Raw genomic sequence first — 58,278 nt, 5'->3', positions numbered from 1 at the left:
TATCCAGTCACTCCATTGGAACCAGACTTCTTAGCTATCCAACTTGCATCACTGTACCCTTCAAGCACACCAGGAAATCTCCTGTAGTGTAAACTAAGGTACATTGTGCCTTTTAGATATCTAAGTACTCTATCAAGAGCATCCCAATGAGTTCTGTTTGGACAACTTGTATATCTAGCCAATTTAGACACAGAATATGAAATATCTGGTCTAGTACAGTCAGCAAGATACTGCAAGCTCCCAATAATCTGAGAATACCTTAACTGAGACACAGGCACTCCTGAAGTATTCTTGACAAGGGCAACTTTCGAATCATAAGGTGTACTAGCGATTCTACACTGTGAATAACCATATTTCTCAAGTATAGATTTCTCTATATAATGAGATTGAGTCAAGGTTATTCCTTCAGTGGACTGAATCAGTTTGATTCCAAGAATCACACTTGCCTCACCCATATCCTTCATTTCAAAATGCCTTTTCAAGAATTCTTTAGTCTCGTTAATAATCTCAATATTGGTTCCAAACAGTAAAATGTCATCCACATATAGGCACAAAATAACACACTCATTACCTTTAACTTTAGTGTAGACACACTTATCACTTTCATTAATCTTATAACTGAAAGGCAATATAGTTTCATCAAACTTTTTATGCCAATCTCTGGGAGCTTGTTTCAAGCCATAGATGGACTTGATCAACTTACATACTTTCCTTTCATTGCCTGATGCAACAAATCCATCAGGCTGATCCATATAAATCTCTTCCTCAAGTTCAACATGAAGAAAAGCCGTCTTTACATCCATCTGATGGATGATAAGACCATGGACTGAAGCCAATGCTATAAGCATTCGGATTGTTACTATTCTTGCAACCGGAGAGTATGTATCAAAATAATCAATTCCTTCCTTTTGCTTAAAACCCTTACCTACCAGTCTAGCTTTGTACTTATCTATTGAGCCGTCAGGGTTCAACTTCCTTTTAAAGACCCATTTGCACCCAATAGTAGAACACCCAGGAGGGAGATCAACCAACTCTCATGTTCCATTAGAAACAACAGAGTCAATTTCACTCTTGACAGCGCTCTTCCAGTGCCTTGACTCAGAAGAATCCATAGCTTGCCGGAAAGTTAAAGGTTCGTCCTCGATATTATAAGTGATGAAATCACCTCCAAAATCCTTGACTACCTTTGCACGCTTACTTCTCCTTGGTTCCTCTAGTTCCTTAGGACTAGAGCTACTACTAGGTTCCGCCCCCACATTTGTCATCTTTTCCACATGATCAGGAATAGAACTTGATATGTGAGTAGGATCTTCCTCAGAAGTCGTTTCAGGTATTCCAGTCTTCATAGGGTAGACATCCTCAAAGAATGTCGCATCTCGAAATTCAACTATCGTATTTACCACTATACCATCTATGTCAGATTTTAACACTAAAAATCTCATAGCTGTAGTGGTTTCAAGATAGCCCAGAAAGATACAGTCAACAGTCTTTGGACCTAGTTTCTTTCTCTTGTGTTCAGGAACAAGCACCTTAGCAAGGCACCCCCACACACGAAGATACTTAAGACTAGTCATCCTGTATTTCCATAACTCTAAGTGTGTTTTATCCATGTGTTTCAGAGGGACTCTATTCAAAATATGGCAAGCCGTATTTAGAGCCTCTCCCCACATGTATTTAGGCAACCCAGAGTTAATAAGCATACTATTAATCATATCTTTAAATGTTCTGTTCTTTCGCTCAGCAACCCCATTAGACTCAGGTGTGTATGGTGGAGTAACTTCATGAACTATACCATTGTTTGCACAAAATTCATTAAAAGCATTACTCGTATACTCACCACCTCTATCAGATCTCAATCTTTTAAGTAGCTTACTAGTTTGTTTTTCTACTTCAGTTTTATATATAATGAATTTACTAAGTGCTTCATCCTTATGTCTAAGTAAATAAACATAACAGTATCTACTACTATCATCTATAAAAGTAATGAAGTATCTAAACTGGTCCTTGGTCAACACACCACCAAATTCACAAATATCAGTGTGTACTAAATCTAACAAGTCTGAATCCCTAACAACGTTATGAAAAGGTTTCCTTATCTGTTTAGCAGACACACATACTTGACATTTAGAATTCTTTTCTATGGTATATTTTGGAATCAACTCTAAGTTCATCATGTTCTTAAGAGCACCAAAGTTTAAATGACCTAGTCTAGCATGCCATATATTTGAGGATTCAATACAGTTAACAGTAGGAATAACATTATTATTCAAATTTCCCAAAACGGGATCCGCATTAATAACAAATAAACCATTTGACAAGTAACCCTTGCCAAAGAATGTACCAGTGTGAATAAGAACTACTTTATTACACTTGAACGAAATTTCAAAACCACTAGAAACTAAACAGCTTCCACTTATTATATTTCTACGCATGTTGGGAACATGATGCACTCTCGTCAGAGATAGAATACGTCCTGAAGGGAACTTCAGATCCACGTTTCCAACTCCATGTACTTGAGCAACACTAGCATTCCCCATCTTCACAGTCAGGCTATGACTCTGTTGATAAGATACAAATAAACTAATATCAGCACAAATATGTACATTAGCTCCAGTATCTATCAGCCATTCATTTGACAGATAGGTAGAAAATATTACAGGGTTGTAGGATACATACCGGTCAACGTCGGTTTCAGAGGCCGTAGCCTCACCAACAACCATGTTCACTACAGGCCCACTTGCGGTTCCAAGCACAACATTTGCTTGCGCTACCTCGGTTTTCTTCGCTTTCTTCGTAGGGCAGTCCTTACTCCAGTGCCCAACCTGCCCACAAGACCAGCATGGTTTGTTTGCATTGGGTTTCTTGGCCTTGTCCTTGTCACTCTTAGGTTTATTACTATTAGCTTTCTTAGCAAAAGCCTTCCTCTTATGTCCTACAGTTGCTATGTTTACCTTCGAGGTACCGTGTTCAGTTGGCATCACATGTCCCTGTTTGGACTTGTGTTGTTCTTGCACCGAGATGTCCAGCATAAGGTTGGTCCAGGTGATCTCTCCTTTCTATCTTTTCAGGAAGAGAGAGAACTCTTCCCAAGACTTCGAGAGTTTTTCAATCACACTCATCACCTTGAACTTCTCCGGGAGATTCATTCCAGACTCCTTCAAAGCATGCACTATCATCTCGAATTCATGCACCTGCTAAGTCATAGACTTATTGTCCACCAGCTTGAACTCGAGGAACCTTGCCACAAAATACTTTTCTAGACCTTGTGAGTCAGTATTATGTGTCTGGTCCAGCTTCTCCCATAAGAGTTTTGCGGAGTAGGCATCAGAAGAATAGACATCAAACAAAGTGTTTGTTAGTGCCGCCAGAATGGCCGCTCTAGCCACTCCATCCTTCTCAGCCCACTTCGCAAAAGCCTTAACTGTGTCAGCCTTCTCTTGATCCACTTATGGTTTCTCATATTCCACAACCGGTCACAGACCCTTTATAGTCAGCCACAACTTCATCCTTTTCTGCCAGCGAGAAAAGCCAATGCCACCGTTGAATTTCTCCGGTAAACCGGTTAGTTCAACAGCCTGTGGGAAACTATAGGTGGTCCAATCAATGGCCCCAGCAGTTGCACCCGAACTGCTACCACCACCAACGATAACCTCACTTTCGTTAACCATTATGCTAAATTCTATATAACTATTATTGTTGTAAATCTCACTAACAAATATATCAACATAGAAGCAAGTGTATAAAGAATTTAGCAAGTTTAGGCCAAGATCACAGTTAACAAAACAAAGCATGCAGGTAAACAAAATCAGTAACTGAAATAACGAAGAGAGAAAGAAAGATGTACCCGAAACCATAGCTGGCTGCTCTTGAAGAGAATATTGCCCTTACCTGCTGCGTTTGGGATGCGCACAATATCTCCAGCGCGTGTGCGCGTGACAACACAATGGACCATCACACACCTTAGTAGTTGTATACTACTCATGTGGGTAATACCATATAAAGCACACAACCCCCTTTATTTATTTCAATGTGGGACAAACATTCTCAAATTTTTCCAAGTTTTTCCAAGCTACTTTCAACTCTCATTTCATATGGATTTCATTAAGAAAATTCTTAAAACCATACATGAAAATTTAAGTTCAAATATCATTGAACAATTTCCAATCATTACATTTTAGGATTAACATGAAGAACATAATTAAATTAAGCTCTAAAATCCTAATTTTCTAACACATTGTCAGTTGGACCAATCGAATATAGTATCTTAAAAGGGATTAACTATGAATCCATGTGGCCATGGACTGACATAGTACAAAGTTCAATCGAAAGGCAGAAGCTTCACGTAAATTCCACATTGTATATCAGGTAAACAAATTTGAACATTGTCGAGACTCGAATAACACTGGTGGTGTTTAAAGTCATCCGTCTCCATCGATATACCAACAATAAATGGAGGTGTGAGTACTTGAACCCGAGTTCTCCCTGAACCAAACTATAATACCATGTTAAGTAACCAGTCCGTCTAAAATCTTAAAATGGTAGAGAAAGACTCGAAAAAGATCTTATAATCTTTAACAATTATAAATCTGAGTTTAAAGTTAAATTTCTAAATGCAGGTTAAATTGATGGCAGTGAGGCTAGCTATTCTGCTTTATGTTGTACTGCCGCAATCTATTTTTCGAGCTCCTCTAAACTGTCTGCAATTTGCACCAAGGTGAATGCAAATAAAAGTACATCAGTACCCTTTTATCCTTAGAAATCCTTAACTCTCATTACATTGGTTTGTGATATTTTGAGACAAGGATTTTCCATCCAGTTGGCAATTTCCCTACCTCAAAACCATTAATAAGTTGTTTGGCTAAGCTACCAATTCTTGATGTGCAATCAGATAATATTATCATCTCCATGGACCAACTACACTATGGCCTATATCTGTGTCACATGTATTTATGTCTGTTTGTGTGACCAGGCTAATTCAAGTAGGCCATAATTCATTTTTTGAGTGGTTCTGGATCCTTGCCTCGTGTTAAACTGTTTATTCTCCACTCAATATGCGAGCATCACATGTATGACACGTGTATCTGTATTCCAGAACTTTTTTTACTTAAATGAATTAAAACAAATAATTATTAAATACAATTATCTTAGTTCATGAATCTTAAATTAGAAAATATTTTAAAATTTATATTTTAAAACCAAAACTTTAGAAAAAAGTGAAAAAATGAAAATAAGTTGGAAAAAAGTACGTCACTGCCAACTTTCAACTTATCAGCTTATAAGTTGTAAATTCAGCTTATAAGTTGGGTCGACAAACACTCGTCGATAAGCTGTTACGGGCTTATAAGCCATAAGTGGCTTATAAGTATATTGCCAAACAGACCCTTAGTCTTCTATCCCTAACTTTAACTGTGTTTAGATAAGTTGGGCTCAAACTAAAATTATACAAGTGTGGTTTTAGACTAGGGTACCTATTACGAGACTTCCCGAAGACATACTTATAGACATACTTTTTGCCAAAAGGCATGTTATTTATCAATTAAATATAATAAAATTTAATAAATAATTATTATACTAATATACAGTGAATTTGAATATAAAATTAAAGTTAATTGACAGTAACAACCAAATACCATCATAATACTCATTTAAATTATTAACTTTTTAGATACTAGCTTATAACCCGTGCGATGCACGGTTTTTTAAAATTTATTTGTTTTATTTTTTTAAATTTTATAAATTTATTTTAGAATTTTTTAATGTAGGATATTATTACTCTTGATGTTTGTATTTATATTGTTATTATTTTTTACAGTTTGTTGCAATATTATTTCAACAAATATGCACATATTAAAAAATATACTAATTTTGAATTTAATTACTTTTTTGTCATGTATATTATATAGCTATTACAGTTATATCATTGCATCATATTACAGTTATATCATTACATCATATTTTAGTATTCGGGGATTAGTAGAACAATCCTTTTTATTTATGATTGATTGAACCTCTAATCATATTCTATTTAGAATCGTATTCGAAAATTATATCGTATTCTTGTGTTTGAATAGTATTAAAACAATATGATTATTTTCTATTCGGCTAGGATGTTATCTTTATGATTCAACGATTGAGATTATTTTGGCGGTAGAGGACCATAACTACCAAATATTTTGATGAGATTCCTCTTAAGGATATAATAAGGATATAATTAAAATATATGTAAATATTTTAAAATTATATTTGTTATTTCTGGATATTTCTAATATTAAAATAATTATTAAAAAATAAAAAAAATAGTAAAAAGGCATGCCTAATCATGAAAAGACATGCTGCGCTAATTGCCGTCATGGCATACCCGTGCCACTGTGACATGCACCCTATTTTAGACTGTAATCCTTTATTTTTAAGGTGTGTTATTTTGCATCTGCAGTGCAGAGTTTCAGCAGGATGAAATACTCAAGAAGTTATAAATTTTAAGTGTGTTACTTTTCTGCATAATGTTGAATGGTAAATAGGTTTCAAATATAACAAATAAAAAAATGTAATCTGACTGCTCAAGTTTGCTAATGCAGTCCTTGTATCATGATCAAAAAAATAGTAACCTGACAGTAACACTGAATTAGCCAAAAAAAAACAAAGCAAGTGGTGAAATATCAAAACTGGTGGTTTAGAGAACACAGACAGGGACAATATCTTTGCACCCAATCATATTGAAGAAATGGAACTCACAAGATAGCTATTAGTCTATCTAGGCCTGTATAAATAAGTACCAAAACACATCATTCTTCATCACCAACACAAACTAAACATACAAAGCTTAATCCTATTCTACATTTTCAGTACAATGGCTGCTTCAACAATGGCCCTCTCTTCTCCAGCTTTGGCTGGAAAGGCAGTCAAAGTAGCTCCATCTTCATCTGAGCTCTTTGGAAATGGAAGAGTTTCGATGAGAAAGTCTGTCAAGGCACCAGTGTCTGACAGCCCATGGTACGGTCCAGACCGTGTCAAGTACTTGGGACCATTCTCTGGTGAAGCCCCATCTTACCTTACTGGTGAGTTTCCAGGTGACTATGGCTGGGACACTGCTGGGCTTTCAGCTGACCCTGAGACTTTTGCCAAGAACCGTGAACTTGAAGTGATCCACTCCAGATGGGCCATGCTTGGAGCCCTTGGGTGTGTCTTCCCTGAGCTCTTGGCTCGTAATGGTGTCAAGTTTGGCGAGGCAGTGTGGTTTAAGGCTGGATCACAAATCTTCAGCGAGGGTGGACTTGACTACTTGGGTAACCCAAGCTTGGTCCATGCACAAAGCATCTTAGCTATCTGGGCTACTCAAGTCATCTTGATGGGCGCCGTTGAGGGTTACCGTGTTGCTGGTGGACCACTAGGGGAAATTGTCGACCCCCTTTACCCTGGAGGAAGCTTTGACCCATTAGGACTTGCTGAAGACCCAGAGGCATTCGCAGAGCTAAAGGTGAAGGAGCTGAAGAATGGAAGACTAGCCATGTTCTCCATGTTTGGATTCTTCGTACAAGCTATTGTGACCGGAAAGGGTCCATTAGAGAACTTGGCTGACCACCTTGCAGACCCTGTTAACAACAATGCCTGGGCCTTTGCCACTAACTTTGTTCCCGGAAAGTGAGAGAAGGCCTTTTGATTTTTTGGTTTTCACATGTGATATAGTAATTCTGAGTAGCGTTTGTCCTGTAAATTGGTCTCATCTTTTAATGCAAACTGCCTGATTGACAAAGTGGTTTCTTGTTTACTTTATACTTAGTGTTGCTGCTTCTTACACACTCAGATAGTATACTGGCTTAGCAGGTGGTTAAGATATAGTTATTGAACTTAACTAAAGCAAGCAATTCATAAGTAGGAAATTGCATATCTGAAAATTCCTTGAAACAAGAGAACTGAACCGCATTGCTGATTTATTTAAACATCAGTCCTCATCCTCAATTTCTGCGAATTGGAATGGTAGAGTATACAGTTGCTACAATGCCAGTTCTGGTCACTGTTGAGCACCAAAGATCTTGATTTATATGGAAAAGTAATTTGCAACATACGAACATTGTAAGAAATCATTTGTTGACATAAAGTGTTATGATCATGGGATGTTGAACATTATAAATTCAACCACATAAACCTCACTTAAATGCAAATTGCGCATAGGCAGCACCAGTTTTTTAAATTCAGACTTCAGCAGGTATCGTAGTGCCTATGTGCAATTTAATAGTTACTCCTGAGGGGCATCTTCACATTGGTGTTATTTTGTGATCTGGAAAGATGACATTAAAAATAAAAGATCACCTGTTCAACCAGCTTCTTTCTGATCAAATTTGAAGAATGCATGTCCCTGTATGTCAGGTTTATCCCTATCTGATAAATAAAATTTCCAAACTCTGGTTCCCTGTATGTCAGGTTTATCCCTGTAAGAAACAGAAAAAATGACTAAAATTAGTATCGATGGCACAAAGGAAATATATTGAGTTCGCTAATCCTTGTAACAGATTACATTCCTGTGAATTCTACCATATGTAACACATCTTCAGTGTATTAGTTCTTTCTGTATGCAGGGGAGGGGTGACAGACAAAATTTAAACCCCTGACTCCATGAGCTTTGGACATGGAGGATAAGGGAAGTAGCCTGTTTCCACTAGACTGTCAACGAGTCCTCGGGATTAAATATAGCTTAGTCCCTGTCATTATCACAGTGTTTATATTCATACTTCCATATAAAACATATACAAATAAAATTCATATATAATATAAAAGTATGTAACCTTTTCACATTCTATCATGACTATTAATGCAAACCAAAAAAATAGTCTAGTGTTTTAGTGTCATGCCTTCTGCAAATCATTAGTGAGAAGTAGAGCCGGCCAAACGAGCGGTTTGGCTCGGCCCGTTCGCTATTCGGCTCGCCAGAAAATCGTAAAAGTCGCTCCGCCACGTGCCGAATCAATATTCGGCTCGAACCTAAATATAGCGAACCGAACACGAATAGAAAAGCTGAAAACCGTAACCGGCCCGGAACCGGACCGGCCCGGCACGCCTGAATTCATCCCGAACTCACAGGCACGGCTCGGACCGCGATTAACCGGCTCGGCCCGCGAGTCGCTGCCACGCGCCTGTTCTTCCAACGTTCCAACGTTCACCTGATGCTGCTGCACTGCACCTGCCACACATGCTAGAACGGTCACCTGCGGCTGCCACCACCACTCCAGTCACCAGTCACCACAGATTTGGTGGAGCTCCTTTCCAACCTCCATTTCTTCTGTTTGAGCAGTTTGTATGTTATATGTTCATTGTAGTAATAAAAAGGTGTTATGTTTGTTGTGCTGAGTAATGTAAGAGGATACAGAATTTTTGATAACTCTCTTTGGTGTTGTTTTCAACAAAAATATATATTTGTTATAATGGATTTTTGTCCCTCCCTTTTTGTAAAATAGTAATTTTTTTTCTTTTGATCAGGAAAGTTAAACGCAGAAAAAAAAGAGACAACTACAAGAATTATATTTTTGTAAATTTGTATGGGCTTTTGTATGGGTTTAAGATTACTAAAATTAATTTTGGATAATTATCTAAAGTTAAGTAACTTTTGGATACAAAATCAATACTATTTTTTTAAATGCATGAGTTTATTATTGCAAAAATGCTATTGAATTATGTTCGAATTTTTATAATTATGTATGCTAAAAATTGTTATTCTATTTTATTATGTCCATTTATGATCAAATTATATATTGAAGATACAAACTTTGATCAAATGTTGATGAAATTCGAAAAAATAACAAACTTTGATCAAATAAAAATATTGAAATGTTAAAATATGTTAAAAATTGAAAATGTTATTAATCGAACATAATAAAAATGTTATTTTATTATGAATCGGAATTTTATTATAACTAAAAAAATATTCATCATAATTCATAGCCATTTAAATATAATCTAAATATTTAATTTTGATTCTAGTTGTACAAGTTTACATAAATATAGAAATTGAATCACAATTCACAAGTTCTGAATCACAACAGATTTGACAATTTACAGTTGGTACATTCATAATAATAAAAAAAATTGAGTGGGAGTTGCTTGCCAGTTGCCACTTGCAAAGTCAAAATTTGGTTATAAATTATAATTGCATTCATATCATCTGTCATGTCCTAGTAATAGTAACTAGAAAGCATTCATAATTAACCGGCTAACTCGTCTTAATTCGCCAAACAAACGGTTAACCGGCTCATATTCGCTGAATTCGTCTAATTCGGGTAACTCGCCTAACTCGCGAGCCGATCATGGGTTATCGTTTAATCAAACCGGCACGGCTCGGCTCGGCTCGTTCTCTTATACGTGCCGTTCACGGGTTACTTGGTAATTGAATCGGCTCGCCGGAAATTCGGCACGGCCCGGCCGGCACGATCGTCTGGCCACCTCTAGTGAGAAGCTTGTTATCTGTCTGTTACGTTGGATGGTGATTATTGAATCGAATTGATTATTAGCCTGGCTGATATGCTCATTCTTTTATCCTTAACATGTTGGATAGCTTAACATGTTGGATAACTCAAAGTGGTTAAGAGCTTATTTTCTGTCGTCCCAGATACTGAGTTCGATCCTCGCTCACCCCGAGAAATATTCATTTATAAGGTTACAAGTCATATTTGTCAAAAAAAAACATGTCTGTTAATATCTTATCAGCCTCAAATATATGCTACGTACTTAACATTATCAGCCCGGAAAAAAATGATGGATCTTATCCCATACTCCCTCCGTCCCAATTCATTCGCCCTGTTTGACTTTTTGCCGTCAAATAGACCAAATTTTGACTGAAAATTTAATATAGTATATAATCAAAAAAAATTATAAAAATTATATTATTAGAAAGTACATGTAAATATTCTTCGGGTTTTCAAAATAATGAAAGATTGATGTTTAATTTACGATCAAAGTTAATTAAATTTGACCACAAAATAAATTGGGACAGAGGGAGTAAATTAAATCTAGTACATGCAAATTATATATAACCTGACTACTGCAAATGGATGCTAAAAACTAGCAGCTACATTCCTACTTTGACTTCACTACTCCCACACTCCTGAAAATTCTAAACAACCAAATGACCAAGTCCTATGCATTACAACAGACTAGTTCCGATGTTTATTTTAAAACAAAACAATCAAACAATTAAATAAAGACAATACTTAAATAATAAGTTTCAGATTAAATTCCAACGGAAGCCGCATTGCCGCTTTCAGTTCAGGAATGGAATAGGGTAAGAGAAGGAAAATTAATGGTAAAAATGAAGAACATAGAAGGTTTGAAAAAGTGATGCACTCCGTAGAAAATGGTTAAACCAGTGTTTAGTTTTAGTTAGTAGAAGTAGAATGATGCTAGGAATGAATAGGGTCATTTTGCTTCACTCTTATCAGTTTTTCATTCACTCCAATAGAATGCAACATTAGGATAGTGAAGGCAGTAGAGCAATTTTGATAGGCTTAATTTAATAGGGTCAAAATCCTATTTTGTTTAGAAATAACAAAAGACACATCTTGTGAAGTCGAAAACACATCAGAGAGTCGATACTCGATACTACACTTACTACTGAGATCACTAACGCTCTTGTAATTAAACATGTAATAGGAAAAATAATTGATACATCATCCCTAAAGATTACATGATTTTGGCTACTATGAACAAGAATCATGTTGACTTTGAATGTTCAATACATCATAAAAATTGGAATTTACAAAAGCTGGAAGAAATACCAAGACTGATGATTGAAACGCTTAATCTAAATTCCTTTTTATGTGCAGTCGTTCATATACTATCTTAATCAGCAGAATAATGATAAGAAGGAAGAAGAGGGAACCGATGATACAAACAGTAATGGCGAGGGCCGGTGAGTGTGATAACACCAAATATGTTCCTGCAACAAAAGTCAACATCATAGCCATTACCGAAACAGTGTTGAGCACAGTTGATGCAGCATTGAGTTTTGACACTTGATGAGGATCTTCATTTATTGATTCAAGAAAGTAGAAGAACAAAGAAGATGTTGATAGTAGGAGAGCTATTGCATCTGATACCATAAATGTATTAAAAGCGTTCTTCTTTGAAAGTAATACCAATCCTTCATCAACCTCTCCACTTTGATGGAGACCACCAGGCATAGTGAATCCTACGGTGAAGGTTACTGTAGTTATAAGTGCAGAAACAATGATCTGGGTATTGGTCCTCATTTTATACCTTTCTAGCTTTTCTTTCTTTTCTAGATGCTTTGCATGCATCAATATTTTTTTCTGTTCATCAAATATCACATCTTTTGTCCTTCGCTTACTTGGGGGAATATTTTTCCAAATATCATTTTTATTCTCCTTTCTTTTATTGCTAAGATTCCACGCTGATTGATTAGACTCGACTTCATCAATTGCAATTTTAATATGCACCTACAAATGAAGGACAACAAATAATTAATAACTATCTTAATTCGGAGATATGATCTTCCTTAAGATGTCTACTATAAGACTTTAAACGTGTCAAATATGTCCATGCAATTAAATTCCTCATCGTCGCTTTGTAAAGGAGCTAAGTTAACAACAATTATTAAAAAAATAGAGTGAGCTAACCATTTTACTTGGTTACTCGTAGCAAGCAACACTTGAAGTTTAAATTTTTCCATACTTCATAATTTTCCTTTAAGTAATTAAGGACCAAGACTAGTAATTTCCAAGAATTAGTGAAAAGAAGAATGAAGTTTTCAACATACCTGATCAGCGACAACATCATTTTTATGATACAACATTTCCCAAGGAGTAAAATTGTTCTGGTTTTTTGCTTTTGTACCGAGTTCTTTGTCTTTTATGAGCTCCGGAATAAAATAACCTTGGGAGATAATTACATGGAGAGGTGTGTCTCCGTTGGTATCATTTTGTTTCAAAATCTTGTCCCTGCACATTTCTGGGCAATATTTTAAAATACCTTCTACCATCTCTTTTCTATGAACATCTTTTGTATTACTATTATCAGCTGCAGCCAAATGTAGTATATTTCGACCATCTTCATTAACAACTATGTACGGAGATTTATCAGCTTCAGATGCGGAAGACGGAGCTGGCCATAACTGCATAAGTCGTACCAGTGTAGAAGTATACCCACACTCGACTGCTACATGAAATGGCGTTGGTACCATATCTCCGTACACAAATTGGTGTCCAACATCTTCTTGTGCTCCTATTATGGCACCAAGCACTGAATCAAATTCGTGATAGACAGCGTAGTGGAGTGCTGTCCACCCATTATCTTGTGTAAAATTTACAAGGTCTTTGGCACCTCCTAAGAGACTTAATACAGAGTCTGCAAAAAAACAAGTACATAGATTTCATAATTGTAAGGTCTATGATTCACATTACATTTCTGTGCAAATGAATCTTATTTGGTGTAATAGTAATGAAGCTACCATATATAAATGTGTGACTGTAATTATATCATGATGAAAAACATAAGAACAAAGGTATACTTATATTGTATTATGTACTCATCAAAAAATAAACTCATGAGAGAAAATAAGTACTATGTATACTTATATTGTATACATATGCATTACATACCTTCATTACGCCTTTTGATAGCAAGAATTAACTCAAGCGCCTTTTCGTGTTCGGGCATGATTCCAACTTGATACTTTTGAGAGAGTAATTTGACAATGGCATCACTACATTCATTATCGATGGCTTTATAGATCAAACACATGAGACCATTTCTATTAATTTTACGACCATCTTGATAGGCCAGATCTTTCTCTAGTATCATTTTAACAACATCCACACAATTTCTCTCCACCGCCAGCTGTAAGACGGAGCTTCTTGACTCGTCTGTTCCACAGAATAATGCTTTAAATTTTGCACAAGTATTATTAAGAAATATAGTCATTGTCATAAATCATAATATCATATCATAAAACATTTTTACCCTAAAATAGTAACATCAATGCTATATACTTACATTGTCTAACCATATTTTTTCTAACTCTGTGAATAATAATGTGAGAAAGATGCATAAAATCCCTAGTTGTAAATCTGGAACCGACATGCTTTTACAAATGTGCATCCAAATGAAGTTGACAATGTTCTAACTTCAAACGTCTGATTCAGTAGGTACGTTCTACTGCAATTTGTGTGCACAGAGAGCGTCCAATTTTATTAACTTCGAAGTTATATTCAAATTTAAAAGAAATGACATGGATATATATATTACATGGATAGCATGCGTCCAATTTACTATGCTACATACCTTGCGTCGTCTTACAACCAGGACCATCTAAAGACAGAGCTGTGCAGGTGGTACAGATCTCCTTTACTATATCTTTGTGCCCCTTTTCCACAGCTATGTAGATTGGAGTTTTTCCTTCACTGTTTTGAACATGGCTACCATCTGGATCAGCGTCCACTAAGAGCTTAACAATTGCCACATTGCCTTTAAGGACTGCTAAGTGTAAGGCAGTGTTCCCCATTTGACCATTAGCTTGCCTAACAAAATCCTGAAAAGGGGTAACTAGATTATTTGCTGAAGACGAAGGCAAATGTCGTGCAGCATCGATGATGACCTTAACAACTTGAGTGTGTCCATGATCTACTGCAAGGTGAAGGGCAGTTTGTTTTGATGTATCCAGCTTGACCAAAAGGTTTTTGTTTCCAAACTCCCTCAAAATATATTCTACACGTTCTGTAACTCCTCTCATTGATTCTACATGAAGGATAATTTTTCCCTCTTCTTGCTCCAGTCTCTCTGCTTCCATCTCCAATGCAGCTTTGGAAATATGATCTCCGGAAATGGCATCCATGAAACAGTTGGCAATGGCATGAGTATTTTCTTTCAGGCCTGCGTACTTTTCATATTTCATCTGTCTAGATTTTTCATTAAAAAGCACATCTTTTTTATCTCTTTCAGTGATGGAGAGCGCCGGACTTGAAAAAATATCACTCTCCAGATCATGCTGGATATGATGCAGGGCAATTTTAATTTTCACCTATAAATAAAAGAGGAACGATAATTTAACAATTATCTTAATTTAAAGAAATTGATTATCAGATCACTTGTTAGTTGTTACGGCATTATACCTTATAATGCAATGTCATACTCCCTCATTCCAAACCGTTCTTTACATTTGAAATAGAGGGATTCACATGCATTTTAAACCTCCTATCTAGTATAGTCACATAAAATTTTTAAAAACTTTTTTCTACCGAATTAAATTATTATTTGAAAAGTAAAATTTTAAAAATAAATTTTGACCTTAAATACAATATTATAGACAAATAAAGCTAGAATTAAATTTGTTACTTTTTTTGATCAAACTAAACTAGACCTAATAAGAAAACTAGTTTGAGTAACTTAATAATCTGAAAAAAAAACAGTTTAATGTAATTTTCAGTGTACCTGATCGCCAATGATTTGGTCATTAAAATACAACATCCCAGGAGGAGTCCAATTTTCTTTGTTTAGAAGGTTTATATCCAGTTGTTTGTATTTCATGAGTTGTGAAATGAAACAACCATCCTTAATAAGGAGATGAAGAGGTGTTTGGCCCTTCTTATCCTGCCTGTTCACAAACTTCTCCTTGTGCTCTTCTGGACAATATTTTAAAATGCCTTCAATCATTTCTTTTTTATTTTGCAATGCAGCTAAATGTAATATGTTTTGTCCTTCTCTGTTAACCGCTGTATAGGCTGAAGAACCATATGATGGCCATAATTGCATAAGAAGTATCACGGTAGAAGTATATCCTTTTTCAGCTGCTATTAGAAATGGTGTTGATACCATATCTTTGTACACAAATTCGTGTTTGAATCGTTTTTGTTCTTCTACTATGCGAGTAATAATTGAATTGAATTCGTTATATGCAGCATGGTGGAGTAATGACCATCCTAGCCTGTCAGGATAGAGTACAAAGTCTCCGGCATAATTTAACAGATTGGAGGCAGATAATTCTGCAAAAGATAAATATTATAATATTGTATTATTTACATCAAATTATATTTATTCGCCTTATAATTATATTGTCAAATTATAAAACAGTAGTCAAGCTCTTATAATTCTAACACCAATCCCTTTAATTAATAATCAAGCAATTCAACTTAATTAATGTATGTGCTTGGAGTTGGTCACTTGTTAACTAAATCTAGAGAAAATAGCAAAACTAATTTAAGTTACTGATAAGTTGTTAGCTTATACGTAGATGATTGGATAATTTATACTCCCCGTCCCTAAATACATGTCATTTTGACTTTTGACCAGTCAATTCAATCAAATTTCGACTGAAATTTACACCTACCAAAAAAAAATATAAAAAATATACCATTTGAAAGTACATGAGTCTATTTTATAATATAACTTTCAGATTTTAAAAATAATTAATCGATAATTTTTAAAGTTAAGTTAAAAATTGGTCAAATTGACTCTTATAAAAACAAAATGGACATATTATTAGGGACAGAGGGAGTATGATAAATAATCAGGAAGATGGCTTTTAATTAACATTAGTGTTTTTTTGGTGAACAATAATTTCCCATTTAGACATTTCCTATCATTTTTTATTGGTAGGAAAGGTAATGGCTCTTTACCTACCCATTTCTCGATAAAAAATACCCGTTTTTCTTGTAGTAAATGATAGTATAGAATATTATTCGTATGACCGCTACGTGATTTCATAGTCACAGCTATTTTGTTGCAGGTTATTAATAAGCCACCATGTGGTTATTATGAGGCTAATTTTTAATTATTCAAGCATTATATATCAATGGTGGTGTCTATGCGATTAATTAGTTGGTCATGCATGAGTTTTCAGCTAAGTGGATTCTGTAATCTCTATATTTTTTTAATAGAGCATCATATATTTTTTAATGATAATAGTATTTAGTAACTAGATTTAAACTTTTTCTGGCCAAGTTTTAAAATAGTTTGTAAGTTTGTACAAACAATTTTTTTAATTTAGAACTCACCCTCTAACTAAAATTAAATTAGCCTCTAACTATAAATTTAAATTAAGAACATGATTAGTACCTCGGCTTGCAATGGCAGTAATCACTGCAGCGTGCCCGGCTGGATCATAACACTCAATAGAGCGCTCATAAGAATAAATGTATTCATCGTAGAATTTAGCTCCAGCTTGGTACCATTCAGTGAGCACTTCGACCATTTTGTTGTACTTCTTATCCTTGGCTTTGTAAATTAAAGGTATCAGACTAATAAAATCGTTAGCAATCCAAGAACCTTTATTGGAAGGATTTGGTGTTTCTGATATCAATTTAACCAGTTCCCAGTAATTTCTCTCCACTGCCACTTCTAACAAAGTTTGGCTGTTTTTGTCATCGTCAATTTTTTCAAATAAAATAGCCAGTAATTGGTACTCTTCGAAGTCCGTGTTCTCTGGTTTAACCCCACCCATGACAATATTAACGATCATTTTGATCACATCTCTAGCTCCATTCTCGGCTGCAATAGGTAAAAGTATCTATAACATTTATTCATTACCAAGGCAATCGTACTTGCCCAATAAATTTTATATTCACCCTAAATTTCTATTTATAGAAGGAATTTATATTATTTCATATATAATCATAAAATTGTTGTTTATAGCCAATTCTTATTTCACGTAAAATTTTATATAATTTCTTAATAAAATAATACAATTATTGAAATCGTATTATAATTACAATTTTTTGTTTTAATCCTACTAAGTTACTTAATGTATATCTATTTGATTCAAACATGTCATATTTTCTTAAATTTCAGAAAACAATCCTAAATAAATAAAATAAATGACATACTTTTAATTAATAGGCGAAATCTCGTTTTAATGAAAACTGGATATGTAATTTGATTTCGCCCTTATTTTTACTTCATCTCTATATTCCTATCTCCTCTACAATGTTATCTTTTTTTAATAAAATAACATAATTGTTAAAAATTTATTCTAAATGTAATTCTTTAATTATACCTCTAAGGTGTTGCATAAATAACATCATTTCAGCTATTGATTTGACATTCCCCATTTTAACTTTTAATTAGATAGTGATGTCCAGGTATTTATTTTATTAAGATGTAATTAATGAAATAGAGTAGATTAACTGAATTTTTATTATTTAATTTCAATAAATGATCTTTATTGTTACGAAATTAAAAATTTAATACATAAACTTTAACTTTATTTTAATAATATTTTTAAAAATATAACTTTAAAATCGTGGATCCAACATATTTAGCAAGTTATAATCTTGAAAGATTTTTTATAATAAAAAACTTGAATTACATACCTTCGTCAAGGTTTTTAATAACTGCACGCACAGCATGAAGCCACCCAAGAGGACCAAAGCTAAATGGAGAAGTGCAAGTTGAACACAGCAGCTTCACTATGTCGGTGTACCGTCCTTCCACTGCTATGAGAAATGGTGTTTTACCTTTCTTGTTTTTAGAACCAGGATAAGTTGGATCGGATTTTACTAGTAGTTCCGCCATAACAAAGTTTCCTCGCTTGACTGCTACGTGTAAGGCAGTATTCAAATTTTCATCAACTCGCCTAAGAAAAGCTTGAAAAGAACTAACATTATCATTATCTGAAGCAGAACGTCTAGCTGCATTAAAAAGGACCTCGACCACTTCAATGACATGGTTACGATTCTTTAGAGCAGCGTGCAGAGCAGTGCTATCACCAGGACCATCAAAATTTAAAGAAGCCGTGGAAAGATTACAGATCACCTTCACTATATCCCTATTCCCTCCTTCCGCAGCTATGTAGATTGGTGTTTTACCTTGACTGTTTTGTGCATGTTTATCAGTAGGGTCGGCCCCTACTAATAGCTTAACAATTTCCAAGTTTCTTCGCATGACTGCTAAATGTAAGGCGGTGTTCATATCTTTATCACCATGCCTAAGAAAATCTTGAAAGAGTACATGTCGTCTAGCTGCATCAATAAGGACTTTAACTACTTCAATGTCATATTTCTGATTCTTCACAGCAGCCTGCAAAGCAGTCTCTTCACCAACAGGACCATGCAAATTTAATGGCTCTGTACAAGTTGCACAGATCACCTTCACTATATCTGCAAACCCTTCTTCCACAGCTATGTAGATTGGTGTTTTACCATTTTTGTTTTGTCTCTGCGTATCAGCAGGGTCAGCCTTTACTAATAGCTTAACGATTGCCAGGTTTCCTTGCATGACTGCAAAATGTAAGGCGGTGTTCATATCTTCATCGCCATGCCTAAGAAAAGCTTGGAAGGAAGTTTCTGGCAAACGTCTAGCTTCTGCAATGAGGATCTCAACCACTTCAGTGTGTTCATAACATGTTGCCAAGTGAAGTGCAGTTTGTTTGTCTAATGTGTCCAGCTTGACCAAAAGATTTTTGTTTGCAAACTTCCTCAAAATGAATCGCACCCGCTCTGTATTTCCTCCTCTGGATTCAAATAAGAGCAGTCTATTTGCTTTCTCCCCCAACACAGCTATGACGTTACCATCACCGGCAAAGGCAGCAGCATACAAAGCATTTCTATCCATAATTTTATAGAGTGCTCCACCAGGGCTCTCAACTATATATAAAAATGGGTCAAATTGTGGATTTATTAAGGAGGTGGATAATGTTACATTTTTAAGAACAGTAAAAAACGCACTGGAGGAATTATCATGGAATTGAATAGAAGAAAATTTTTACAAAAAAGAAAATTTTGATTTATCATTAAAAATAAAAAGAAATACACTGTAAATATAAACGTTTTACATAAATTTTTTTGATTAAAAAAAAGAGAATCAAAATTAAGGCATACCTTGTCGGAGATTTTTAAAATGTACAGCAGTACTACCATCAGGTCCGTCTAAATATGGAGCGCCGTTGCAGGTTGTGGAGATTATCTCTACTATATCGTTGTACTCTTTTTCAACAGCTATGTACATTGGTGTTTCACCTTGTTTGTTTTGTGCATGTTTATCAGTAGGGTCGGCATCTACTAATAGCTTAACAATTTCCACTTTCCGTCGCATGACTGCCAAATGTAAGGCAGTGTTCATATCTTCATCACCATGCCTAAGAAAAGCTTGAAAAGAACTAACTGCATCAGTATTATCATTATCTGAAGCAGAACAAGGCAAAAGTTTAGCTGCATGAATAAGGTCCTTGACCACTTCAATATGACATTTGCCATTCTTCACCGCAGCCTGTAAAGCAGTATGTTTACCAACCGGACCATCCAAATTTAATGGAGCTGTACAAGTCGTACATATCATCTTCACTATTTCCGCATACCCTTCTTCCACAGCTATGTAGATTGGTGTTTTACCTCTCCTGTTTTGCGCATGTCTATCAGTAGGGTCCGCCTCTACTAATAGCTTAACAATGGCTATGTTTCCTTTCATGACTGCTGCATGTAAGGCGGTTTCCATATCCTCATCACCTTGCCTAAGAAAAGCTTGAAAGGAGGTTTCCGGCAAATGTTTTCTAGCTGTTGCAATGATGGTCTCGGCCACTTTGGTATGTCCGCTATATATTGCCCAGTGAAGTGCAGTATATTTTCGTGGAGTAAGCTTTGCCAAAAGATTTTTGCTTGCAAACTCCCTCAAAAAGAATGGCACCCGTTCTGTATTTCCATTTTGAGATTCGATAGGAAGAATGGTTTCATGATCTCCGGTCAGTAGTCTTTCAGCTTGCATCTCCAAGTTAGCTATGACATCAGCATTACCGTCGACAAAGGCAGCGGCATACAAAGCATCTCTATCCATAATTTTGTACAGTGGTCCACCAGGGCTCCCAACTATATATAAGAATAATTGTGGATTTAATTAAGGAGGTGAATAATATTACTCCCTCCGTCCCTCCCAAATGTTTACATTTGGATTGTGCGCGGAGTTTAAGAAAAATGATAAAGTAGTGCAGGAAAGTTAAAAAAGTGAGTAAACTAGTGTGACTGATTAATATTATATGTATAAAGTGAGTACAGTGAAGAGAAGTAGTGGATGTAGTTATTTTAAAAATTATAAAAACTTTACTATGTTTGGAAAATTTTGAAATGTAAACAATTGGAAGGAACATAATGAGAAAGAAAAGTGTAAACAAATGGGAGGGACAGAGGAAGTACATTTCTAAGTACAGTGAAACTTTGCACTGTGAGGAATTATCATGGAATTGAACCGAGGAAAGTTAAGTAAAAAAAAAAGGATTTATCATAAAAACGCTGAAAGAACTACAATGTAATAATATAATAATAATGGAATTATATTTTTAGAAAAACAGAGTCAAAATTAAGGCATACCTTGGTCAAGATTATTAATACGTAGAGCAGTACTACCATTAGGTCCGTTCAAAGATGGAGCTGTGCAAGTTGTAGATATTATCTCTACTATTTCATTGAACCCATCGTCCACAGCTATGTACATTGGAGTGTAACCTTCATTGTTTTGTGTATGTGTATGAGTAGGGTCGGCCTCCACTAATAGCTTAACAATTACTACGTTTTCTTCCATGACTGCTAAATGTAAGGCGGTGTCATTATCTTTATCACCTTGCCTAAGAAAAGCTCGAAAGGAAGTTTCCGTCATTTGTCGTAAAGCTGCTTCAATGATGACCTTAGCCACTTCAGTATGTCTGCGATATATAGCCAAGTGAAGTGCAGTCTCTTTATATATAGTAAGCTTTGCCAAAAGATTTTTGTTTGCAAACTCCCTCAAAATGAATCGCACCCGTTCTGTATTTCCATCTTGAGCTTCGATATGAAGGTTAGTTGCGTCATTATTATAGACCATATCAACTTTCATCTCTAAGTTAGCTATGGCATCAGCATCTCCGGCAATGGCAGCATCATACAGAGCTTCTATATCCATAATTTTATAGTGTATTCCATCGGGGCACTTAACTATATATAAAAAATTTGTCAAATTGTGGATTCAACGCGTCTACAAAATAGAAATCTAGGTACAATTAAGGAGGTAGATATTGTTATGTTTTTAAGGACAGTGAATTACACAATGTGCGGAACGATCATGAAATTGAATTGAAGAAAATTTTAATAAATAAGAAAACGGATTTGACAAAAAAAACAAAAAGAACTACATTTAGTGTATACGTTTTACACAATTTTTATTTTTATTTATTTCAAAAATAATCTTAAGGCATACCTTGGTCGAGAGTGTTGATGCGCATAGCAGTACTACCATTCGGTCCGTCCAAAGATGGAGCTTCGCAAGTTGTAGAGATGATCTCTACTATATCCTTCAACCCTTCTTCCACAGCTATGAACATTGGTGTTTTACCTTGTTTGTTTGGAGAGTGTCTATCAGTAGAGTCGGCCTCTACTAATAGCTTAACAATTGCCACGTGTCGTTTTATAACTGCATAATGTAAGGCGGTGTCATTATTTTTATTACATTTCCTAAGAAAAGCTTGAAAGGAAGTTTGGGGCAAATGTCGTCTAGCTGCTTTAATGAGCACCTTAGCCACTTCAGTGTGTCCCCGATCTATAGCCAAGTGAAGGGCAGTTTCATTGTATGTAGTTGACTCTGTCAAAAGATTTTTGTATGCAAACTCCCTAAGAATGAATCGCACCCGTTCTGTATTTCCAGACTCCGATTCACGGTGAAGGATAGTTCTATCCCTTTTGTAACGCCAATCAGCTTTATTCTCCAGTTGAGCAATGGCATTAAGATCTCCGGAAATGGCATCTCTATACCAAGTATCCAATTCATCCATAATTGTTTCCTTTTTCTACAAGGCTCCAACTAATAATTTGTATGTGTGCGTGTGTATGAAAATGTATATTTGCAGGTGCTAGTAAATCAACCTTGCTCATCATCTTTATATACACAGAATTAATGTATATTATAATTACAAACAACAGTTAACTCTAGCTGGGAAACACTGAACCCGACCGGCGGCTACAATTGGTATTAAAATATATTTCAAGAAATGTTTATTATAATTTCTAGCAACTTATTAGTTGACCAATTAAGTTAAATTAACCAACTCTGCTACAGATATGTTTATTCAAAATGTAAGGTCATTTTAGATCTAATTATTTGTATGTAGAATAATGATATTCTATTGCAGAAGTCCTTGTCCCCATCTGCTATGATTTCTTTGAAATATACTAAAAATTTGCAATCATACAAGCCGTTTCGTTCATGGTCCTTAAACAAATGCCACCACCCTCTCTAACAACCAGTAGTTAGACTAATTTAACTTAACTTCACACTAACCTTGCGAATTCACTTAACTTTAGTTAGATTCTAGAAATCATGTTTATCGATGGCATCTTTGTCGCTCTATGTTGTACATTTTTAACTGAATGAAAATTTATAAACAATTCTGGCCTTAAACATTTATGTTTTCGTCTCTGGTACCCGGTGCGCACCCCTAAGGGTAGGGGCTGAGGGTTCCTAGGATTAAAAAAAAGACAGGACACTGAAGCAGCAGTAGAAAACAAGAAAGCGGATGATTATGATTATAATAAAATCAAACAAGCAACAAATAAACATATAAAAACTAAACAAAGCAATGCGAGAAAGTAAAGAAACTTAATAAAAATAAGCTGAGAAGAAAGTTCCCTAGTTGGAGACATAATAAGAGCAACCCTGAATCTCCCAAACGGCGTCGTTCCATTCTTCTTGTATTATCATCTGAAGCCCTTCCTAAGTTGATGACGTTTGAGTTGTCTGAATTGAGGTTCAGTTGGTTAAGGATTGTTGGAGAGATCGAATGGGTTGTGTTTCTTGTTCTTGGTTGATGTGGGGCCTACCAGGGGTTGATTGTGGGGCCTGCTAGGTGTGTCGATTAGAGGAGTAGCTGGGCTTTCGTGATCATTTTACCCATACAGCCCTGTAAGTCAGGTTTATCCCTAGCTAATAAAATAATTTTTCTTAAATGAAACGTGTCGGTTTTGCCGTATATTTCGAAAAAAATTCAAAAAACATTCAAAATGACTAGTTAGAGTGGTATAATTTCATGAGATTAAAAAGTCTCATTGAAAAGAATAAATTACCCTGTTTTTAATATTTATATAAAAAATGTGGTTTGTGGGAATCAAACTCAAGTTATTTCATTTAACTATACAACATCTTACCACTACACCATATTATCACATGTGTTTTTTATCATACACATATTATGTAAGTGTGCTAAATAAATATTTTATTTAACTTTAAAGATACTTACTTGAATTCCGAAAAAAAGGATAGTTAATTGAATATTTGTACAGTTAATTTTAAAAAATTAAATTTCAGATATAAAACTAGGCATAGTACATAAATGGATTATTATCTTATTTATTACTCCCTCATTTCCTATTTATATGTCTTGTTTGACTTTTTGTGGTCAAATTGACTAAACTTTGACCGTAAATTAAACATCAATCTTTTATTATTTTGAAAAACCGAAGAATACGCATTAAAGTAGATTACGTGTACTTTCTAATGATATAATTTTTATAATTTTTTCGATTATATACTATATGAAATTTTCCGTCAAAATTTGGTCAATTTGACCGCAAAAAGTCAAACATGACAGATAAATTGGGACGGAGGGAGTAATTATTTTTTAGTTTGAAAATATATCTTATATATTTTTAACATATATTTTATTTTAAAAAGTAATTAAAATATACATATATATTTAAAAAATTATTGAATATAGAATCGCTTATATATAAATAATCTATATTGGTATTACATATTTATATAAGTTCGAATTATAATGAGTCATTGCATTTTAGAACATGGCCCATTGTTCAAAAAATACTCAAAATTTGATACATGACCCAGCCGAAAAATATCGTCACATTCTACGTTTAGTAAATTTAAATTACAAGTTCGGCGAGAATATCTTACCAATAATGTGAATTTTTTTAATATATTATGTTAATATAAATTAATGTGTTTGAGGTCTTTATAGGATCAAGTCAATTGATTATTTATATTAAAATTACTAACTTCATTGGTAACGCATTATTATTTTTGGGATTTGTCCCAATTTTAAGAATATTTGAAATTTGAAATGAGATCTCACTAAATTTGTTAAAACTACGATTATATATTAAATCAATTTATTTTTCATTTTTCACTTTAAAAAAACTAACTTTTTAAAAATAATTCTTTTATATCAACAATATTCATTGATCAAGATAATATCGTACAAATATTTTGAATTATTCAAATAAAAGTTATATCTATACTATATTGTAGCATTTGATTCAATTCATTTTATATTATTTAAGGAAAAAAACATATATTGTTCAATAATTTGAAGGAATTAACCAGTTCAACTGATATTTATAAAACTTTATCGAATTGAAAATTTTTAATTTTAGAATAATAGTATAAAATGTTATCAAATTATTATATGAAGAAATATTAGAGTCGTAATGAAAGAAACTTAAAAACGGTTTAAATAGCGATATAAATACAATTTTCTTTCGAATTCTTGAAAAAAATCATGAATATTAATGATAAGTCTTAAAAATATATAATTCATTTTTATGTTACAACCATGATTGATACCCGGTTGCGTAAAAAAAGATATGGATTGTTTGTCCATGATAATGTGAATACCATATATAAATTATAGCAATTTATTTCTTACATAATTTTAATTTTTGAATAATTATAAATGCATGTTATTTAAGTAATCAATTATCTCACTAGATGTTAATAATGATTATACATGTACATAAATCAGATATTTAGCATATAAATAATTGAAATCATCATAATTTACTAAGAGATTTAACATACAATAATTTACATGCTAACACACACATACACATACACATATAACTTAATCTTACTTTGTTAACAGTAGTGTAAATAAAAATCTACTCCCTCCATCCCCCTCAATTCTTTACATTGGGGGACGGGGGCTCGACACGTACTTTAATGCTCTTAATAAATATAGTTGCATAATTTTTTTTAATTTTTTCTTTTAAATAAAAATATAATGTTCAAACTTTTATACAAAAAAAAAAAATTTTAAAAATAAATTACGGAACTATACTTTATAGTTGTCTTAAAATGCGTGTCAAGCATGTGAAAATAAACTGTAAAGAAATTAGGGGGCGGAGGTAGTAACAGTTTCCCATACATACATACGTTGAATTTCAAAAACTAATATTTTTCATTAAAATCAACTTTAATATTAACAATAATGTAAATTTTACATTATTGTATATTATGATTGCAAGTCATTCTGACTTCAGTTATGCATTTTTTATCTTTTAGAATTGAATAAGTTAATTGTAAGTTAGTAGTTAACTCAGTAATAATATAGAGCAGTACATATAGTTTATTTAAATAAAATTCAAGATTTTGGTCAACTCTGTATTCAACATATATGTTAATTTGTAGTTTTTTATTTGTAAACATACTAACGGCATTGTACAAATTAAGTTTAATCGTTTCGTTTTAAACATACACTTACTACCCTATTTATATTCATTCATTAAATATAAAATAACGGGTAAGAAAAATATAATATAATAATAGTTGAGGGGATATTCACTGCTTAAAGTGAGTAAACATTCGAAACTCCTAATGTTATAGAGGGGGACATGGAGTTTGTTGGAGAGAAATTTTATCTCCATTTCTTCAAAATTTGACTGAAGAGCCTATATACGGATATTGTTGGAGTTACTCTACAAATATTATAATTGTATGATGTATAAAAAAACTCTAGAAAATGACCCGTGTCTCGCACGGGTTATTATGCCAGTTAATATTAATGCACCTATTATCTAAAAATTATTTTTTCGGAGACTTTAAATTTTCTCTAAATAAAATTATCAAAATCTGCTTATGGAAACACTCTAAATCCACGCCAATTTCATCAATAGAAACACTCTAAATTCATAAAAATTAGTGTGTAATGTGTGTTAATGGGCACAGACAAACCCATCTTTATTTTAAGGATTCAGATTAAATGATATTTTTATCTTCTACTATAATTATCCGCGGAAAGGACTTTTTCCTTTTTGCAGATATTTATAGCGTAAGGAAAAAAGTCTTTTCCGCGGATATTTATAGAGGAAGGTAAAAAACAATTCTTTGATCCGGGTTGTTAAAATATAAATCTGACGCCCATGGAGCAGCGGTGTGTTATTTAAACGGTGTCACACACACGATTGTGAGAGACCGGATCCCAAAAAAAATGGCTAAATTAGTGTCAACGACACAAAGAAAATATATTGAGTCGGAGAGTCCGCTAATACTTATAGTAACAGATTACATTTTGCATATAAAATAAAATATCATTTCTTATTTTATTTTAATTTTTCATTTCTTATTTTCATACTTATAAAATAAAATATCATTTCTAATTTTAATTTTTTGTCTCTTCGTTCGATTCACACAGAATATTGTTGATAAAAAGAGCTTATTATTTCAAAATAATCTAAATTGAACAAATTTTAAACTGGTAATAATATTTTAAAATAAGTCCTTTCTTCATCCTATTTAGCATAACCTAATTGTTCATTACGGGATATACAGTGTGACAAAGTAATGAAATTAAATCAAAAAAGAAACACATATCTGGCTGTTTCTATGATTTTGCTATGACAGCTTTAAAGTGCTTTAGTTTTAAAATATATATTAGAGTTAATTTCATTATGCATCCCAACGCTTTCAGGTAAATGCGGATTTGGCACAGAACTTATGAAATATACAATCAACATCCCTCTACTATTAAACCCCCAACATAAAACAACCTTTAGGCAGATCCCCGTTATTGTTGACCGTGAAGTAACGGTCAACCGGGGTTAATAAGGGAAATAGACCATGTAACGGTCATTTCTGCTTGTATATAAACATGTAAGTATTTGTCTGAGTGAAATTCAATTGTTCTCATCTAATTTCTGAAGCAGAAGTGCTGGTTATGGCTGGAAGATGTGTATGCGGCAGTTGGATCATCGAACAAACAGCATGGACGGAAGCAAATCCAGGGAGGCGATTCATCACCTGTTCCGATCGAAGGTGCAACAGAACATTCCGGTGGTTGGATGCTCCAGTTTCCGATCGAGCTCAAGTGATTATTCCGGGCTTGATTAGAAGGATTAATCGTTTGGAAGCCGATAATAAAGCTTTGGAAATGGCTTTGGGATCAGAAAGAGAGGAAAAAGTAGCTGCTTGTTTTAATTGTTCATGGAGCATGGCCATGTTGATTTTAACATGGGCTGTAATTTTTACAATTGTAATGTTTAAGAAAGAGGATGATGGAGAGATGTAATATTTATGTATTTGTTGACATGTATTTTTATCTATGATCAATGACAAGTATTGGTGTGTTTTTAATTTTTTTTAAGCATCAAATATAAACTACAGAAAGATAACAATGTCAAATATCTTAGCAAAAGTTATTGAGATTAACATATTAAGCATCCAGTCATGTTACAAATAGAAAAGTGATTTGGGTTCATGTTGTTTTAATTCAGTATACACTACACACACTTATTTGACCGTTAATTCACGGTCAAACATAACGTCAAAATCCCCAAATTGGATGACAGGGTGTTTAATGTCATGCGTCACATAGTTTATGGGTGCAGATTGTATAAATTTAAAGTTATGTACTAATTTTGCACTTACCTGAAACCTATGGGGTGCAAGATGAAATTAACTCTATATATTATTGTGATCTAAGGGTTCGTGTTTAATGGAGAAGAATGGTGAAATACATAAAGTGTTACTATTGATATATAATTTTATTTAAAAGCCACGACCACTTCCACCTGTACCTACCGTTAATGTCAACAATTCTCAGTCAGGTCAAAGTAACACATTTAATGTAAAACCCCGACTTTTTAGAAAATAATTATACTTAAATATTCAACTAAAACTCCAAATTAAATCCATAATAAGAATAAGTTTCTAGTTTTCCATAAAATTCTAAAATCCGAGACAGAAATAAAATCATCTAAGCTGAAAATAAAGCAAATCCTGAGAGACGCAGCTCCAATACAAACATAATCACTAAAATATTATTCCCAAGCAAGCTCAAATCAAGTCCACCTTTAAGATGTCCCAAAAGCTAAGCACCTGAAAATTTGTAAGTAATGAACCAAGGCCCACCAAGAAAACAATTCTACACTAGTGGATCAAGTATCATAATTTTATAAAACAAAAATCATTTTCCAAAATCCATATGTCATAAGATATAAAATTTCACAGCTTGCTAAGGTCACAAATACTTGGTGACACAGTATCAAAAGTTCATAATTTCTGTCAATAATGCGCTCCTTGCTAAGGTATCATAGAGTGTGCGCTCCCGAAGGCATCATAAGTAGCACTCCCTAGTAAGGTATCAAAGGCTAGTTCCGGAACAATACGCAATTACTAAATGGTTCATAAGTCAGAGCTAACTGGGAATTCTTATTTCTAAAACAGGGTACTTGATCTATAAATTTTAAAACAAAAGCAGTGCAAAATTATTTAAAAGATTTTAAAATAAAATAAAGTGTGAAGAGTTAACTTACCTTACTGGGCTAATGATGGTCCAAAATATTTCCAATTAATTCCTATATTTAAGTGAACCAAACAAAGATAATTACTAACCTAATTTATACAAGTAGAGCAAACACCTTAAATCCAATCTGAAAATATCATGCTAAGCAGCAATGTCACAGATTAATACATGTTAGAATTATGTACCCTAACATGCTTACAAAAGAACAGAATAATTAGTTGACAACAAAATAAAATAAAGTGATAGGCTGGCAACATAAAATTATAAACAAAACAAACTTTAAGATTTTAAATCATAATTTAGATAGTGTAAAACAATAAATAAGTAATAATAGTTTTTCATTCATCAAATCAAATAAAATATTTACTAACTCTACTATATTATATAAATTAAGCCAAATACATTAATAACACGTAATTAATGTATATATAATGATGAAAATAAATATGCAAACATTACTAGACACATTAAACTTACAAGATGTATAAAACTTTGAAAAATAAATAATAAAAACATGTGTAAATTTTACATTAACTAATATAAAATTAATAAACACATTATTAAAGTCTAGACATAATATATTTAGTATAATAACATGTCAAAACAATACCAATTCATTTTATTTTACCACTCACTAATAAATTATCTATGACTACCCAAATCAGTTAATATATAATAATAACAATAATGATTACAATACATAATAACAATATTAATAAAATATGCAAGTTAGTGAACATATTATATACAATAATATTACAATAAAAATATCCCTGCACACGAGTATATAATTATATTCAATAACAACATAACCTAATATTTTGCAGACACCTACATAATTTAATAAAATCATAAGATTCCTACCATAAATCATCTTATCAAAGATAAATTACTAATTTAAAAATATGATACTTAAATTATTAACAAATTACATACCAAGTACATATGAACTAATTAATAAATATCAATATCTAATAGCATGTAAAAATTAAGTATTATTAAATCAACAAGTATGCAAGCATTTGAAAGAACTTGACATCAATGTAAATTAAATGTATTAAAGTGAGTATAAAAAAGTGAGAAAACACATTTTAAAAGAAAGGTAGAAGAAAACAGAGAGAATATATTTATTTATAAATTTGACGTAGTGCCCTCCTCTATTATGACAGTTAGTTATCACCCACTATCCCATATCTTATATCTGAATAACGTGTTGTTGTTTTTTTTGACCAAGTAAAGATAGACATGTAAGCATATAAAATTATATGTAATTGTTTTAAAGATATTTTGAAACATAAAGAAATGTATTATTCAAATATATATTTTTTTAAGATCTTGCATAAGTATGTATATGGATCTACTCAATTTAATAAATATTTATTTTTACAACTACAATTAACTTAATTTATATATATATTTACAAAGAAAAATACTGGTTATTACATTTGTCATTATTCTCAACTAGAGTGGTTCATACGAGTCCCCAAGAGTGATAGTTTTGATATATGACTCTCAGTTCAGTGACTACTTTGAGATTTAAGCCGATTATAAATGTACATAAATCATGTATTTAGCATATAATAATTGAAACCATCGTAATTTACTAAGAATGTAACATACATAATTTACATGTTGACACACACATGTATAACTTAATTTTATTTTGTTAACAATAGTGTAAATAAAAAACTAACATTTTTCCATACACACGTACGTTTAATTTCAAAAATTAACAGTTTTTATTAAAAACAACTTTTATATTAACACTAGTGTAAATTTTACATTATTGTATATTATGATGGCAAGTCATTCTGAATTCAGTTATGTATTTTTTATGTTTTTAAATTGAGTAAATTAATAGTAAGTTAGCAGCGAACTCGGTAATAATATAGATCAACACATATAGTTTATTTAAGTAAAATTCAAAATTTGTGGTCAACTCTGTATTCAACATATATATTAATTATTAGGTTTTTCATTGTAAATTTAATCGTTTTCTTTTAAACATACACCGACTACTATGTTTATATTCATTTATTAAATACAAATTATAACACAAACAAGAATATATATATATATATATATTTTGCTTTATGAGCTATATTAGAAATTTTGTGTTGTATGAAAATAATACAGATTGATAAAAAATCAACTTGATATATTACAAATAAGAAAACAACTAAAAATATTATAATTGAATGATTTATAAAAAAACTCTAGAAAATTACCATGAGTTATTATGCTAGTTACTTTAAACAAGAGAACTGAACCACATTGCTGGTTTATTTATATATCAGTCCCCATCCCTAATTTCTGAGCAACTAAAGAGTTTTTCATTCAGCCAATTGGAATGGTAGAGTTTACAGTGGTTACAATGCCAGTTCTAGTCACTGTTGAGCACCATTGATGGTCTTGATATATATGGTAAAGTAATTTTCGACACAGGAACATTGTAAAGAAATCATTTGTTGACCTGCACTTGATATTTGATAACATACAAATATTCTGGGAAATATGGAAGTTCATTGAACTCTTGCGTTTTTGTTAGTTTTCTTTATAAGTTGCTTTCGTTTCCAAATGCTTCTTTCTGTACAAGTGTCTCTCGATATGATTTTCAACATAACTTATCAAAGTTACATTCACATTCTTTATGTAATTCTCTCTTAGCTGAAGATGACTTGTCGCCTTTTCTGTGTGTTGGAGGTAACATCTTTCTTTCGCTTAGTCCCTGAAATTTTATCACCAGGTTTATTCTGAAATGATACAAGTTAAAGTAATAAAATTATTGTATGTTGAGCATTATACATTCAACCACATAAACATCACTTAAATGTAAATTGCCATATGCAGCAACAGTAAATGAGTATTATTAAAACTAGACTTCATCAGGTAAGAGGTAAAATAGTGCTCTGTGCGATTTAATAGTTCCTTCTGCAGGGGCGGAGCTACATTGAGCCCAGCACCTGTTTTGGCCCTCCCTGGTATTTTAGATTAAAATTTGTACTGTTTAACGCCATTAAGGTAGTTTTGGTCTAGGGGTGATGATGTACGAAATTGGCTGGGGAGGCCAATGTTCGATTTCCAGAACCAATTACTTTCATTTTTTTGAATCATATTTTTCTAAATGGAATGTTTTATCTATCAGATACTGCTTGTTTCACATCTTTTTTCAATTTTTAATAGCTCGGCCCTCTGGCTCCGCCACTGCTTCTGAGGGGCATCTTCACATTGGTATTATTTTGTGATCTGGAGTGATGACATTGAAAACGAAAGATCATCCGTTCAACCTACTTCTTCCTGATCATTTCACCCATACAACAGACAAATGCTGATCAAATTTGAAGAATAGATGTCCCTGTATTACAATTGTTTTTACCATATGTTACATTTCTTCAGTGTATTAGTTCTTCCCTCCTTATTTTTCAAAAAAAAATTAGTAAAAAAAAGTTCTGTTCTTTTTTCCTGCATTAGATCTTTCTCTGTGCAGAGGGGTGTGAAATTCAAACCCATGAGCTTTGGATATTGTGGATAAGGGAAGTAGCCGGTTTCCACTAGACTATCAACAAATCCTCGTGACTAAATATCCGTTAATCCCTATCATTATCACAGTGTTTGTATTCATAATTTTATGTAAAACATAAACAAATAAAATCCATAACATTAGAGTATGTAACCTTTTCATATCATATTATATCTTTTTAATTACTTGTTTGATGCATTTTTCAGTAATAAATATAACAAATATTACCTAAAAATATTTTTACGTACCTGATCACCAATAATATCATCTTCAAGATACAGCATATCCCGAGGAGTCCAGTTTCTCTTGTTTTTGACCATAAGTTCCATAAGTCGTATCACTGTGGTGTTTGGACCATATCTCTGTAAACAAATTGGTACCCCAAATCTTTTTGTATTTGTATTATGGTATCAACTATCAAGTATTTCAAATTCTTGATAAGCAGCATAGTGAAGCAGGCGCACCTTTATGACCAGCTTCGTAAGTTTCAGACAGTAATTTGATAACATCCCTGAACTCCTCAGCAATGGCTTTATTAATCAAACGCATGAGATAATATTTTTTACTTCATCGACCAGGCTGATCATAGGCTGCATCTTCTGTTAATATTAGCTCAACCACATTCAGGTGATTCCCCTTTACCGCGAGGCCTAAGACTGTACATCCAAAATCGTCAGTTTTGTTAAATAAAGCTTCAAAACTTGTAAGTGGTGCATTCTGTGGAGTACTCGAACGTTTGGCTGCACTGATGAGCATCTTAATCACATCTTTGTCTTCATGTTAAGTGCAAATATTTTTGAGCAAGTAACTTTTGAGCCAACTGCTTATGAGTCCATTTTATATCTTCCATAAAAATTTTGTTTTTCTTTCCTATGATCTTTAAATGCACATGTTTGTAAGTGTACTTTTCTTTTGTATGTTTTGCTGAAAATTTTGGAAGTCAGAATGATATTTTCACTTTATTCAAATCATTAATCTATATGTTCAATCGAGAACTTAAGATATATAACACTCCCTCCGTTTCACTATTTCATTACAGTTTTTTCTCATACTCGGCAGGTATTTTAAGACTACTATAAACATTTTAAGGCTAGTATAAAGTCTAGTTCCATATTTTTTTAAAAAAATGTTCCCTTTTGTATAGAAGAAATTTTTTTATTAAAAAACTTAGGCAACTACATTTTATAAGAGGCTTAAATTGCGTGACGAGCCTCCATTCCCCAATGTAAAGAATTGTGTGGGACGGAGGGAGTATGATTTAAGCCTTCCTACCAAGATGTTTTAAGAAATTGGTAACTTCTAAACAAGTTCTACATACCTTTGCGGATTTTTCTAATAGCAAGATCAAAGCAGTGCTACCACCAGGACCATCCAAAGACAGAGCTATGCAAGTAGTACATATCACCTTCACTATATCATTGTGTCCTATTTCCACAGCTATGTAGATCGGAGTTTTCCATTGATAGTTTTGAATATGTCTACCACTTGGATCAGCCTCCACCAACAGTTTCACAATTGGCGTGTGACATTGCATGACTGCGTGGGTTAAGGCCGTCTCCAAATCTCTATTTGCTTGCCTGAAAAAAGCTTGAAATGAAGGACGTTTGGAAACTTGCATTTCATTTTAAATGACGGATTTCAAATGACAGGATTTGAGTTGTCATTTTAAATTCTCATGTTTATACTAATATTTGAATGTCCTGAATTTCAAATGAAATCCAAATCCAAATTCCCAAACAACTTATTTGATCAAATTCAGAATTTCAAATAAAATTCAGTTTCCCAAACGGGCCATAACATGATTTCATGGATCAGCTTGAAAAGTTTGCATGTCTGGCGGCATCAATTAGGATCTCAACCACTTCAGGATGTCCAAAATATGCTGCACAGTGAAGTGCAGTTTGTGTTTTTGTATCCAACTTGAGCAAGAGATTTTTATTTGCAAACTTCCACAGGACGAATCGCACACCATCTGTATTTCCTCTCCAGGATTCAATGTGAAGGATAGTACAAAGCTTCTCACCATGAATCTCGCCCAGTTTATCTGCTTTCACCTCCGGTTTAGAAATTGCATCAGCATCTCCAGCAATGGCAGCGGCATACAAAGCATTTTCCATAAAATTTTTTATATCTAACAGAGCTCCTAACTATATGTGTATATGTTCGTCGGACCGAATCACTATAAAAATTTGCTCAATTTTTTTTTTGCCGAACACTGAAGTTGAATACAATAAATTACATTGTTGTAAAAATTACAAAATCTGACAAGAGAAGAAGATGGAGAGACTGCGTAGAGCTATACACAATTATTTTTTCCCGCTAAATTATAAACAAATATTTACTGATAGAGAAGAGTATGAGACATTATGTACTGATGTACAGAGACAGACTCAGAGAGTGAGGAGGTATGATGCAAGTCTACGATGAATTGATGCAAGTCTATGATGAATATTAATGTACAAAGATCTTGAGTAACTTTAAAGTTAGAATGAGTATGGCGCGTTGTTGAAATATAACTTATATATGTTACCACAATAGTTAGGATAATTATATTATTTAACTTAATGGCCTTTTGAATCTCAAAATTTACACCAATATACCCATCTGCGTCTGTGGTTTCAAAGTGTTCCTTTTACCCCCGAAGTACTGAAAATGTACCTTTTAAACCTTGGACCGCCCGGTTCACAACGGTTTTTTCCCCGGTCCTTCGGTTTTTTTCCCTGTCCAAGGTTAAAAAGATACGTTTTCAGTACTTCAAGAGCAAAAATGAACACTTTGAAACCACACAGCAGATGGATATATTAGTGTAAGCCTTTAGGTTCAAAAGGTCATTCAGCCTATTTAAAACTATTTTCATTTTACTGAAGTTGGTAAACATCCGAGCTCCCAGAACCCGGTATTTGTTCGGGATATCAATGATTAATAACATCTTTTATCCTCCTTGAAAGTGCAAGTTTTTTTTGTTTGAGTCACGATGGAACACACAAGTGACACAAATATAAGGTCTGAAGTTAAAAGGAATATATTCATATTTAAATAGTGTTTGTATACGAGTAGAGATGCACAAAAGGCCCACCGAACCGGGTTTTGACCGGGCCGGGCCAGATTTTCGGGCCCGGGCTTTTTGTGCATGGCATACCCTATTATGCATATTTTCATTATATACTTTGATGAGACTTTTCACTGAAATCACAAATCTACAAATCTACAAATGAAATAAAATCGAAGTCGGTACCTGTTTAAAGTTGCAGAAGCCTTCATACACAGAAAGAATAGCATCAAACTCCTTCACCAGGGACAATAGAGATCGATCCACAATTATTGCAACCACCCCCATTTACCAAAACAATCCATTAAAACACACATAAAACACAAAAGTACTGAGCAAAAATAAAGGGATCAATCTCGGTCACTCTTAACCTACGAAACCGACAAGGGACAATAGAGACTGATTCATGAATTCCGCAAACACCCAATCATTTAAAGCATTCCAACAAAACATGCATCAAACACAAAGAAGTGACCAAAAACAAAATGTCATTGACTATAAACAGCGCTACATCATAACTTCCAATTTTACTTTCTAATCCACAATCTCCGCAAACACCCCATTCATCAAAACATAAACAAAACACAAAAACCATCAACCTAAAAGATAAATCTAAGTAACTACAACCAACACAATTGCCTCTAAATTTAAAACATAACCCCCAATTTCAGCAAACATTCCATAAACAACCACAAACTAAAACACCAAAATCAAATCATATATTTCATATGATTTTATACCTTAATTGCAGAGTAATCAGTGTTGCTGCTTTATTACACACTCAAATCATATACTGGATAAGCAAGTAGTATATATATAGTTATTGAAGTCAATTGATATATTTCATATGCGAAAATTACTTGAAACCGCATTACATGATTAATGATTTGGGCTACTACGAATAAGAATCATGTTGACTTGAATGTTTAATAATACGTACATCATAAAAAATTGAAATTTATATAAACAGAAAGAAATAACAAGAAAGATGATAGAAACCAACAAAAGATGATCGAAATGCTCAATCTAAGTTCCTCTTCACGTGCAGTCGATCATATACTATCTTGATCAGTAGAATAATGATAAGAAGGAAGAAGAGAGAACCGATTATGCAAACAGTAATGGCGAGGGCCGGTGAGTGTGATAACACCAAATAGGTTCCCGCAATAAAAGTCAACATCATAGCTATAACGGAAATAATGTTGAGCACAGTTGATGCAGCATTGAGTTTCGATACTTGATTAGGATCTTCAGTCATTGATTCAAGAAAGTAGAAAAACAAAGAAGATGTTGATAGTAGTAGAGCTAATGCATCTGAAACCATAAATGCATTAAAAGCTGTCTTCTTTGAAAGTAACACCAGTCCTTCGTCAACCTCTCCACTTTGACGGAGACCACCAGGCATCGTGAAACCAACGGTGAAAGTCACTGTAGTGATAAGTGCAGTAACTATGATCTGGGTGTTGGTCCTCATTTTATACCTTTCTAGCTTTTTTTTCTTTTCTTCATGCTTTGCATCCATCAATGATTTTTTGCGTTCATCAAATATCAAATCTTTCACCTTTCGTTTACTTGTTGAGATATTTTTCCAAATATCCTCTTTCTTCTCGGTGCTTTTACCCCAAAGATTCCAAATTGAATGATTAGTCTGGACATCGTCAATTGCAATTTTAATATCCACCTGCAAATAAAGGACCACAAAAAATGAATAGTTATTTTAATAGCTAAAAGTTCTAATTTTTCCATACTTCACTTTTTTCTGTTAATAAAGGACCAAAACTAATTTCCAGGAATTAGCAAAAAGAAAAATGAAGTTGATAATGTACCTGATCGGCAACAACATCATTTTTAATATACAGCATTTCCCAAGGAGTCAAATTGTTCTTGTTTTTTGCCATCGTATCAAGTTTTGTGTCTTTTATGAGTTCCGGAACAAAACAACCTTGGGAGATAAGTAGATGGAGAGGTGTATCGCCATCCTTATCTTGCTGTTCCAACATCTTGTTCTTGTATTTTCCTGGACAGTACTTCAAAAGACCTTCAACCATCTCTTTTCTATTCTCAGCTTCTATTTTACCATTATTGTCTGCAGCCAAATGCAGTATATTTCGTCCATCTTTATTTACAACTATGGATGGAGAGTTATCAGCTTCGGATGCTGAAGGCAAAGCTTTCCGTGATTGCATAAGTCGTTCTTTTCTATTATCACCTTCTATTTTACCATAATGGTCTGCAGCCAAATGTAGTATATTTCGTCCATCTTTATTAACAACTGTGTATGGAGAGTTATCAGCTTCAGCTGCAGAAGACAAAGCTTGCCATGATTGCATAAGTCGTACCAGTGTAGAAGCATATCCACATTCGACTGCTACATGAAATGGTGTTTGTGCCATATTTTCGCACACAAATTGGTGTTTAACATCTTCTTGTGTTTCTATTATGGTACCAAGTATTGAATCAAATTCGTGATAGACAGCATAGTGCAGTGGAGTCCACCCATTATCTTCTGTAAAAGTTACAAGGTGTTTTGCACCTCTTAAGAGACGCAATACAGAGTCTGCAAAAAAAAAAACAGGTACATAAATTACACACAGCAGTTGTAAGGTCTTTGATTCAATGTTAGATAGTTGTGGAGATATTTTTTATTGAGAATAAATTATAATGAATTGCATAGAAGATGTATAATCAGACCATATATAAATGTGTGACAGTACTTTTGTCAAAATGAGCGAAGAACAGAATGACAACGGTTAAATTATGTTGTATTATGTACTCATCAATAAAATATACTTGTACGAGATTTTGTAATCAGTATAATACATATAAATTACATACCTTCATCACGCCTTTTCATAGCAAGAATTAAAGGGACCACGTCTTTGTGATCAGGGTTGATTATTCCAGCTTCGTATGTTTGAGAGAGTGATTTGATGATATCATCACTACACTTGTTATCGAGGGCTTTGAAGATCAAACGCATGAGACCGTTTCTTTTAATTGCACCATCTTGTTGATAGGCCGGATCTTCTAGTAGTATCATTTCAACAGCGTCCACACAATTTTTCTCCACAGCAAGTTGTAAGACAGTACTTCCTGACTCGTCTGTTCTACAAAAAAATGCTTCAAAATCTGCATTATTACTCCAACGTTTGGCTGCATGAATGATCATCCTAATCATGTCAGGCGCTCCTTCTGTCACTACAAGTAAAAACGTTGCTCATATACTTATTCAGATATTGCCAGATAGAAATCTTTACTTTATTTTCTTATAATCTAAACAGAAAGATGAAAAGTTAGAAAATCCCCAATTATTAATTAAAAATATTAATTATAATTCACATACTTGAAATCGAATTTATATGAGTTCCAAAAGCTGATCATGGGGTAATTAACTCTCATTTTTGTTCCACTGTAATTTTCTAATTCAAACTCTAATATCATGCTAAGTGATTAATCATATAAATTTACTGATATAAATATCTAAATTAATAATGGTATCAACAAGTACCATGTATGTATATTTAACATCCAGATAGATGCAGGCATGCTAATGAAATTAATTCATCTATAGATACTACGTACCTCGGCCAATATTATGAATAAGAGCATGCAAAGCAGTCGGGCTGCCACGAGGACCATCTAAAGACAGAGCTGTGCAGGTGGTACAGATCTCCTTTACTATCTCTTTGTACCCTTTCTCTGCAGCTATGTAGATTGGAGTTTTTCCTTCACTGTTTTGAACATGGCTATCATTTGGATCGGCTTGTACTAAGATCTTAACAATGGCCACATTACCATTAAGGACTGCTAAGTGTAATGCGGTGTTCTGGTCTGGAACATTAGCTTGCCTAATGAGATCCTGCAAAGAGCTAACTGGACTATGGTTATCATCATTAGCTGACGAAGAAGTTGGCAAATGTCTTGCTGCCTCAATAAGAGCCTCGACCACTTGAGTGTGTCCATGATGTACTGCAAGGTGTAGTGCAGTTTGTTTTTTATTATCCAGCTTCACCAAAAGGTTTTTATTTGCAAACTCCCTCAAAATATATCCTACACGTTCTGTAACTCCTCTCTTTGATTCTACGTGAAGGATAGTTTTTCCGTCTTCCTGCAGTGTACGTGCTTCCATCTCCAATGCATCTTGGGAAATAGGATCTCCGGCAATGGCATCGGCAAAACAATTGGCAACCGCATCAATATTTTCCTTCATTCCTGACTGCTTTTCATGTATCAGCAGGTTTGCTTGTTTCTTAAAACTCACATCTTTTCTCTTTCGTTTACTAATTGAGAGCACTGAACTTGAAAAAATATCTCTTTTTTGAATATGTTCGAGAGCAATTTTGATTTGTACCTGTAAATAAAGGATGGCAATAATTTAACATTTATCATGTATCAACAGGAAATGATGTGCATATTAACCAAACTTTTATAAAATAAGCCGGTAAAATATCTTATCTAAAACATTTCCGTTCTAAATTTTGTCCATGGTTGTAAAAGTTCAACTCTGGCCAATATTTATTAATATATCCTAATAATCCAATGTACTATAGTTGGATTTCAATATAATTTTCAACATACCTGATCATCAATGATTTGGTCGTCTTCATATAACATATCTGGAGGACTGTATCTGTTTTTATTTTCCACCCTTGTATCAAGTCCTTCGTATCTTAAGAGTTCTAGAACCAAACAACCACCTCTGATAAGAAGATGAAGAGGTGTATTACCATCCTTATCCTGCTTATTCACAAATTCAGTCTTATACTTTCGTGGACAACATTTTAAAATCTCTTGTATCATCTCTTTTTTACTTTGCAAAGCCGCTAAATGCAGTATATTTTGTCCATTCTTATCAACATTGATATATGCTGACGAGGAAGATGGCCATAATTGCATCAGAAGTATCACGGTAGAAGTGTACCCTCTCTCAACTGCTACATGAAAGGGTGTTGATGCCATATCTTGATACACGAATTCATGTCCAAACTTTTTTTGAGCTTCTACGATGGACTTAATTATTGAATCAAATTCATGATATACTGCATGATGAAGAGCTGTCCACCCATAAATATCAACAAAGGTCACAAGGCTCTCACCATTACCATCCAATAGGCTGAAGACGGTTTCTGAAAAGAATTGTGACAAATACATTGTATTATATTTATTTTCTACAAATTGCTGTGTTTTAAAATTTTCAGACAGATAGTTGCGGTTATATTAAAATTTTAAAAAAAATTATATATGGATTGAAGTACTTCTACTATACTTTCTATATTCATATAGTAGTTCGTAGTATTATATTAACTTTAAAAAAAAATTATATATTGCAGTCTACGTCCATTACTGAATTTAAAGATTATTTGGGTTTTTAAGAAATTAAAGCTCGGCTTAACCACAATAAGTTTATTATATGATGAATGTGTGGTTGTGCTAAACTTAAATAAGTGTTACAAAGGAATGTTTGTTCTATTTTGGACTTCAAAAAAGGAAAGTAAGTCATATGAAATGGGACAGAGAATTAAAAAGGATTTTTCTTAAAACGAATGTTTCATACCTGTTTGGCGCTTTCTAATGGCAGAAATAAGATTGGCGTGATCTTGAAATTGATGAGAAAACTTAGCTCCAGCTTCGTACCTCTCACGGAGTATTTTTACCATATTCCTGTACTTTTTATCCTCAGCTTTGTAAATTAAAGGCATCAAACTCATAAAATCATCACCACTCCAATCATCATCCACTTCCTCATAATTTCCCTCAATTGCATCTAATATTAATTCAACCACTTTCACATAATTTCGCTCCACCGCTAGTTCCAAAATTGTTTGTCCGTTCTCGTCAATTTTAGAAAACATTTTAGCAAACACTACATATATTGCGTACTCCTTTCGGTCGTGATTCTTGACTATATCAATTATCATTTTAATCACATCTGTAACTTCGTTTTTGGCTGCAAGGGAAGTGAAAAATATTATAAATTAAATCACAGTTATACTGCGTCACAGTATTAATCCAATTTTAAAATTAGGATATTTTGTAGATTAAATTTTTAATTTTGACCAAAGAACAAAAGTACAACAATATGCTGATGTATATTAGTAACAACTTACAAATAATAATATAATGTAATTAAGGAAATGTAGTTGTGAGGTAACTTTGTGTTTTCTACTATGATATTTTACTCTCTTTTCCTATCACCGGTGTATGTATGTATGTCTATGTTCAATGATCCTATATACATAGAAGTGTAACGATCTAACCTGACAAAAAAAGTGTAACAATCTAATGATTAATAAGATTAATAAGAAAAATAACCAAATAAATATGAATTTAGTGAAATTATACACCATCTATTAGTTTATGAAAATTATACATTCTATTTATAACGACTTAAAATAATAATAACATATTTTTTTTAAAATATACCCAATTATTACCATCTCCACCCGAGTACAATACTTTACAGGTTCGACAAATTTTACAAAATCATTATACTATACTACTATTTTACTGAATCATTTAAAAAATAATACCATTGTAGATACTCCAAGTGAGGTTATTATACTATTTAGCCGAACCACTGATGCCATTGGATATATTTTAAGTGAGGTGCTATATAAAACTAATATGGGATGTTGGTATCTTTTGTACGATACTAATTACTCAGACTATCTTTTCAATAAAGATTTCAAAAATTATGTAAAAGGAAGATAAAAATAAAATATAATAATTTATATGTTGAGACAAAATTAAAACCACTTGAAGGTGCTGACCTTTAAATTTTCAACTAGAATGACAGTAATCTTAGTAAGAAAATATAGACGGTTGAGACTTATCTTTTAATATCATATTAAAACCATATTTTTCTTCTTCATCCACACCTATAATATGTGCACATCAACTGCAGATAATGGAAAGCTCCATACTTAAATTATTTTCAGGAAAATCGTATGAGTATCACGGAAAAACTTCAACTATAACTCCAATTTTATCCCTAAAAAACTCGGATTTTGACGGGTTTTGACCTTATCGGCAGCAAAACAGTTATTGCCCCGGTACCAGCATGTAACATCAATTCTTCACCGAATTTCAGTGAACTAAAATAAATTGGCTGATTAGTCACCTTAATCATTAATTTTTATAACTATGATTGTATATATAATTAAATCATGAATCAAACACACCTAACAAATTAAAATCTTGTACATAGTTATGTTTAATAGTGCATAACTAGGTGATGTGAGGAATTATGACTAATTAAGCAGTAAAGAAAATGAATTAGCAGGAACCAAAAGAAGTACGCCTCTATACATTTAATACTACATACCTTGGTCAAGATTCTTGATAACAGCACGCAACGCAGTGAGTCTACCCTCAGGGCCTTTTAAACTTAATTTAGCAGTGCAAGTTGTACACATCATCTTCACTATATCTGCGTACCCTTTTTCCGCAGCTATGTAGAATGGTGTCTGACCTTTTTTGTTTTGAATACCTGGATTACTTGGATCGGCTTCCGCTAATAGTTTAGCCGTATCCAATTTACCTTCCATGGCTGCTATGTGTAAGGCAGTGTTCAAAACTTCATCACCTTTCCTGAGGAAAGCTTGAAAAGAACTAACTGGATGATCATCATCATCATCATCAGTACTATCATCAGTACTATCGTCGTCATCATCATCATCATCATCATCATCATCATCATCATCATCATCATCAGCAGCAGCATCTTCATCATCATCATCATCATCATCATCAGTACTATCATTATCTGAAGAAGAAGAAGCTTGCAAAGAACTAATTACAGGGGTGGAATCATTATCTGAAGCAGAAGAAAGCAAACTTCTAGCTGCATCAATAAGGACCGCAACCAATTCAATGTCATGGTTACGATTCTTAACAGCAGCATGCAAAGCAGTACTACCACCAGGACCATCAAAATTAAATGGAGCAGTGCAAGTTTTACAGATCACCTTCACTATATCCGTATACCCTCTTTCCGCAGCTATATACATTGGTGTTTTACCTTTTTCGTTTTGTGTATGGGTATCAGTAGGGTCGGCCTCTACTAATAACTTAACAATTGCTATGTTTTTGTACATGACTGCATAATGTAAGGCGGTGTCAATATCCTCATCAGCTTGCCTAAGAAAAGCTTGAAAGGAAGTTTCCGGCAATTGTTCTTTAGCTGCTTCAATGAGGATCTCAGCCACTTCAGTATGTCCCTCATATATAGCCAAGTGAAGTGCAGTATCCTTATATACATTCAGCTTGGGCAAAAGATTTTTGTTTACAAACTCCCTCAAAATGTATCGCACACGTTCTGCATTTCCATTTTCAGATTCGACATGGAGGATAGTTTCATCATCATCGTTCACTATATCGGCTTCCATCTCCAATTTAGCAATGGCAGCAGCATCACCGGCAATGGCAGCGGCATACCAAGCATCTCTATCCATAATTTTATAGAGTGTTCCGCCAGGGCTCTCAACTATATACAAAAATGTGTTAAACTGTGGACTTTAACATGTTTAGCAAGTTCAAATCTAGGTATAAATAATTAAGAAGTAGGACAATGATAAGTATTAAGAAACATTAGGTGGTGTGAGTAATTTTAGAGAAATTTAATTGAAGAAAAAATTAGAAAGAAAAAAGAAAATGGATTTAGTATAGAAAACAAAAAGAACTGGAGTGTAACCAAAATTATTTGAAAGTGTATTAATTAAGGCATACCTTGGTCGAGATTGTTAATACGTAGAGCTGAACTACCATCAGGACCCTCCAAAGATGGAGTTGTGCAAGTTGTAGAGATTATATCTACTATATCCTTGTACCCTTCTTCCACAGCCATGTACATTGGTGTTTTACCTTTTTCGTTTTGTGTATGGGTATCAGTAGGGTCGGCCTCCACTAATAGCTTAACAATTGCTATGTTTTCGTACATGACTGCATAATGTAATGCGGTGTCATCTTCTCCATCACCTTGCCTAAGAAAAGCTTGAAAGGAAGTTTCCGGCAATTGTTGTCTAGCTGCTTCAATGATGGCCTCAGCCACTTCAAGGTGTTCCTCATATATTGCCAAGTGAAGTGCAGTTTGTCTGAATGTATTAAGCTTGGCCAAAAGATTTTTGTTTGCAAACTCTCTCAAAATGAATCGCACCCGCTTTATATTTCCCTTTTGAGATTCGAGGTGAAGTATAGTTTCTCCATCAGAGTCCGGTATGTTAGCTTCCATCTCCAGTTTAGCTATGGCTTCAGCATCTCCTCCGGAAATGGCAGCATCATACAAAGCATCTAACTGATCCATAACTCTATATTATGTGTGTTTTTATATATCCTGTCTTAAGTAAGTTTCAGTGTCTATATATAGAGGCTTGCTATAGATTAGTCTATAAAAAATTTAAGACTCAGTCCTTTCCCAGTCCCACCCACATTTTCATACCCTACCTGCATTCACATGTACCTACTATATATTTGTTCAATTCGATAAATCTTTATAAATAAAATGTTAATAATTTGTTTATTCTACTGTTTGTGTTAAAAAAATAGTTAACACAATATTTATTTTTACCTACAATTGATAGAAACAACCTCAAATTATAAGTATATTCTTAAAAGCATGAGATGAGTACCTAAAATTTTTATGTTAAATATGCACAAAGTTTTGCATTTAATATATATGTGTGTGTGTCCAGAGTTCGTGTAATATTATAAATAAGCTACTTTCTTTTATTTCAATAAATATTGGCAGTTGGAGTATTAAAACTGATGCAGGAACTCTTAAATTCCACATGCTGCAATTTAGGGCCAACAAGGAGCACCAGGAAATTACCAGTTCTATCAATCACAAACTTCAATAGCAACAAAAATATCACTATGGTTCTAACAACTTATAATTTTCCCATTCAAGGGTGTGTCCTGCTTATTTCATAAAGTGAGTAATTTTTAGAATTGTGACCAGACTTAATCCCATTTAATATTTGGTAGTCGAAAATTTAAATTTACAAGAAGTTGGCTAAGAGTCACTTTTATGAGAACAATAAAAAATTAATGTTTATTTTTACAAAAAGTGGCACTTAGACATGTTTCGGAAAAGGAAAAGAAATCTATGACCAAATGCCTTACAGATTTGAAATATAAAATTTGAATTTTTGAAGAACACTTCTCAGGAGTATCACAAGTATGTACAGTATTTTTAATGCATAAATTCTTTATTAGACAACTCCATTATTCTTATTTGAATAATATACAATTATAGTAATTAACAACTCCATTATTCTTATTTGAATAATATACAATTATAGTAATTAACAACTCCATTATTGGAGAAGAGAAAAATGACAAGTGATGTAATGATGATGACAGGAGCAAGTTGGTTGTTGGGCTTAATGTTAATACGACTAAGAAGTTTCTCATTCAGGGTTTGATTTAAGTTACACAACTTGTTGGCCCAAGTACAATGAAGTAGGGTCATCTTCATTCAGCAACACTTCTTTTTTCTACAGAAAAAATCTTGCAAAACTTCAATAATGAAGCAGGTGCTGTATTCAATTGCTGATGTGGCGATCAGTAATTGGTTACACAGACAAGTTGCTGCATTGTTTGTCACACAGTTCACACCTAGCTAGATGACTCCATGGCTGGTCACTTGGTTTGGGGTTTAGATGGTGTTTCCGTTTCCATACCACGTCTCGAATCGAATCCCGTTCTACGTAACATTGGTAGCCAGTAAAAGAAGAGGTGGATAATTACACGGCCTATTTCATGTGCAATATGTGAAGTAGAACTGATTGTAAGTTGCTATTACAGACTTAATTTATAATGGATGAAAAGTGTACTCTACTCAATTTATTATAAATATTGTGATAAATAAGCTTAAACTTGAGTTTAATTTGGTTAAAGATTGAATGGAACTCGCATTTAATGGAAAATATAATCTATGTACTTCTGAAAAGGACTTCTTCATTGAATCACATTCATTTATTTCAACTTAATACTCTACATAAGTCATCAGAATTACAATCTGAACAGCTGCAGTTTTTGGACATTTTGGTCCTCATGTGGGGACTATGATAGGAGTAAATTGGTTGTTAGGCTTGCCAAGACAAGATCAATGTCTATTTCAATAGCTATTGATTGTTTTCTTCAATGTTTTTCTCTTTTCTCTCTGTGTTGTTTTACTGTTTAGTTCTTTATAGTTGAGTCCTGTCACTAACACAATTGGAGCAAAATGATTATTTCATAAAGGGGTCCTGTTCCCCGGCAATCGTGTGTTAGATAAACTTTATCTAACATACTACTCCAGGAGCGTCGGATCTATATTTCAAGCGCCCAGATTTAAGAAAAATTTTTTTAGCCTTCCGCGGATATTTTCCGCGGAAGGGCTTTTCCCCTTTCCGCGGATCTAAAAAAATTTACTTACATCTGAGCCCTTTGAAATATTGATCTAAGGGTTCTGAAACAGTGTGTTAGATATTGCTTATCTAGTACACGATTGTTAGGGATTAACACCCTTCATAAAGTCCAATAGCTAGTTGTTATTGAAGATGCTGGATTCAAAGTTCCTATTATTCTTGGATTGATATAGTTTTATTTAGGAGGACTCTTGGTTTCTCGCAAATGCAGTCATTCACTCGCTCCAGTTTTTTGCTTCACTAGTGTGTAGTGTGAAAATGTAGCAGGAACATTGATAATATATATATATATATATTAGATGATTTTTGTTCCCATATTAATTATATTTTGCATTTCACTGGATCTTTAATAATTAGTTTTAATATTTTGTTGTAGAAAGCAAGGAATTCTAAATTGGAAGGGATTGGAGCTAAATTAGAAAAAAAATTCTGAAAACTTGGATTGCTTGCACAAGACTTATTGTTTGAGCTTTATCTTAAGTTCTCCTAATCATATTTGGATGATTCAACAGTCCACGCGAACATAACGAAATTCTCTTTCATCATAGAATGGTCCAGACTTCAAAATTCATTTGAATCAGCCCAGAGCAAGACGATTTGACTTTAGAATCCTATTCAATTTTGGAAACTCTTGTATATTCCTAGTTACAATTAAAATATTTAATATAATACAAATGTTTCAAAGTGGATTGATACGTGAGACAAATACAGAGTATATAATCAAGTTTGATCAAGTAATATAATACAAATGTTTCAAAGTGGATCGTAGTCATCAAGTAATTAAAACCAATGTTTCAAAGTGGATTGATATGTGAGACATGGTGGTTTTGCTTTATCTTTCATTGAAACTAAAATCGAAAAGTCACGTATTAGTTAAATTAATTAAAAGGAGATTCTGTAGTTTATTCTAAACAAACTTCAATTATTCTGCACCACCTAATTATAGACATCATTAACGCACTAATGGATATGAAGTTAGGTAGAACTGTATGATACATCATTTAAAATCACTCAACATCGGCAGCTACAACCTAGCCATATCACAATTTTATTACTATTAGGATAATTTCCTTTACTTATTCACAATTTTATATTTAATTAATTAATTATTAGATAGTAAGTTCTTAGCTAAGACACAATTAAGCATATTTGAAATATAAATGTCTATCAAGCAATAGCATTTTGCTATCTGTTAAATGTTTATGCATTATAAAAATTACGCATATAAAGTTCAGTTGAGGCATCCTTTTATAAGAAGCATTGAACTCCCTTTTCTACATGAGGGAGTACTAATCTATAGATGATAATGGTTTTAAAAAATTTATATTTCATCAAATGCTCTGAGTCCACAAATACTTTTCACATTCGTCTATTATCCACAAACTAAGAAGTAAGTACAGGGGTGCGGGAGTGTGAAAACATAGTGCGGGGATACAGGAATTCGACAAATTTAATTTTAGTAAAATCAAAAAATACATGAAAAATGATCAAATGCATAATTTATTAATCTAAAATAAAAAAGTACAAAAATACAAGTGAAATCTTTTAGTTAATTGAAACCGGTATTGTGGAAGAATCCGTATGTCCAACATGGGGACTCCGCATGTGACCCTAATGTCCCTGCTTCTTAGTCTACAAGACTAAGAAAAATTACCTTTGTGCAAAAAAACATTTGGATACCAGTTCTCTCTTTCTTGATAAACTACTGCCTAGTTAATTCAAAATTACCAAACTGGAACTACATTTGTAAGTTCTGAGAGTGCACATTGGCAATCGAGCATACTTGGAAATTTCGTTTGCAGGGTTATATAACACTATACTACTACCAAAAGAAGAAGTAGTTTCTACCAGATATTTATCCATATTTAGACATCGAGATTAATGTCAAAGTCGTCCAAATATATCAAGTAAGTCACTCATTGCAAAAATGACTCAATTTAGTCATAAATTTGGTATAGTTTAGACATATTTACCAATATTTATGAGCATACCTGGTAGTATTTATAGTCAGCATATCATTAATCCAAGAACTTTCATCAAATACGTTCCTGATGCCGATGCCAAGTCATTTTGCAGTACAAATGGCAACAAATTCCGTGCACTCGAATATGCTGCAACAACTAAATACCATCAGGCCACGAAATTGTGGATAATTTTCCATGACTTACAAATAGAGGAGAGTTTAAACTTGTAATCTAGATAACTAAGTCTGGACTTAAGATTTTCCTACGACACCTCGAGATCATTAAAACTCTAAAGGATATGTTGGTAGGGTACAACTGTATGAAACATCATTCTAAAACACTAGACATTTTTAATCGAGCCTGACAGTTTTCGACTCGGCTCGATTGTGCCCATAGTTGTTGTGCACGTATAAAGTTAGTATATCGAAGTGAGTTAATCAATTAAGCAATTTGATATACAGTTCATTCCACACTTATAAGAAGCATTGAACTCTGATAAAAAACGACAATACGACAATGCGACCAAATATACCTGGTACTCTCAATCCAAGAACTTTCATCAATTAGTGTCCACATGCAGATGCAGAGGAGAATTCATCTTATACGAATCTCATTAATAACATCTTCAGCTAAATCATCCGTCTCGTTAATTTGATTCTTATACGATTCATGCAGCTCAGAGATAAACGAAAATTCATTCTTATACAATTCAAAAACCCCAATTGAAAAACCCCAGCTAGTGTGGGTTCAGGCCATTAGTATTCTGGAGAGCCAAGTTTAGTATGTTTTACGAGAATTTTTTTGGTCTTTTTTGTTATTTTTAAATTGGGTAAATGACAAAAATCAAAAATAAGTTTTAGCCGGATCAATTTTATTTTTATTTAAAAATAAGTAGTATAATCATCTTTTAATTCACATAAATAGCGTATATTTTATTTTAACTGATTGAATTATATTTTGATTTTAATTATGCTTTCTAATGGACCAGTTTTATAAATTTCTAGTCCGGATGAATAATATATATTATTTTGTTTTAACTCCAAATTATTATACAGACGAATGAACAATTAAAATATCTTATTTTTCGAATCCAAGTGCCCAAAATAGATAAATGTGCTTAACTCCGCCCAAAACACCAATTGAGTATGTACAAGTATGCGTATTCACTTTTTTAAATTTTATAAAGAATAACTTTTAAAGATATGCATGTTCATTTTTTTTACTTAGATTTATTCACCTAAACAAAAAATAGTGTGTTCTGTGTTATTATTTTAAAAAACGAATATGCATCTCCGATATATGTGTTATGTGGATACTTTGTGTCAAACATCCGCTTTTAAATATTTTGGTCAATTGTCTAAAAGGGGTATTTTGGAACACCTAAAAAATTACTTTTAGATTTTAACTTTGTTTTAGCTTATTTCAGTATTATAAATTTTTTTGTTGAATCAATAATATTCTTTTATCCTGAAACACATTGTACTGATCGTATCCAAGTAATAATACTTAATTTTGCTTTTAATTTTATTTTAGGTCAAACCAATATTGTAATTTTGTTTTAACTAACATGGGTAGTGTATATTATTTTATTTTATTCTAGAATCATTATACCTACGGATTAATTATCTCTAATTGGATTTAAAAAAATTATATAAATAATATAGATACGAAAATAACCCCGTAATTATACAAACTCAAGTATCGTACAGTCTGTACTATCAAATTTTTAATGTTTTAGTGTATGATGCACAAATTTTTTATTAATTTTTTTTACTAATTTGAAATAGCTAAAGAAAAAAGAACCAAACTAAAGTTAAAACAAATAAAAAAATTATTGAGTCTTGTGGATTTTATTTTTGTTTCGTCTTGAGTTCTAAAAATTAGATTTCAATAATTTTACAGTCCACGCGAAACTGAGGAAATAAATTTTAATTCATTGTTGATTTAAAGTGTATTGTCCCACAAAAATTGTCGTGAGACCGAAGAAAAATGATAGTTATGAATTTTGCAATAATATTATATTTAATTTAGGATGCTTGCTTCTTTTGAATTTAAATCATTGAGGGGTCTTTTTTTCGAGCAATTCTAGAGACAGATATGGTTTTCGTTCATTTCAACCTTATATCTGGTGTTTGTTTAAAAAAAAAATAATTTAAACCCATTCCTGAAATTCCCAGGATATGGATTTTTGATACCCAAAGGAAATTTGGGTATGACGAGGAATGAACCATGTTTTCACTATTTTTATTTTTATTTAAGCGATTTCATGTAAAATTTAATACAAATACAAATCAATGAACGAAAATTATATTAAATTAATAATTTAATTAAAATTTTAAAATAATTTAATTTATATTGAAAAAATATTTTAAATTAAAGATATTTATTTCATTACTCAGCCAAACACATGATATTATGAATGACCCCTCAATCCCATACCACCTTAAACCGATTTCTGATTCCAGCCCGTACCATTATTTGAACCAAACGACCCATGAAAAGGTAAAATATTTTCTTAAATTTAGGATTTAGGAGACTTACTTATCATTTTTTATAAAATATTCATTTGTTTTAGGTTCAACGACTATAATCCACCGGTTTAAAGATTTAACGGTCTTTAATTATATTAGTTGTCTGGAACCATATATAACTATCAAAAATTTGAACAAAAACTTCTTCATACTTTTTATATATATGGATATAATATTTTCAAGCGGGTGATTATTGACTTTTTTAAAATATGGGTTACATTTACAAAAAATACCTTATATATAGAATAATAAAGAACACCATCAATATATTTTAATATTTGTAAAGATGATTTGTTAAGATTATAATCACAATATTTAACATGGATTAAATTTAACATATAAAATATAACGTGAAATATCATCTAAAATTGAAAATCAAGTATAACATAGAATCCAAAATCCAGTTATAATCTTCTATATATATTTGTAACTACAAAATTAAGTGTCGTAATATTATATTTGATCATTATTTTTTCTTATATAAAAACCCTTTTTTGGTATGAAAATTAGTATTTAAATGTGTCTTTATATATGATTCCATAATAATTGTTTACTAGATATATTCCATAATATTTTTTATTGTTCTTTATATAAAGATATTATTTATTGAGAAATGACCTCTCAATATTCATATTTATATTGAGCTTTTTTATATTGCAGTTCAATATATATATATAAAAAAAGAGGTGGATGAATATACGACAAATTTCATGTGCAATACGTGAAGTAGAATTGATTATGTATTGCTATTACAGACTTAATTTATAGTGGATGAAAAGGGAGTACTCTACTAAATTTAATTCTAAATATTGTGATAAATAAGCTTAAATTTGAGTTTAATTCAGTAAGAGATGTAATGGGACTCGCATTAAATGGAAAATATAAGCTATGTACTTCAAAAATACTTCTTTAAAGAATTATATATTCATTTATTTCAATTTAATACCCTACATAAGAGCAACTCCAACGAAAACTCCTTACCTATAATTTTCTCATCATGTGTACATATTTAGGGGTTTTGATTTCATAAATCACAATCTAATAGAACACCTTAGCCCGGGGAGAAAATGGAACCCCTTATTTAGGGGATAGAAAAGCAAGTCCCTCTAGTTCCACATCATCTATGTTCCCATATAATACCAACATATATCTACTCCAACCCCCCATTCCTTATCTATCTTATCTAAAATGTTAAATAAATATATTTTTTAAAATCATAGGTAATCGATGTAGGTAACAATGTTGGAGTAACACAACTTTTTAAGTCTCTATATTTTGGGTAACAATTATTTTATTATAGTTTAGGAAAATAAAATAGGGATTACCCTGAGCACGGTTGGATAGCTCAAGTGGTTAAGAGTTTATCCTCCGTCGTCCCGGGTCCTGGATTTGATCATCACTCCTGAGAATTTATGAGAACAAATACTCATTTATAAGGCTATAGGTCATATTTGTCAAAAAACTAGGGGTGGATATTTTGAAATTAGTCCAGGAATAAATTGGTTGTTGGGCTTGCCAAGACAAGATCAGTCTCTATTCGCAATCAAACCGTTGGTATATAAAAACGAACCAAATTTACCTATATAATTATAGTTGGTTGCGGTTAGTTTTGCCGTTCAACTGCTCAAATAATTAAAAAAAACTTACTTCAATAAATATTGCATATAAAAATTATAAGGGTTTCCAAAAGAAATTCAATAATCCAAAAAAATCAATAAATTTAAATGGCAAATAAATTCAATAGTCCGGTGATGTTACAAAAGAAAAACTAATCCTGAAATATAAAAGTTGATGCAAAATTTTCTGAACTTTATTTATATTGGGCAAAGTCTAATTGTATTACTTTGAGTAATGTTATTTATATGTATATTTTATATATTTTTTAAAATTATATTAATTTATATAATATGCGATTGTGATTGTGGTCGGACTTTCATGATTTTTAAAATAATGAATCCGCGGCCATACTGCAAATGAACGGTTATCTAAAATTACATCCACGACTATTCGCGTTCTGCTGCTAAGTGTAATATATATGGATTGGTTGCAGGTGATTTTTACAGTTGACATGGTTGAAAGGATTGAACATTAGGGACTATGACGGGAATTTATCGGTTGTTGGGCTTGCCAAGACAAGATCGGTCTATATTTCAATAGATATTGATTGTTTTCTTCGATGTTTTTCTCTTTTTTCTATATTTCTTTTCTCCAAATGTTGTTTTTCTGTTTAGTTCTTTATATTTATAGCTTTTGAGTTTACTACTGAGAGTCCTGTAGCTAACACAATTGGAGCTAAATAAAAATCTCAATAATAAAAAACTGATTAACCTAAATGTTATTTCATAGAAAACAATAGCTAGTTGCTATTGAAGATACTGGATTTGAAGTTCTTATTAGTCTTGGATTGATATAGTTTTATTTAGGAGGACTCTTGGTTTCTGGCAAAAGCAGTCATTCCAATTTTCAATTAACTGGATCTTTATTAATTAGCTTTAATATTTTGTTGTAGAAAGCAAGGAATGTTAAATTGGAAGGGATTGGAGCTAAATTAGAAGAAAATTCGGATTACTTGGATTGCTTGCGCAAGACTTATTATTTAGGCCGTATTTGGTAATCAGATTTGGATGACTCAACAGCCCACGCGAAGGTAATGAAATTCTCTTTCATTATAGAATGGTCCAGACTTCAAAATTCATTTGAACCAGCCCAGTACCAGCAAGGAATAGTCAAGACGATTCTCTTTCAGAGGACTCTTTGGTTTCTGGCAATTGGCAATTGCAGTCATTCATTCGCTCCAGTTTTTTATTTCAGTAGATATGTAGTGAAACACATACACCCGTCATATATGCAGCTCACGTTCAAACCATCTAACTTTCTCCTGAATTATTACAGCTTCTGCACCTGTAAAGAAATAGGCATTGTTTATGCTAGACCCGCTTGCTGCATTCTGACTAAGTATTTTTTGGATGTTTTTTTAGCTTTAATGAAGATGGAGGTCTTGTTCTTGGGTCTTCTGTTTGTTATTTAGCTGAAGTGTCAAGTCCAAATAAAGCCAAGGTGTGCAGATGGGGCCTTACTGAAGATCACAGTGCATTCTTGTTAGAATATAGTCTATTAGCTGGCAGAGGTTATTTTAGTCTTTGCATTAAGTACGTTGGAGTAACAAACTTTTGTAAACGTTAAAAGGACACATGGTGGACACAGACTCTGCAGTGTGAGTATTGGAGTATTCAGTGAATGCACAATTATTGTTACTCACTCTCTTTCTATTTGTGTAACTTCTTGCTAGCTATCTCTTGCCTAAAGTTTATGTTGTCTTTATGGTATCAGAGCTGCAATAGATAGCTGTGTAGTGAGAATTCTTTCTTGGAGAGATCTGTGTTATTTCTGTTGGTCAATTCTTTGCTCTGTGAAAGGTGTGAGTGTTGTCACTGTCACACAACATTGTTTTAGAGTTAAAGATGGCTACTGGTAGACTGTCTGCATCAGATCTACAAAATCCTTTGTTTACACATCCTTCGGATGGACCGCTGTCTTTAAGTGTCCCAAAATTGCAAGGAGCAAATGATTATAGAACCTGGAAAAGGTCACTTGAAATTCAACTATCAGCAAAGAGGAAGCTGGGTTTCGTTGATGGAACCATTACAAGGAGTACAACAGATGCTGCAGAGGCCAGCCAATGGGATACATGTAACAACATGGTAATCTCATGGATACACAATAATATTTCTGAAAGTATAAAGTCTTCTGTTCTTTTTATTAACAATGCTTGTGACATATGGAAACAACTTGAAAAATGCTTTTCGTTAACAAATGGGTCTAGAAAGTACAAGTTGTGTAGAGATTTGTTTAATTATAAACAAAATGGAATGAAGGTAAGTGAGTATTACACTGGTCTCAGTAGCCTCTGGGAGGAGATTGACTCCATGAATGCGCTTCCAAGCGTCACTGTTGTGGACCCAGAAGTCACGAAGCTGCTGAATGTCATTGAGTCCTTGAAGGAAGAATCCAGATTGTTTCAATTTTTGAATGGCTTGGATGAGATGTACGGAGCACAAAGAAGCCAGTTGTTAATGTTGAGTCCGCTACCGTCAGTTGAAATAGCATGTGCTGCTTTGCAGCAAGAAGAGTCACAAAAGGAGATTCTTCATCATACAATCTTGGGAGATAATGATGCAATGGCCATGTTTGGTAAAGGCATTAGGGAAAAGGGTTTAATGTGCACTGCTTGTGGTAGAAGGGGACATACAAATGATAAGTGTTGGGGAGTTGTTGGATATCCAAAATGGTACTCAAAGCCCAAGCTCACACAGAGAGCAGCTCCTGGTAAATGGACTGGACAGAGACCAAGTGCACCAAGAATGGCGAATAATGTTCAGGGGGTGTGGATGATCAACAAAACATAACTATGACGTCCCAACAATTGGAGCAGATACTCAAGTTGATCCCAAAGGAAAAATCTAATCAGAAGGGTTCTGAAACAGATGAGGAAATAGATTATGGGTTTTCAGGAATGGTTTGTAGTGGTGGAAAGAAGGTACTAGGTGGTGCAGAGTGGATCATAGATTCCGGAGCTTCAGATCACATGGCGTCCTCATTGCAACACATGATCAATATCAAGTTAGCCCCTGCTACTTTTACAATCACACTACCAACGGGTTCAACAGCTGTTATTACACACATAGGGGATGTGATTCTCGAGAATGGTTTGAAACTAAAAAATGTGTTACATGTCCCTCAATTCAACCATAACCTTCTGTCAATTCGTAAACTTTTTCAAGACTGCAAATGTGAAGTGATATTTGGATCTGGTGGTTGTGTCATAAGTGATTCGGTCTCGAAGAGTGTTGTGGGGGTTGGTGAAATAAGACAAGGCCTATACTACCTAAGAAATGAAAAAATGGCAGCAATGCAAGTCGTTACAGGGGGAGATGTGTAAAAGAAATTGGCAGATGAGAAGAAAAGGCTGAAAAACAAGAGTGAAGGTCAGTATGATCTTTGGCATAAACGCTTGGGGCACGCTTCCCACTCGAAGATGCAACATATATCACTGGTCAAACCTTACTTGAGCCAACACAAAGATCAGGTATGCATCACTTGTCCCCTCTCGAAAATGACAAAACTAGTGTTTCCTTCTAGCAAATCACATGCAGAAAAACCCTTTGATTTAATTCATGTAGATATTTGGGGTCCGTATAGAGTCTGCACTAAGGGAAAATTTAGATATTTTTTAACTCTAGTTGATGACTGCACTAGAGTAACGTGGGTTTACTTGCTGGAAATGAAATCAGACTATTTAAACACATTAATGAAATTTGCTGAATATGTGAGTAATCAATTTGATGGAAAGATCAAGGTGGTTCGGTCGGACAACGCATTGGAATTTACTGACAAGACCTGCACTGAATACTTTGCCAAGAAACGAATGATACATCAGAAGTCATGCCCTCACACACCCCAACAAAATGCAAGGGTGGAGAGGAAGCACAGGCAAGTGCTCGAGATGGCGAGGGCATTGCGGTTTCAATCAGGATTGGCTTTATCATACTGGGGAGACTGTGTACTCTCGGCAGTATACATAATTAACAGATTGCCTAATGCAGCTCTGAACTTTGAGGTGCCCTTCGAGAAACTCTATAATGAGCAGGTGGACTATGAGTATATGAGGTCGTTTGGATGCTTGGCAGTAGCGTATAATTCAGCACACGGGACGGACAAATTTAATGCAAGAGGAATAACATGTTGCTTTGTTGGATATCCTCATGGCACAAAGGGATATAGGTTGCTGAATCTCACAACAATGCAACCATTTGTGTCGAGACATGTGAGATTTTTTGAAGACGTCTTTCCTCTCAATAAAAATTGTGACAAGTTATACACAAAACCATTGCTAATTAAAATGCCTCTGGCAGATGATATAAGTTATGAAACTGAGCTGACGAATAGCCTCGAAGAAAATGAAGAATTGGTTAATGAGAATGAAGTGATAGGGGATTCTGACGAACAGGAAGAAGGAGAAGTAAATGAAGAAAGGTTAGAGACATCTGATGTTGCAGCAGAACAACGGAATCTGAGGAGGTCCACGCGAGAAACAAAAAAACTGCTTGGTTGAGTGATTTTGTTACACCTGGTTCCAGTAAAGCGATGAGTGCCAGTGCAGTAACAACTCAGATTGTAAGTCCTGAATTCAGCTGCTTCCTAGCAGCCATAGAACCCCGGGTTGATCCAGTTTATTTTCACCAAGCTGTCAAGAGTCCATGTTGGGTGTCCGCCATGAATGAAGAACTGGATGCATTAGAGAGAAATAACACTTGGGAAGTAACT

The 58,278-nt window shown here is 33.3% G+C and overlaps 4 protein-coding genes and 2 long non-coding RNA genes across 9 annotated transcripts; 2 read left to right on the top strand and 4 right to left on the bottom strand.

Annotated features, from left to right (window-relative positions):
* The first annotated feature begins 6,784 nt into the window (after nt 1-6,784).
* LOC141695169 (chlorophyll a-b binding protein, chloroplastic-like) lies at nt 6,785-7,750 on the top strand. Its single transcript, XM_074499432.1, has one exon. It carries the CDS (start codon nt 6,848-6,850, stop codon nt 7,640-7,642), a length of 795 nt encoding a protein of 264 aa, XP_074355533.1. The 5' UTR covers nt 6,785-6,847; the 3' UTR covers nt 7,643-7,750.
* A 3,849-nt stretch (nt 7,751-11,599) lies between these two features.
* LOC141696820 (uncharacterized) lies at nt 11,600-23,856 on the bottom strand. Of its 3 annotated transcripts, XM_074500946.1 has the most exons (11): nt 22,469-22,608; nt 22,156-22,368; nt 21,294-21,893; nt 19,815-20,795; nt 18,309-19,580; nt 17,056-17,487; nt 15,433-15,983; nt 14,287-15,022; nt 13,605-13,868; nt 12,764-13,350; nt 11,600-12,443 (listed from the first exon to the last, which is right to left on the bottom strand). In XM_074500946.1, exons 2-11 carry the CDS (start codon nt 22,277-22,279, stop codon nt 11,784-11,786), a joined length of 6,207 nt encoding a protein of 2,068 aa, XP_074357047.1. In that variant the 5' UTR covers nt 22,280-22,368; nt 22,469-22,608; the 3' UTR covers nt 11,600-11,783. The 3 variants fall into 3 exon arrangements, with proteins under 3 accessions (XP_074357047.1, XP_074357044.1, XP_074357045.1); XM_074500943.1 differs by having other exon boundaries at nt 22,156-23,856; XM_074500944.1 differs by lacking the exon at nt 17,056-17,487 and having other exon boundaries at nt 22,156-23,856.
* A 7,912-nt stretch (nt 23,857-31,768) lies between these two features.
* LOC141698692 (uncharacterized) lies at nt 31,769-34,669 on the bottom strand. 2 transcript variants are annotated; one of them, XR_012565205.1, is made up of 4 exons: nt 34,321-34,669; nt 33,467-33,742; nt 33,251-33,364; nt 31,769-32,210 (listed from the first exon to the last, which is right to left on the bottom strand). It is a non-coding gene; the product is annotated as an uncharacterized LOC141698692 (long non-coding RNA). The 2 variants fall into 2 exon arrangements; XR_012565206.1 differs by having other exon boundaries at nt 33,467-33,658.
* Nucleotides 34,670-36,868: 2,199 nt separating this feature from the next.
* LOC141697048 (uncharacterized) lies at nt 36,869-45,387 on the bottom strand. The gene is made up of 8 exons (XM_074501237.1): nt 44,779-45,387; nt 43,376-44,536; nt 41,606-41,998; nt 40,630-41,177; nt 39,634-40,402; nt 38,887-39,249; nt 37,878-38,608; nt 36,869-37,732 (listed from the first exon to the last, which is right to left on the bottom strand). The coding sequence occupies exons 1-8, from the start codon at nt 45,350-45,352 to the stop codon at nt 37,073-37,075; spliced, it is 5,199 nt and encodes a 1,732-aa protein (XP_074357338.1). The 5' UTR covers nt 45,353-45,387; the 3' UTR covers nt 36,869-37,072.
* Nucleotides 45,388-46,411: 1,024 nt separating this feature from the next.
* LOC141698373 (uncharacterized) lies at nt 46,412-50,174 on the bottom strand. The gene is made up of 3 exons (XR_012565078.1): nt 49,956-50,174; nt 49,451-49,570; nt 46,412-46,802 (listed from the first exon to the last, which is right to left on the bottom strand). It is a non-coding gene; the product is annotated as an uncharacterized LOC141698373 (long non-coding RNA).
* A 5,241-nt stretch (nt 50,175-55,415) lies between these two features.
* LOC141696528 (uncharacterized) lies at nt 55,416-56,360 on the top strand. Its single transcript, XM_074500658.1, has one exon. It carries the CDS (start codon nt 55,416-55,418, stop codon nt 56,358-56,360), a length of 945 nt encoding a protein of 314 aa, XP_074356759.1.
* The last annotated feature ends 1,918 nt before the right edge of the window (nt 56,361-58,278 follow it).

This window comes from Apium graveolens, chromosome 11, assembly GCF_009905375.1.
Source record: "Apium graveolens cultivar Ventura chromosome 11, ASM990537v1, whole genome shotgun sequence".
Classification (NCBI taxonomy): Eukaryota; Viridiplantae; Streptophyta; class Magnoliopsida; order Apiales; family Apiaceae; genus Apium; species Apium graveolens.
The sequence above is the reverse complement of the archived record's forward strand: the minus strand, read 5'-3'. Positions and strand labels throughout refer to the sequence as shown.

Bases quoted from the DNA above. Each gene is read 5' to 3' on its own strand.
- LOC141695169 (XM_074499432.1), top strand. From the start codon at position 6,848: ATGGCTGCTTCAACAATGGCCCTCTCTTCTCCAGCTTTGGCTGGAAAG.
- LOC141696820 (XM_074500943.1), bottom strand. From the start codon at position 22,726: ATGGATGAATTGGATACTTGGTATAGAGATGCCATTTCCGGAGATCTT. The intron at 15,023-15,432 runs GTACACTGAAAA...TTTTATTTATAG, and splicing joins ACCAAATCATTGGCGATCAG to GTGAAAATTAAAATTGCCCT. The intron at 12,444-12,763 runs GTATGTTGAAAA...CTTCATTTGTAG, and splicing joins ATGATGTTGTCGCTGATCAG to GTGCATATTAAAATTGCAAT.
- LOC141697048 (XM_074501237.1), bottom strand. From the start codon at position 45,352: ATGGATCAGTTAGATGCTTTGTATGATGCTGCCATTTCCGGAGGAGAT. The intron at 41,999-43,375 runs GTATGTAGTATT...CTTCCCTTGCAG, and splicing joins TATCAAGAATCTTGACCAAG to CCAAAAACGAAGTTACAGAT. The intron at 39,250-39,633 runs GTACGTAGTATC...TTTTACTTGTAG, and splicing joins TATTCATAATATTGGCCGAG to TGACAGAAGGAGCGCCTGAC.
- LOC141696528 (XM_074500658.1), top strand. From the start codon at position 55,416: ATGGCTACTGGTAGACTGTCTGCATCAGATCTACAAAATCCTTTGTTT.